The 62,651-nt window shown below is 46.9% G+C and overlaps 3 protein-coding genes across 3 annotated transcripts; 1 reads left to right on the forward strand and 2 right to left on the reverse strand.

The window, feature by feature from the left end:
- Positions 1–221: 221 nt before the first annotated feature.
- Positions 222–31,955, reverse strand: LOC119388212 (monocarboxylate transporter 1-like). The gene is made up of 8 exons (XM_037655877.2): positions 31,399–31,955; positions 27,672–27,844; positions 12,573–12,633; positions 11,937–12,080; positions 6,490–6,874; positions 4,289–4,574; positions 3,493–3,745; positions 222–463 (listed from the first exon to the last, which is right to left on the reverse strand). Exons 2-8 carry the CDS (start codon positions 27,795–27,797, stop codon positions 315–317), a joined length of 1,404 nt encoding a protein of 467 aa, XP_037511805.2. The 5' UTR covers positions 27,798–27,844; positions 31,399–31,955; the 3' UTR covers positions 222–314.
- Positions 17,110–23,291, reverse strand: LOC119388213 (monocarboxylate transporter 13). The gene is made up of 4 exons (XM_037655879.2): positions 22,980–23,291; positions 20,642–20,894; positions 19,621–19,770; positions 17,110–17,322 (listed from the first exon to the last, which is right to left on the reverse strand). The coding sequence occupies exons 1-4, from the start codon at positions 23,184–23,186 to the stop codon at positions 17,297–17,299; spliced, it is 636 nt and encodes a 211-aa protein (XP_037511807.2). The 5' UTR covers positions 23,187–23,291; the 3' UTR covers positions 17,110–17,296.
- Positions 31,956–44,542: 12,587 nt separating the features above from the next.
- LOC119388214 (ocellar opsin) lies at positions 44,543–52,240 on the forward strand. The gene is made up of 5 exons (XM_037655880.2): positions 44,543–44,659; positions 45,761–46,033; positions 47,079–47,357; positions 48,350–48,611; positions 50,134–52,240. Exons 1-5 carry the CDS (start codon positions 44,601–44,603, stop codon positions 50,446–50,448), a joined length of 1,188 nt encoding a protein of 395 aa, XP_037511808.1. The 5' UTR covers positions 44,543–44,600; the 3' UTR covers positions 50,449–52,240.
- The last annotated feature ends 10,411 nt before the right edge of the window (positions 52,241–62,651 follow it).

Below are 62,651 nucleotides of genomic sequence, written 5' to 3' on the forward strand. Positions count from 1 at the left end.
CATCGGCGCAATATCATTGACACACTCCTGTTGGCGAGCATCATCTACGCTGGCATGAAATGCTTGCCTAACTAAGCAATTGTAATGAACACAGCGGCGCGCGGGCATGGGTGTGTGCTCGACTGGGGAAAGACAGGAAAGAGGAGGCAGAATAGAACAGCTGGCCCAGCGAACGGGCGTTGTCTCTATTGTCTCTTCATTACAGTAACACAGAGGACGTTGTCGACTCTTGCGCAATATAGAGCCACGAATGCACTATAGCCATTACAGTGCACATGAAGCACAATATGTCACCGAGGTCGTCGTCCAGGGCCCTAACCTTCGACACCATTCGCTAGTTTCCGTTGTCTCTTACACCTGTGCCGACACAGGCTCACCGTCCAGGTGGCTGTAAAGGCAGCGCTGGTGACGGCAAACGCTACGTAGAGAGGACTGTACGAACCGATGACGTCTCGTGCGTGGCCTGCGGGAGTGAAACGCCATGAATCAGAAATCTTTCCTGAACAAAAACGTAGGACACTGACGTCAAGTTCATTACAGCGTTTCGGTTGCGCATAAAAATGAGACAGCCGTTGGATTCTTCTTTCAACGAGTCAGTGGTACATTGTCGCGGCCCAAAAGAAAAGCTTGAGGACGGTTGAGCTTAGCCTCCAAGAGTAGAGCGCGATAATGTGGTGGGGCGCCATTTTCTCAGTCATCTCATTCGCTTCTCAGTGGACACTCCAACCTTGCCTCGAGGGAAAGGAACCTCTGTGCGCGCAACATTGGCCGTTTGAAGTGCAGGCGCAATATACCCACTGCGCCATAATTCATCATATTGAGAACCAGCGAGCTACCCACTACGTGCCCATAAGGAAATACGCACAGCTGCGCACTTTGTTGATGCTGTTGCCCATGAGCAATTACACCTGACCGCTTTGTAATGGGTGGACCTTTAAACCACCCACTCGTTGCGCAATCCACATGCTGTGACGCCTGGTGTAATTATACGCTTCTGCCACGCAATATTCCATGTGTTAACGGGACTCCTCGCACACATTACGCCTGTGTAGTTTTTTTTTTTCGGATCAGTTTCAAGCATTGGCCACTACCACGCAACATGCATCCACAGTTCCACGAACATCGACGTCGGGCACGGGCCAAGGCTCACGACAAATACTCAGACACTGAGGGCGCCTTCTTTGCCGATGCAGTTGGACCAGTGAACGGCAAATACACGGCAAGCGTCATTCATCAAGGAAAACAGATTGATTGTACATCAGCCCAGGACACAGACGCAACTGGCATGGAAGAAGTAGGAATCGCCCTCGCCCTACGAAACCCCGGGTCCACCTTTGTGCTGACAGACTCACAATCAGCCTACCGAAATTTCTGCAAAGGCCACATTGGCCCCATTGTGCACCGAATCCTCACACAGCTATCGTCCCCACGCTCAGAGGGAGAATGGAAACAGCTGGTATGGATACTGCGGAGCTGAGAGGCAATGAGCTCGCCTACGCCTCGGCCCGACAATTAATCTTCCGGACCTCCGACCGCGGCATATCACACCCATCCTCGGCTATGCGTATGGACCCGCTTCTCACATATACAGAAATTCTACAACACCAAAGACTCGAAAGACGGAAACTCCCCCCCCCCCCCCCGGGGTCCAAACCCCAGTAAGGAATCGCAGGTACTGTGGCGTCGCCTGCAGACACTGTCTTACCCTAACGCATACATATTATCTAAGATAGATCCCGACACACGCACCACAGCGCAGGTTTTGAGAGAGTAAAACAGCCACCCTGTACCACATGGTATGGGAATGTCCCCACAATCCGCCTATGCAACCCAGAACACAACTAAACATAAAAGGGTGGGAGGCAGCTCTGTCCATCTCGGATCCGAATACCCAAGAGGCCCTCGTGAAACGTGCGAAGACAGCGGCCCGCGCCAATGGGATCCCGGACTAAAGATCCCACTCACCGATCTTCTCACAGAACATCAAATAAACGTTTTATTCTCTCTCTGTGGTAGAACACCTGACTTCCGCGCAGAAAACCAGCGCTCGAGTCTCATTCGAACCGAACATGATTTTATTTATTTGCATCTAGATTTATCGCTCACGGACAGCGACGATTTTTCGCTCACTACCAGCGACGCCAGCGCCGCCACCGACGCCGCTACCGGAATTTCTGCGAAACGAGCTTAAAAGATCCCCAAACTCCTGTAATTACTTGAAGTCCCTGTCTCGGTTTCTACCAACAACAGTTACCAGACAGGAATTCGAGGATGTAATAGCCGCGCTGTAGAGTGACTCTCACGCTCAACTATGGGAGAACTCCACTTCTGGGATCGTAGTCAAAATACATCAAGGCTTAAATAAGTTAGAACTACTACAGCGCCTCAGTCCGCTGTGGTGGTGTCACGGTTGCGGTGACTTGGCTGCTGGCTCGGAGGTCGCGGGTTCGATCCCGGCCGCGGCGGTCGTATTTCGAGGGAGGCGAGATGCGAGAGGCCTGTGCACCAGATGGTCAAAATTTCCGGAGTCCTCCCCTACGGCGTGCCTCATAATCATATCGTGGTTTTGGCACGGAAAAGCCGAGATATTATTATTATTATTATTATTATTATTATTATTATTATTATTATTATTATTATTATTATTATTATTATTATTATTATTGCTACAGTGTGCCCCAACCGAAGCCTCTTTTGAACAGCGCAAGATGCTGGAATTCATTCTGAAGAAGCATGCAGCTTGTGTGTAGCAGCAAGAAAATTCTACGGGGTGTCTTGTATGTAAGAAGACTTGAGAGAGAAATCCTTAGCACCGATGCATTAAAACCACTTGGTCCGGCTACAGCGTGTTCCTTGGACCCGCTTTCTGTTATCCCGTCACCCCATCTGGCGCATGCTAACGACCGTCTGCATACATTAAAGCACACGTTAAATATTCATGAATTGCGCGTTGTGTTCGAACGTTACACCAGAACACCCGTGCTCAGTTTAAGAAAAAAATGTATTGGAGAAAGATTGAAGAAGCAATGAGATTAACATTGCCTTTGCTGTTCATGGGCCATACCGAAGGATCTTGTGGCTGAATCCGCACGAAACATCTGCTGCCTGCATCGAAGGTGTTATGTAAGGGCAATTTGCAATGGACACGTCTGTAGTTTGTACAACGTTACCATTTTGCGAATTAGGAAGAATTGTCCAAGAACACTTTTGCGAGACGCCTCGTAGCGGGACAGAAGCGATTTGGGAAAGTACTACACGCCATAAGGGGTCTCCTCTAGAGGCACAACCACTCAAGTTATCCAGTGCACAGGAGCAGGGGTAAGCATTGAGCTTTGACTAAATTTATTACCAGCGCGCTTTTCCTACCTACTTTTGAGTACTTCATTTAGGAATATCGGGGTCTACGTTGGCATGTATTAACTACAACCGCATGTATAACCCTGCTGACTTCTAAAGTTATGGTTAGTAACGAACAAGGAGTGGTTCTCTCACCAATGAGGGGTGGCCTCGCAAGGCAAACGATGCCGGCTATGAAGTTTGTGACGCCAAGACTGAGCGACAGCGAATGTTGGTCAAACAACTCGGCAACCATGACGGTGCAGGCGAATATTCGGCCTCCTGACGTCAAGCCGGTGAAGAAGCAGCTGGCAAGGAGAAGCCAGTATTTCTTCGTAAGCGCCAAGAGAGCCATGGCGGCTGCTTGGATGGCAAAGCTCCATAGCATCAAGGCTTCACAGCTTAGCACCTGTTTTGAATAGAAAAAGTAGGACACGGGAACGAAGATGGCAAAGTTATGAGGTCTGTCCGTGCTGGAAGGAGAGGAAAGCGACATTTCAGAGACCCGCCGTGGCAGCGTGTATACAGCAGCTAAGCAGTCGCGCTGCTAAGTTTGAGGATACGCGGCGTGGATTCTTGGGCGAAATGCGGAAACATCCGTGTACATTGCGTTAGGCGGCACGTTAGAGAACGCGAGGTGGTTAAAATTAATCCGAAGTCCTACATTACGGCTAGCTTCGTAATCATATCGTGGTTATGGCACGTAAGACCGCAGTATTTAATATTTTTATAGAGAAATGCTTCGCACATACAGCTGCGGAAGAACTTACACGCGATGTCTCACTAAAGGGCTTACATCTTTAAAATTAAAAGATTGTTCGCCATTATTTACACGGCCACATCTAGGAATATTCGTGCCAAATCTCAACTCCTCTCAACGTATGTTCAGTCGGCATATTCCAGTTGCAATTTGTTTGTCGCAACACGAGAAATACTCATGCATCTTGCTTACTTTGGTGTCCAAGAGTAGACCAGTGCCCACTCGTGAAACCAAGTCTCCGATCGCGCTCGCAGTGACCAGAGCCACCGCCCTGTATCCGGCGAGACCGTTGTCGGTGCCGAAGTCCACGGCGGTCAGCAGGAACGATGAGAGCATGAAGATGGACACAGCTCGCGACGCCGCGACGTGCAGGAACGGCCCTGACGCTAGCGAGACGAGGCTGCGCACAAGTTTCCTCGGTGCACTGTCGTTTTCTCTCAGCAGAGGATCCACCTCCGTACGTTTGTTTGCAGCGGACCTGGCAGACAGAAATGGATGCTGCATAAAGAAGTTTTGGAAGGCGCGACAAGACATTCCGAGAACTGTTTATAGAAACACAGAGTGTGCGCACCTGGCTTTCAGTCGAAGGCGGTCGTTAGCAGCCCTTGACGTGAGTTTATGAGTTCATCTCTGTGCGGCCTAAGATAGCTTAAGTTAAGCGCCAATCTGTGGTACCGTGATTTCTCTTGCCACACATTCTACATAAGGAAAGGTCGGCGCACTTTATGCTGTGTCTTCTTTAAATGTCTATAGGTCGCAGATTTTAATGACAAACGCAGGAGCGGCTCCGCGTAATCACTACTTCAACGAAGCAAGCAATTTCTAATAATTTATTATAAGGCGCCGCACTCTTGGTTGCAAGAAAAGTAAGGTGTCATGGTAGGGTTTCGCTTTGTATTATTATTATTTGGTTTGAATACATAGAAAACACGAAGACACAGAGGAAATAGGGAGGGAACAGGCTGACAACTGCCACCTAAAGGGGCACAACGCCTGCCTGCTCATTTGGGAAAGGGGAGATCACAGGAAGAGGTTGTCGTTCTCTGTGGACATAAAGATAGGTTGATGATAAAATACCTATTTGTAGAGCAGTAGATCGTGTTGCGTACTTACATAAAAACAATTAGATCACCGACTCGAAGTATATACCCAGGTAAATTTTTAGCCTTAAACAATACAAGCAATAAAAAATGTAATTGCTGTTGTTAGCGGCACTTTGAATGTCCTGTCAAACGAAGTATTGTGTTTATCACAGTGATTGTCTTTAACGACGCGAAGCGTACTGCAAGGTAACTGAATATAATTTGTGTATGAAAGTAGCACATGTATCGCAATTTTCGTTAATGACGACGATGCATGTAAAACAAGTAACGCGTAAAGGTTTTGCCTCTGGACTGACATTTCATCACTCTGACACACAGCAAGTTGGGCGCTACAGACGCGCGTTGAAATGCCGTGGTTCCACTGTGTTAACCTCTGTGGAGTCTGTCGCAGGTTCCACACGGCATTGGTAGTCAGCCCCACGTCTTCATTAATTCGCCCGTTCTCGGCCTTCACCGAAGCTGTGCAGCGTTCAGCTCAGTCTAATTCCGAGCCCCACCGGGGCGATATCCTTTGGCGACCATCTTCGGATACTTCCGCGAGATTTCACGGAAATGGCGCCGGGATCGATCGGTGTCCAAGGGCCACATATCAACCTGGCCTTGGACTGTGCTAAGACAGCGGGTCAGAAATGTAGACGCCAACGCCTCCGACGCCAATCTCTCGAAAATGTAAACAACACCGTAATCAACCGAGCTTGCCGCCCCTGATGAAAAGGTTTAGATGTGGACAGGGGCGTAGGCAGACATTTTTTTCGGGGGGGGGGGGGGTCGGGGGCACCTTCTTGAACTGAAGTGGAGGCCGGGCAGGCAGATGTGGTCGAGTGACATTTTGTGCTCTGTGTGCAATGGCAAAAAAGCAAAAACAATTTCATGGGGGGAGGGGGGCGCGGGCGCGGTGATGATGATGATGATATATGATGTTTATTGGCGCAAGGGCCATTTTTTTTTGCCAAAAAGCGCCAGGACATGATAACGAATTTGAACAATGATCATGGTAAGTGGCTGTAAAAGGGCCTTAAAATTAAAGGGCCCGGTGTGCCACCCCCTGGCTGCGCCACTGGATGTGGAATAACATGAAATAACTTAGATATCTCCTTCCGAATGAGACAGTGTCTGCGCTAAGATGCCTTTGCCTTTCGCAAATTACTCGATATGCACATCGATGGATTGCGAGTGCACGTGCGCGTACACGTAGACGTGTTGCGCGCTGCGGGTATACCAAAGTGCGGGTTCACAGTCCTGCAAAATAGCCGCAGGCGTACGAGATGTGGAGTTAAGGTGGACGCCTACCTGGGAATTGGGAGGGACGAGACGAGGTCAACGGAGTAGCACTTCGCAAGCGACGCCGTGTGAAAGCTTCTCGCTCGAGGACGTTCTCGAGTGACAGGCTCCGGTGGCGCCTCGCAGTCGCCACTCACACGGCTGTCGCCTTGGTTCTGCGGCACGCGGTTGACGAACACGCCGCCGAACAGCATGTTTAGCTCCAGGGCTCCCAGTATGAGTAGCGCCGTGCGGAAGTCGAAGGCCTGCCGCAAGGCTTCAACGACGAGGGGGGACACGAAGCCCGACACGGCGGTCACAGCGAAGAGCAGACCCATGGCCGTGCCTCGGTAATGAATGAAGTGCCGGGCCACCACAGTGAACGGCAACAGCTCCTCACAGGCAACTCCTAGTCCTGCACGAGGACCCGATCACAGACACTACAGCCGCAGAAATACGTGTTGTCGAAAAATGAGAGACAGAATGGGAATCGCGCCATGATTCAACGGCACTGCCTCAAATGTCTTTGCGAAATACAACTGCATTGCCACGAGCACGTCAGCTTCACGTAAATGTCTTAGTTACTAAGGTGCTTGCCATTTTCCACAATTAATGCGGCTTACAACGCAGGGTTTGAGGAGAACGAGAAGCATTAGAAGGAAAGACAGGTGAGTTTGCAAGTTCTTAGACCGGCTGGCTACCCAGTGCTTGGCAAAGGGAATGAAAGATAAAAGAATGGGACGCCACGGAAAAAATACTAATACAACTTGAAAAAACAAACAAACAACAATGTAGGTGATATGAATGCGATGTGCCGAACGACACCCTTCAAAGTCTGTCCTAGGTCAGTCGTCAAGAAACGCAACAACTTGCTAGACGCCTTTTGCGTTGAAGGCGGTATCAGTCAGTCCTAGAGGATTCATGCTTCTTAGAAGGGGTATTCGTCAAGCTTGCTTAAAGCTGTAGGGAAAGTTGGTATGGTAACAGATGGTGGGAGACCGAGGAAGGGAGAAATCGTCAGTCAGAGTAAAACTGTCCTAATACAAGAGTCAGAGGGGGAATCACGTACTGGAATACAGCTTCTACATAAAAGTAAACTACAGCAAGATAATAAAGTACGCATAGCTAGTAACGAGTCCTTAACCGTCCTCATCGTCCTCCTCCTGTTTTTGCAAAGGAAGTTTAGAAGAACTTGTTATTGGACGAGTTGGTGCACCTTATCACAAAAGGAATAACCTGCGCAACCTGACACACACGTAAACCAAGACACTACACACAAGCGCAGACTTGCAACTCACTTTTATTCTACGCAGTCCACCTATAAGTACATTTCGCAGAAACCATCACCGAGCATGCGCACCTCAAAAAGGCATCACCACAAAAATCTAAGAAAAGCAAACACAAGACAGCACCTTAACAGCGCTCATCGATAAACCTCATCTCGGTGTTATGCAAAAAAAAAAAAAAAAAAACTGAAGATTCACTCATGCAGTCATTCCTTACGTGGTATGCTTGGCAAGTTTCCTTGCTGTATACTATCGCGGCAGCGACTCGATATCTTAGCACCCTTCAGCATTGGCTCACACTTGCACTCGGAACAGTGGGTTAGAGCGTGCCCGCTTGTATTGTTCATTACTGGCAACTCATTCTCACGCGTGCGCACGTTCACACACCTTCCAGTCCTGTCCCACATAGCCTTTACCACAAGACAAAAGTATCTCATACACCACGCCAACACTGCCATCTACATATGAACTGCTGTGCTTTTACCCGCACCCTTGCACCCTGTTTCGGCATCTACCTGTTTCGGCGCGCACAACCCTGCAAGCTTCTTAGGAGCCTAACAAAAGATAACCAAATTCAATTTTTAGACCTCGCTGTAACCCCTGACAATCTTGTGTGCTGGAAATATAACCCGAGGTCTCAAAAGAGTTCGTTGCCCTATGACTCTAGTCACTCGAAAACAGTGAAGCGGGCCTCGCAGTGTGTCATGTCAGCCTTAAAGAAGTCTTGCACACACACCGTTCAGGAAAGCTTTGGCGCACAAGAGGCTAGGCTGCAAGAAGCTGGTTTCCCGCAATCTTTAATAACTGCAGTAGCGGAGGCAACGGTGAAAAAGGTCAAGGCCGAAAGCTCAACTGTTCCCTCTCAGTGGAGGCATGTCGAAAAGGGTTGTGTAGTTGTGCCTTATGTGCACAAAACGTCGTACTCCTTAACCCCTTAAAAGTGCCGACTAAAATTACGAAAAATTGTTTCAAAATAGGGGTGTGCGAATATTCGAAATTTCGAATATTTTTCGAATAGTGTTTGCTATTCGATTCGATTCGCACTGGAATTTTACTATTCGAACTATTCGAACTTCCCAAAAACAAGTACAGTCAACGTCCGATTGAAAGTGACCCCTTCAGATTTTTAATATTCTTCACCTCATTACGCTCTCGTATGGCGGCAAAGCTGCCTTTCAAGCTCCGTTACAGTCGAACTTTGCCAAGAGACAGTCAACGTCCAATTGGAAGTGGTCCCTAAATTTTTAGTATGCTTCACCTCATTACATTCTGGTATTGCGGCAAAGCTGACTTTCAAGCTCCGTTACGGTCGAACTTTGCCAAGAGAGAGTCAACGTCCGATTGGAAGTGGTCCCTAGATATTCAATATGCTTCACCTCATTATACCCCGGTATTGCGGCAAAGCTGCCATTCAAGCTCCGTTACAGTCGAACTTTGCCAAGACACAGTCAACGTCCAATTGGAAGTGGTCGCTAGATTTTCAATATGCTTCACGTCATCACACTTCGGTATTGCGGCAAAGCTGCCTTTCAAGCCTCGCTACGGTCGCAAATGTATTAACTCAAGAAAACGCTGGTTCTAACATGGAGATGAAAGATGTGGCAGAGTTGGGGGCTCAATTAATGCTGTTTTGGGCCTGAAATTTGGGCAGAAAGTCCGAAAAATCGGACGCCGAAGCTTTTTAGCATCCAAAATTTCAGATGTTCTTATATGTCGACGTCTACGAGGCAGATTTGGAACCCCGGACTTGAAGGGAGCACGCCCTTCTCCGCCACATCAGTTGGGCTTCCACAGAAGTTGAAAGAGGAGGAGAGGCCGAGGAAATGGCATCTTTGCCTATCACGTGTAAAGTGTTGTCGGCACCACTTTGGTTGCACCAAATCATGCACATAAATAGAATTCGGCCTCTACATTGCCTCATTCTTGATAAGACAACTATGAAACACCACCCCGCCAGTGCTTCATCAACCTAGCGAAAAGAAACACTTTCATGTTGCTATCTCATAAGAATATGCTTAGGAATCCTCGTAACTTTTTTTTCTTCAATTTCGCTTCGAAGTATTCGAACAATATTCTAGAAATATTCGAGAAATATTCGAAAAGTATTCGATTCGATTCGCACTCACACCTCAATGTTCGAATTCGCTTCGCACCCAAAATTTTGCTATTCGCACAGCTCTATTTCAAAATTGCCATTTTTTATGACGTGAAATGCTTCAGTAACATTTTTAGTAAGTACAGAGGCACGAAGTACTGCCTGCGAAAACATTTTACGAGCGCCCCAATACGTAATTGCTTTATTCGTCATCTCCGATTTCGCACAGTTGGCGTCGTGTAATGCCCGGGCCCGTAGCCAGGAACTTTTTCTATTATACGGGTAACGGGAGGGGGGGGGGCACTTGCCACTCATTCACTATGCAGGACCATTTTCATTATGAAAAAGACAGTGACCCCCCCCCCCCCACGTGACATGGTTGCGCGCCTGGTAGGCATAGATACCCCATACCTGGGGCATTCGATGTGTATTCCGAAGGAAATTCCTGCAACTCCAGAAAGTAAGGCTTCCATTTGACATCCCCTGAACAAAATGTAATAGTCCTCGATAGTTCCATACAAACTAGATGAGGCTACCATTTTTTTGAATGCGAAGCATTTCTTAGCGAACCTCAGGCACTTTGGCCATTTCTATCTATCTATCTATCTATCTATCTATCTATCTATCTATCTATCTATCTATCTATCTATCTATCTATCTATCTATCTATCTATCTATCTATCTATCTATCTATCTATCTATCTATCTATCTATCTATCTATCTATCTATCTATCTATCTATCTATCTATCTATCTATCTATCTATCTATCTATCTATTTCATGCACTGGTCATGCACTGATCCTTTGCTATGCCAATTTTGGTATATTACAACCTATGGAGACGACCAGGAGAGCGTGCAGACGTAGGCGGCTAGATAGATAGATAGATAGATAGATAGATAGATAGATAGATAGATAGATAGATAGATAGATAGATAGATAGATAGATAGATAGATAGATAGATAGATAGATAGATAGATAGATAGATAGATAGATAGAAACGGCCAAAGTGCCCGAGGTTCGCTAAGAAATGCTTTGCATTTGAAACACTCTATGCAGTCGTAATGTCGGCGCAACGTCAATTGTGGTTGTGGTGCTGGCTATCTAATTTTATAAAAAAAGCAATCAACACTACATATGTACTCGTACGATACAGGCGTCATATCAGATTAACGTCTGTGAATCCAGTTTCGGCCCCGCTTTTATAGCAGTCTAATAAACATTACATTTGTATTCCTATGATACAGCAAGCTATATTGAAGCGTTGCTAGACCCCGGAGGAATACGCAAATGAAAGTTACGTATGGTATTCACGTCATCGCACCGTAAAGTGCATTTCGTTTCGATCATACTGACGTACGTGCTCTAACGTGAGTGCTGACGTTACGTCAGACCGTAAGTTACACTTTAAACGCCAATGTTGTCGACGTGCCTGGTAAGCCCACGATGTGCACACAACTACTGCTGAACTACTCGCTGAATCCCGCGCATGAAACCGATTCCCACAAGGCGTGCAATCTACCGAATTCTGTCCTTTTTTGTAGCGTTAGCTACACTTGCCTAGCCGGAGCCGATTTCGCGTGGATCCTCATGAGCCGCGCTGCGCATGCGCAAGGTTCAGTGATGTCACACAGCTGGCTCACCGCTCTCCGCGCTCTCTCCGCCACCGCGATCTCACGCGCTCTCCGCCACCGCAGCGCGCGACTCGCCGCTGCTGGTCTGCGCATTCGAGAGGGGTGACGTCGTAGCCATGGTAGATACACTGACACAGCGCTGGAGCCGCTTGATAGCGCCTCTGACTGGCGTTTGCAAGTGGGTAACGCCATGGAGAAGGAGAGCGCAAATGCTGCTCGACGGCGCAGAAGAGCCGAGAAGCTTATCTCATCGGATCCCGAAGTAGTTGCTTGGCAATTAGCGGTTCAGCGTACGAAGAATGAACAGAAGAAGGCTAATAATCCTAGACAATCTGGAAAGCTAAGAATAATCAGCTGAACCTTTGATAACGCTACCTATATCCTGGCATAGCCGAGCTAAGCCACTGCAAATTTTTGTTTTTTGCAATGGCGCAGGCAGGTTAGATGGTGCAGTGCTCACCGAACAGAACGCCGTAGAGGAATACCACAAGTCCGAGGCTCCGAGCCAGTGCGCAGGCCATCACAGGCAGCGCACAAAGAAGGGCGCCGGCGATCAGCAGAATACGGTCCGAAAGCCACAGACCGAGCAGACCATACAGGGGCCCTGCGCGGAACGAATGGCGTTGCAACTAACCAACAATCACGGCTTTCACACCGTAGACATTTTCAATACGCGCCATACGCACAGCCACCGTCGCTTACTTTTACGCCTTAACTGACTGAAGCACCTTGCTGTCGTAGAGCATCTCTTTCCAGTACGAGTATAATCCCTGATTATCTCAAAGCAGTCACTGCCCCAACATGCTCTGAGCCAACCAACTTGTTTCGTACGCATATCTATAATTCCAGTGCCATCATTCAAGGAGCCGTGACGCTTCGCTATTGCAGACTTTTAATTTAACTGAGCACTTACGTTGGTGTCTTACTTATTTAATTTGATGGTGATCTCTGCTATTTCTCGAACGTATAAATTATACTTGTAATTATTCTTATAAATGGCACACAAGGTTTCCATCGATGATTGGAATGAAGCAGATTAGAATAGAATGTCTATTAATCACTCAGCATTGTCGCATGGTTTAATGCATGCATGCACCTGAAAGCTGCGACATGATGATGGCGACAGTGAGAGGCCATGACGCGTCCTCCCGGTTGACCTGCAACATGTCCATGAACCCCACGTACATGACGGATTCGGATTTTATCAGCATCATGCCAAAGAAGACGAACACGGCCGCGGAGGCTGCCACGGGCCAGCACGCCCGAGTGTCCGGAAGTGCCATTCTCGATGCCTCCTTCGGTGTAGGATCGACTCCACGGAGAGGTGAACGACGGGATCGCTTAGCGTCGTGTTTCGTCCTGCCAGAGCATGGAGGCAAGATATTTAATGGCGCTTTCTCTAGAGAAGGTCACGTCACGAACATCCCTGCTTCTGATAGAAAGCTTGCGTACGCAGGCAAACTTTAGCGCATATATACGAATGTTGTGAGTTGTATGTTCGATCCCTTCAGGAGCTTAGGAGCAGCCGGCGCCTTATTTGGGCGCCTGCATCTCCTCACATCATATTAATAAAAAAAAAAAGCGCATACGTTTTTGATTAGGTACTACCAGCGACAAAATTGACACCATGCAAGCAACAGAGACTTCTGTTTTAATACACATCCTATTTCATTCCAGAACTACGCACTCGAAACATTGCTTCATTTATTTATTTATTAAATAGTGCAAGTCGCGCGGATGAATGCCCTAGGGCCATACAAAGAATTGTCAGGAACACACGTGTAAGTGCACATTTCATGAGCAGTAGTCGCATTTCTTGGATGCTGCGCTTTTTGCTTTCCTGCCATGAACTACCATGTGAGTCGTTTAATTGTTGTGCGCATGGTAGGCTAGCACGACAGAAAGTTTCTGTGCGCGCATTACTTGTACGCATTTTCTTCGTGAGTATCGCTTCTGCTAATACCCTGAATAATTGATCCACGATCGCCGTCTAACGAAGCTTATTGCTGATATTCAATAATATGTGGGGTTTTACGTCCCAAAACTGCGATATGATTATGAGGACACCGTAGTGGAGGGCTCCGGAAAATTTTACCATCTGGTGTTCTTTAATGTGCACCGGTAGTACACGGGCCTCTACCATCTGGCCTCCATCGAAATGCGACCGCTGCGGCCGGGATCGAACCCGCGACCTTCGGGTCAGCAGCCGAGCACCGTAATCTCTGATCCACCAGTGGCGGACAACTATTGCTGATATTCGATCGGCTTCTTACACGAAATGTACGGACCTGAATATCTTTGAAAAATTGCAGTAATAGTAATGACAAAGCGATAGCAAATTACAAGCACTTAAGATCACTGCGCTGCATCTTGTTCTTTTCAAAATAACGGCTGACGGGCTTCTTTTCTTTTTCTTTATAAATATTTATGTATGCGTGCAATAGTTAACCATGGGAATGTAAGTCAGCACCGTTCACAACACTCTCCTAGGGCAGCCCTGGAAGCAACAATCCCAGCATGAGTACGGACAGGAGTCGGGGGAAGGTGGAAGCTTGCGATGAAAAATTCGTAAACAGGGTTTGTGTGCTGGAGCCAACAGCACACTCCGGCACACAAACCCGGTTGACGAATTTTTCATCGCAAGCAGATAGTCTCTATGTGATATTGGGAAAGTACTTTCTCTATCGCCGATTTCATTCCCAGTTCTTTAATTTCTGAATGCGGAGTTGACCTATGCACCTGCAACGACACGACACTCATGCTCGCAAATGAAGCGGAAAACTTGGAGGACGCCTGCGCTTCGCCTTCAAGAGTAGAACGCGATAACGTATACAGTTTGGTCCCTGGCTTCGCTCTCCTGTCCTCGAATGCCTACGTACAGTTGCGAAGTGCCCACGCCGTAATTGTTCCTTCTGCGAACAGGCGAAGTACCTTCTACACTTCCGTAAGGCAACATGCGCAAAATTGCGCAGCTGCGCACTTTGTGGACGCTGTTGCTGATAATGATGATTAATTAGACCTGTGCGCTTTGTAATTGGTGGGCCTTCAAACCAATCGCTCGTTGCGCAATTCGCATGTTTTGACGCCTGGTGAGGTTCTACGCTTCTGGACACGCAATATTACATGCGTTAAGGAGGCCCCTCGCACATGACATTCTTATAGGTTTTTTTTCCGTCCAGTTTCAAGAACCGGCGTGACTCTGGGATAGAACATCTGCTTGCCGCGCAGAAGTCCTGGGTTCGACTCGAACTCAAACCACAGTTTTTTATTATTGATTTCTTTGCATCTATCTCGAATATTCGCTCACGGACAACGCTAATTTTTCGCTCAGAACCAACGACACCAACGCCGACGCCGGAATTTCTGCGAAACGGGCTATTTAACGCTGCCGCGTTAAACAGGAGCCGTACCTTTTTCGTCCGCAGTTTGACTAGTTGTCTGCTTGCCTGGCTTCAACACAACGTCTCTTCCAACTGAAGCACACTTGTTCCGACCCACGGCGATGCTGGAAGACTCTTTACTTCATAGACGGCAGCGCCTTCTTTCACTTCCTATTCTTGTGCGGCTTCCTTGACCTTCTGGCAATAGTGTCACGTCTTTGGCAACATCGGTCAAACGTTTTTCTTAATAGCACGTCTAAATACTTGCCACACGTAATTACTGTACCTAAACTAGTGCGACTAGTGTCAAGCAGAATTCACGTTCACCACTACATCGAAGCACTTGAGGCTTGTATAATGAAACTAGCCAATGTGAGCTGCTGGCATAAGCAGTTTATTGACGGCAAGTTCTCCTTTATCTCTTAACCCTTTGCCTGAGAGGCGCCCTACATGTGAGCATTATCGTACGGTAGAGAATACATACAATGTGTCCAGAAGGGGAAAAGGTCTGATAACAATGTGGAACAGAAAGAAGTGAGGGACACGACTGGGATACTAACCGCTCCGACAATATGAATGGTCCGACAAGTGGCACAAGAGGCCGGCGCTCTTATGTCACGGCAGTAATCGCGGCACCAACACACGGCGATATATGCTTGCCTTTCTAGTGCAGCGTGTTATCGTGGCAATTATGCAATGCGCTCTTCCAGAAGACACAATGAGAGAAAAGCACTGGAAAACATTTTGCCGCTGTCGTTCAACGACCCCATTTGAGCGCATTCGCATTTGGACGTATACATTGCCCTTATGCTCAGCAATCGTTACGTCAACTTTCTACAATTGCATTTTGCTGCAGGCATACATGTAAATTAAAACTTAAATTGTGTGCATTCACGTGCTATTACTACGACATGATAATGACACACCTAAGTGGGGAACTAGGGATTGACTTTGACCCCGTGGTGTTTGCATCTGAGTACACGGGCAGGCCTGCATTACGGCTCCATCTAAATGCGGCCGGGGATGCAGACGGTGCCCTGCCAACGCATCGTCAGAGTCACTAGGCCACCACAGCGGGCGACCATATGTGTGAGCGAGATTCATGGAGTTATAGATTTAAGTGGGCTTTCCATAATGGCGCAGTTTGTTTATTCACTCGCTCTACTGAAGACTTGTTGGACACTGGAGCGTGTGATCTGGAAGTCGAGCATCGCCTGTCATGGCCTCCAAATGCATGTCTCAATCATTGTAGAAACGTATGCTATGAGTTCAGCGTGTTCCAAGGCGAACGTAAGTCATATTAAGTTATGGTGATGATGGTGACCACAGTAGTCGCATTGTATCTCTTAACGCCGATGTGCGTAGACATCGGGGCCCGTATTCACAAAAGCGTCTTACGATGGAGTTGAAATCGCTGATAACAGAATGTAGCTGGAGCCAACCTTTAGAAATGTGAACTTGCCTTCGTCAAGGCAGCTAGTCGCTACCTTGACGAAGTCCGAAGTCAGCTGGCCAGCGGAAATGAGCACTTACGAACGAAAAGCTGTGTTGAAGTCGACCCCTGGACCTTAAGCTCACACGTGATGTCGCAGACGCTTGATCAAGACATATCAGACACATCAATACTATGCGCTTCTTTTTGTACGAGCAAATAAAAGTGCTTATATCGCACGTCTGCATGATTTATACATCCGGTACCCAGTCGGCCATACCATGCTGGTTCTCGTTCAGTGAGCTTTCCCTCGCATTTTTACCCGAATCAATTCTTTTGTGTGTGTCTTTTTCTCGCTGCGCGGTCAGTATGCTGTCCATTATAAAGACGCGGGACGCCCCGAGTTAAATGCAGAGGGCATTGCAATAACTCTAGAGTATGATATGTCATTGCGACTGACGGCGACTTCTCAAGAAAAGGATCGCGATCGCGTCACTACCTTTCACCTGTAGGTCCTGTGAATTGCATATAAACCAGTGTGTGGCGTATAGTTCGTATACGATAGCCAATCACGCGTTCGCCCGTGCTAGAACTTGCCATTTTAGCAGCCAAATCAGAGCGTCTACTTCACTATGCATGGTGACTGCGGAAGATATTTATGATGTGCACGACCGCTGGCCAGCAGTAGTTTTGACATTTGACCCAAACGGGGCTTCGTTTAATACAATGCATTTGCTATCTCAAATAAAAGCCGTGCGTGATTTGTAATTCTGAATCACGTGAGTCTCTGAAAGAACTTATTCAAGTAGTGCCGTTACAATCAACGACGCCATATGATTCACCGATTGGCCCAACATTCAAGGCTTCTTAACTTATTCAAAGTTGGCGTTTATTGTACAATAAATAAAGGTATCTGAGATATGCGCTTGGCGGAATATAAATAGTACACATGTACGTGAAAACATAAGGGATCACAGTCAGGGCGTATGCGTCCAGTATGCGTTCTCTTCAGTTTCTTGTCTCCTGCTCTTCACCTGAAAATAATTGAAAAAGATGGCTGATCCCTCTGTCATAGGAACCGGTATAACACGAAAGTGAAACGAGTCGTCACAGTAGTTGATTGCTTATAGTGGATTGGTATATGAGAGCTTGTACAATGTCTACTGTTGTTTGGCAGATGTTGACCGCTTAATGTGGACGCACTCACGTTGACGCCTAGTGGCCCATCTTCGTACCGAGGACTAACGCCCATGATCATGATTTAACCCTTGCGGTAGCTGAAGTTCTTAACATATACGTGGACACCGCATATGGTTAATCCCACCCAAATATGGCGTCAACAAGCACATAATAGGCACTGGTACTCGATGTGCACTCCTACAAAGCGTCATGAAAGGCGAAGTGAAACGCTACGCGCGTCGTGTCTTCCCTCTAGCCTGACCGTTAATTCTCAGAGGGCGAGCGGGGAACGAGGTGCGACAGCCAGGCGAGCGTCGGAGAGCTATTTTTCGATATGGATGGATGCTATGAGCGAGGCTTGGGCTAAATCCTCCACCTCGCGTGGTGTTAAAGCCTTGGCGAAATTACACTTCTTTCGGAAACGCGCCGAATGGGACGGTCGTAGCAACGGCGCGTTCTTTTGATCTTTTTTTTCGAGCCTGGTGGCACACATGTCACCGCCCCGTTATAAAGGGAACGCTCATAGCATCCATCCATCCATCCATCCATCCATCCATCCATCCATCCATCCATCCATCCATCCATCCATCCATCCATCCATCCATCCATCCATCCATCCATCCATCCATCCATCCAAGAGCACTGCGAGAGGAAAGTGTGAAAGATAAAAGGCGCGTTCATGTAGCCTCCGTTATGTGTTTTCGCGGTAAACGCCCGCCAGCCATCAACGCGGACCGAGAGGTCATCGGTTCGACTCCTGTCAACGGAACTTTTCCTTATAGTTTTTTTTCTTTGTCATTTGATGGCGTTCATTTTGCTGACGCATTTCCGTGACGGAAATACGTCATGAAAATCTTGGTGGACTCTTGCATAAAACACTTCCGTGTTAAAATAATATTGGTTTAAAATCTCTCAGTTGCCTGAGTTACCTGTTACTTCAGGTGTTTACTTCGTTTTTTCTTTTGCCCTGCGAAGGCGCTAACATTCAGGCGAGTAAAAAGTCACAGTTTCGCCGCAACGGCGAAGCAATGAATGCGATAGCAACAATTTAGAATGCCACACGAAGAACGGCAAGCAGCTCGATACTTGCAACGCGCCGCTCGAGCGCAAATGACTGGCGAAAAGAACAAACACAGGACGACCGCGAACTAACAACGGTCACAGCTCGACACTTGGAGCGCGCTGCTCAAACACAAGGAAGGACACTCGAAAAGAACGCACAGGTACGCACAGGACGAGCGCGAACTAGCTGTTGCGTTTCTTACTTCGTGTTTGAGCAGCGCGCTACAACCCAACGCTCTTAGACTTATTTTTCTTTAAAACTGCGGCGCGTGGAGTGACCCCTCCGCGTCTCCTGCCGCGCGGTGGCGTTCGACGCATTGTTTACTCGGCGTTCCACATCGTCAGTGGGTACAGAAATGGGCCACTTTTTGTGCGCGTCTGAAGGAAAATGTAGGAGCGTTGCTTTAAAGCGCACCCTTCAGGCAATCTCGCGGGTGATACTACACATACTGAAGCACCTCCGAGCTCTGCTTGCCATTAGCGTTAAATGATGTATATAAATAGCTCGCCGTGGTTATGCTAAACAGCTGGTGGCGCGTGGCCGAGTTGTTTAAAGCAGCGCGCTGCGGAGCGAGGGGTCGAAAGGTTCGAATTCCGGTGGCGCGCTTCGGAAATTTCTTTCTTCTGATTTATTTTTCCTTGTGGCTTTTATTTATAATACATACATATACATAACCGGGAGATGACGGCGACGGCAAAAAACCAGCCGATAGTGTACATATAATTGCTATCGCAATAAAAACAATGCATAAGTAAGGGTTTGAGAACACGCACTGACATACACAGTTCAAAAAATGATTATTTAGAGAATGCACAAACGTTCACTGTTTTGCATACGGGATGATTAAATAAAGGCAAAGTAGATAGTGACGTGCTTCTGACAACGCTATTACTTCACTAGACTGTAGAGAGTAGGCGAGGAAACCACACAAAGTATTAGCATGGCGTACTTGAGACTCCTATTGCGATCAGCTTCAGGCGAACATTAGTTTCAATTATGACCACTTTGTACCAAGATTACAAACAGTAGTGAAGGGTGGCCGCAAATGCGTACAAGTGCCATCCAACGGACTCATGCAACGCAGCCTCACCTGCAAAGCCATCGATGAATTGCCACTCCCGCTTCTTATGACATTTTTTCCAGCACAGGCTTATTGTCCACGTTATCGTGAAGATGGCATTGGTGACAGCAAATGCTATGTACAGCAGGTCGTACGAACCCATTACGTCACGAATGTAACCTGAAAAGTGACAAGAATGCTTTGTGAATGAAACTAAATGACATTGCGGATATGAACACTAAACTATAAAACAGATCAAGCAAGGTTTGAAGACGCCCTTAGCTTAGTGTAGCTCTCATATAAATACGCAGGGGCGGTATATTCGTTTCTTTTGAACAAACACTGCACTGATGCTGATTATGTTTGATGTATTTAAAGGAAAACGATGACATGTAATAATTCTCAAGGAGGCAGATTTTTTAAAGCATACTGCCATGCCTTTAGAAGAGTTGCTGACCATTACGAACACGAAAAAGAAAACTCTCAAGGGTATAGGGCAACCAAATTGTCAACTCTATGTAAACTGGCGCAATTAAAATAACTAAAGCGAAGTATAACGGTGCATTATTGTAGAATGGTTCTACATATATAACAAATTTTTGAGTGGAACTGTTGAAAACCCTCGTAAATACAGTAACGATTTCACGTAAACCATAAGTTCAAAGATCAAACTTGACTTGCCCGCTTTGAATGCTCGTACAGTGCCAGAATCCAAAAATTGCGATATCTGGCTGCGGTCCGAAGTTATCCATTTGTAGACTGCGTCTCAGGTATCACTTTTCTAGAATTACCGACTTTAGATCTAAAAAATGTTTCATGCCTTAAAAGGATATATATATTGCTCCCACAAGAACTTAGCATTGTCTCTCGACAATATTCACTTGTGCTTTTGAGGTAACTTTGCAATGCTCTGGCAGGATCGGCTGGCGATATCCACATAATCGGCTTACATTTGGACCCTCAAGTGCGATATGCCAGCTATTATTTCTCTGTATAAAGTGGAATGGTGAATGCAGTCTTGTGCGCATTTGATAACATGGCGGCAGCTAACCAATGAGGGGCGGCCGTGCAAGGCAGATTATGCCGGCGACGAAGTTTGTGACACCCAGGCTTAGCGGTAGAGACCGCTCGTCGAACAGCTCGGCAACCATGACGGTGCAGGCGAATATTCTTCCACCGCCCGTCACGCCAGTGAAGAAGCAGCTGGTAAGGAGAATCCAATATTGTTTGACCAGCGCCATGACGGCCAGCGAGACACCCTGGATGGCGAAGCTCCAGAGCATCAAGGCGTCTCCGCTGATCACCTGCGTCAAGGAATTGTGCAAACCGGAAGCAGCAGAAAGAACATGAGATCTGTCAGGGGAGTGTGCAAGTGACTTGAACTGTGGAACACAGTCTCTTGGTTCAAATGACATCTTTTTTCAAGGAAAGCACCTGGTGAGAAGGGAATGGGAAGGAGGTTAAGAATTTCTGTATAACCAGTATGCTATCCTACAGCTGGGGTAAGGGAGTTCGAAAGTTTGAGGTGGAAAGAGAGAGAGATAGACACACACACACAACGTCACAGTCTTGTGCAAAATCATGACTAATCATAACGCACAGATTGACAGAAAAAGAAGTGATAGACGAGCACTCGCCTGTCATCTGTGACTCTGGGCTGCCATTCGACATGACGCCATAGCAAGATGCACAAGCCCAAAGGCATTTTTCAAATTCTAGGATCCTGGTGGCATGACTATCGTCACCTGCGTCGGTGACGAACGCGACTTACGAGCACAGTGGCACGTGCTGCGACCGCATCACCATTTCCAGAGCTATCGAGTCGAATTTCGATGCTTTCGTCATTTTCTTCTTCTTCTTCTTCTCTCTCTCTCTCATCTTTCTATTCCTCGTCCCTAATCCCACAGTGTAAGGTGCTGCCTGCATCAACAAAATGTGACCATGGTGGCCTCGCATCTGTCTGTGCCTACTCGAGCGCTGGCGATCATAGATACTTGGTCAACTCGTCCATGGAAGCTCCGCATGCTTTCTCGCCAATGCACCACGTCGCAATGGAACGAGCCGCACTTCAAGCACGCACGACTATATTCCCTGGACCCCACTGTCATCCTTCAAATTCCTCCAGGCCTTCGACGAGGTGACACTACCCTTCTGTGCAGGTTCTGGTTGGGTGTCGCAATTACGCACGCGCACGCGTTCCGCATATGAATGGCCGACACCGCAGCATGTGACCACTGCGGCAGTGATGAAACTATTCAACATATTCTGTGCGACTGCCCACAGTACTGCTCACAGAGATAGTCGTTATGCAACGCGCTCGATAAATTGGACTACAACACTCTTTCGGAAGAAATAATCCTGTACCATCGACCTGACTTAACGTCACAGAAGAAGGCTGTGCAAGCGCTACTGCGATTTCTGCGTTCCACCGGTCTCTCTGAACGGCTCTGATTGGAACGTCCTACGTGTGTGTGTGTTTTTTCATTTTCATTTTATCTCTCCCTCTCTCTGTGCTCTTTCGTACCCATATCCCCCCCCCCCCCCGTGCAGGGTAGCAAACCGGTCGCTCGCACCAGGTTAACCTCCTGCTATTCCTTTTCGTGTGTTTCTCTCGTACATAACATTTAAACGGATACTGAACAAAAAGGAGGAGGAAGGAAACATAAAGGGAAAAGGCAAGGAGGTTAACCTCATTACAACAAAGTTAAAGAAAAAAACACACATCTCAATGCTACAATGATTACCATTGGTTATGACTATCATTGGTTAATAATACAGGATTGCACTTATGTAGGAATGTATTTTCGGTAAAGGAGTGATGCTATGCGATAAGAAACAGGGCTTAGGTTCACGACGCAGGCGCCTTCGCACGCTCTAGCCATCACCATGTAAAAGTCGTCGTTGCCTGGGAAAACCCGAAAGCTTATATCTTGTTTTCGTTCTCAGTCGATGTATTAATTCTCCTCCGCCTCTCTCCGAAAGCTTTCTACACCTAACGCGGTTTTGTACTGCTTTCAGGATCGGAGGCATTGCAAGCTTTCTGCAGCTCATCTGGCTCTGCACTGCCTCCGTCATGGGCCCCCGTTTGACCAAACGACGATTTAGTGTGATGACATCATCACGTGGCGTCATGGTGGCATCATGGTGACGTCCGACATTTGGCTATCTGTGACGTCATGACGTCATAGTGGCGTCATCACGCGATGATTATGTTCTTGCGAACTCGTGTTGACGCCGACACCGCGGGACGACGGTCGACGCCGACAGTCAGTTATAGCGTTCACTGAGGCATCTAAGGTTTCGCCTCAATATACAATTCAATTCTACATTTTTGCCCTCACCAGCATTATTATCCCCGTTGTCTGTCGATTAACAGTAAGGGAACCCACCTTCGAGTCGAGAATCAAGCCGGTGCCTATCCTGGACACCAGGTCACCGACGGCGCTAACGGTGACCAGGGCGACAGCCTCGTAGCCGCTGAGACCGTTGTCCGAGCCGAAGTCAACGGCGGTGAGCAGGAACGAAGAGAGCACGAAGAGCGACACTGCCCGCGATGCAGCCACGTGAAGGAATTGCGCGGACAGCAGCGAGCGCATGTTGCGCGCCAGCCTTTTCGAAGGTGATTCGCACTTTTCAAGAAGTGAATCCGCTTCGTGTGGTAGCACGGTGTGTGGGTCGGTCCTGCATGGCCGATGTCCCGCGTTCTACTTATTGCTGTGGCCCCTTGATGCTGGCACATTACTATGGTTTCGCTGATATCATATTGAAGAAGGAACAACGGCGTCGTTCCTTAAAACCGCTTTATTTTTGTCAGGACTATCTCCTACAGCATTCCGAATGCTGGAAATAAAGTTTCAAGTTTAAAGGACTATTACCTTAATGACCGGATTGATTAATTGAAAATTTGATTCGATCTATTCGCTCATCCTTCTCATTCCTTCCCCTCCAACATTAATTAATTCATTCATTCAGGTTACTGACTTTCTATAACAATATTGTTTCCAACCCTGCAGTACAGCCTCTGTAAGCAGTACTCTATAAACGGTACAGCGTTCAAAAGATAAAACAGAATAAATGGCAAATGCAAGGATTCTAATATAAAACCTGCCGATGCTTCATTGAAGAACTCCTTTTATGTAAGAATTGGTAATAGTCTTTCTTTGGAAATATCGACCTACCCTTGTTACTGCAGTTAAAGTAAATTACCTGCACTATTTAGGCAAGGTGCCACAAAATTCTTTAGCTTCATCAGGCACATCGTTACAGTTGAGTAATGACCGAGGCTGGGTTTTCAGAAGCACTTGCTTGGCACAATTCTCATGAGAGTTAATGTGTCGGAGGTGGTTACACACTCTTCATTGTACTAGATATATACGCCTCACCATACAATTTCAGAATTTATGATATTTTGCATTCACTGCCAACGAATCCTTACGTGTCTTTTTTCATCTGCTGCCACTCGCTCTATTTTTTTACTTCACTATCATCGTTTTGTAAACTAAACAATGTCTGAGTTAAGCATGTTGTATATGTAACGCAGACTGCAATAGCAAGGCATTATGTCTTCCCAAATTACGATAATATTGAATCGTCTGGTGGCGTGATTGTCGGAACGCGTGTTGAACGTAGTTTTCGTTATGTTAACGATCTTAATGACGCACACGCACAAAAGATTTCTATTTATTAGGGCGCGTATTCACAAAAAAATCTTGCGATTATATTGTGAGCAAGATAATATACTTCCGCCAATCTTGGTGTTGCGACAATCATTATCAAAGAAAACCGGCCAATGGTAAAGTTCACTTACGAAAGAACAGCTCTGTGAATTCGGGCCCCCATCGTACCATCACACCGAATGTGATCAGCAAAGTTAACTTCTCCGCACAATGGTTCTTACTGTGGCGAAGCCAGCTTCGCTGAGCCTGCTTTGATACGCCACGACTCTAAAACGCATTACATGACGGCTAAAACATTAAAAAAAATGCTATCGAAATCCTGTCACTTTTCTATTGAGTTTTATCAACTTGCATGCACTTTATGTCAAGCCTAAATAGAATTTCACATAGGGCTTATGTTAGGGAAATGTTATGTTAGTTTCATCGTAGCGAGAAAATGCTCTATGGTCTCCATCATGAGGACGTGTGAAAAGACATGGAGCGAATGGATACATTTGAGTCATATCCGAAATAAAAAAGCTTTACCGAACACTTCTTTTACATGTTGCACAGTGAGCCCGAAGGTCTTCGCAACTGAAGACTGGTGCCAGAGTTGTCCAACTCTTATTCTCGCTCATACCCAACCACCGACGTTATTGACGCCGTGCATGTTCTGACCAGAACATTTCTTTCGACTCTTCCCTTCATATCGGTGATCTTGGATGAATAACTATAGGAGTTATTCACAAATGTGGGTACAGTGTGGTTACCTAGTTGTACAAATACGCTGGGTACTGCAACTATCGCGGAGTTCGCAGGACTTCCTTTTTCTTATCCGAGATATTGGGATCAGAACGGCGGGCCGGTTGGTATGGCTTAAGTTATCTTAATATTAGCGGCAGCGAACGTATCCTCATTCTGCTAAGTTAGGCAGTAAACAGCGGCGCAGATTGGTTACGCGTATTTTTGTTTCAATACTTTCTCTAAATTCAATTGGTGCATGGGTGAGTCTAATGGGATGACAGCATAGCTACGTCAGAGCACTGTGCTTTCATTCGTTATTCATAAAGAAAAGGACAAGAGGTGTTGCGCATGAAAAAATGTGCTTCCTTTTCTACGCTTGTGTGTCACACTACAAATGAGAAAAGCGTGGTATATAAAACCGATGTAATGATGCGTTGGGAGATTAACGTCGAAATAGTGGCACTAAGATTTGATCTATAGAGCGTAATTAAGGGACATTTGACAACGGAACATATTTAATTACGTAAATGAAATCATGGCGATGCTAACCGTCGTCGCAGCACTGGGTAAAGCGCATACTTACGAGTAAAGCGAGAGTGATGCTCAAAATGAGGCTATGTCAATTGTGCTTAAAATCACAAGAAAGTAATAAAATCGTACAATACGACGACCGGAGCTATGACGATGCACCGTGAACGTGAATATGTCGCTGAAGACGCCACATACTTGCCTGGCAGTCTTAAACGATTCGACGATGCTCTTAGAACAAGAGTGTGCGAACGACGCCGCTTGAAAACTGCTTCCTCTCGGCCGCCTGACGACTGTCGGCGACTTGGGCACCTCGGAGACGCTGCGGCCTCGGGCGCAGTCGCCATCGCTACGAGGGACGCGGTCGACGAAAATACATCCGAAGAGCATGTTTAGCTGCAAGACGCCCAGTATGAGCAAAGCCATGCGGAAGTCGAAGGCCTGCCGAAGCGCCTCGACGATCAAAGGAGAGACGAAGCCGGACACAGCCGTCACCACGAACAGCAGACCCATGGCCGTGCCTCGGTATCGAACGAAATGCCGTGCCACCACCGTGAATGGCAGCAACTCTTCACAAGCCACGCCAAGGCCTGCGTGAAATAAGGAGACAAGGCATAAGTTGTATGGAGTGCACTTTTTCGTGGTTGCAATGCCCTGACCTTGAAGCTTGCGCCCGTTCCAAATACTAAGCTATAAATCACAATGACGACACGCGGGGCATTCTGGCTCACAATAATATCCCGTGCGGTTCAAGAAGCGTTTGAACTTCATAGAAACAAAATAAAAATAGTTCTAGTCTTTCACAGCACACCGGCGACTCGACCGCTATTTTCAACTAGGAAGTGATAGCGACTCCTCAAAGAAAAAAAAAATGTACTTCAGTTATCTCATAAAGGCATTCGTTCACACTTATTACAACTCATACCTGCTACGACATACCTGTTTTAATGCCTCTGAAATAGTGTGGCATATGAAGGTCTTCAATGCACCTTCTGGGCTCCCATTTCAGTGTCTCTTTGGGAGCATAGAAAGCTATATCCTCAATGTGAACAACATCATACAGAAACGCCGCAGGCTCTTGCCCTTTGGTCTCACCGTAGAGGACGCCATACAGAAAGATGACAAGTCCAAGGCTTTGTGCCAAGGCGCAGGCCATCACAGGCAGTGCGCAGAGAAGGGCCCCGGTCACAAGCAGGATACGGTCCGAAAGCCATAGGCCAAGTAGTCCATACAGAGGCCCTGCGATGCGAGTGGTACGACCAGAGGCTTTAGAAGAGACAATAAGCGGCGTGTACACCACCATTTACCCCGTGTGTGGAATCGACATAAAGCGCAGCAAGGTTAGCTGTGGTATCACGAAAAAGTAATGTAGACAGACAATGAACCTTATTAAGATAGTCCTGAGGAGCACGGCAGCCGTTCAGGGCGACAGCGCCGCGGGCCGCATCACGTGGGGACGGGGAGGCCAAGCCTCACCGCCGCGTCGTGGGCCCTCTGGGCGGCCCTTAACTGGTGTAGTAGATTCGAGAAAAGTAATGTCAACGATTTAAAAAATGACTAGAATACAGTACTACTTCAATGGTGTGCAGTACAGAAAGCAAACTCCGACGTGTTCCCAAATAAGTGTTGGCGCTCGAAGCGAACTTTGTTCCGGTAGTGCCGCAGAACTCACGACCATTGCTTTTCTAACACAGTTACTCTACAGGACAAATTATCCTTGTAAGTTAGCAGCGTGTGGACAAAGTGCGTTTTGACCGATAAATGGCTGCACTGCAACCCTTATTAGCCTTGGTGGGCTAGTTGGTATTGCACCTTGGAAACGTTACAGTGAACACAGACGGGGACCAAGCGCTGTGTTTTGTGTTTTCTTCCTTTTTCTCAGTCTGTGTGCGCTGTAACGTTTCCTTATTAGCCCACGTTATTATGTGCGCCCTTAAGCTTTCCTTCGTAATCGCTTTGAGTTGCCTTTGGTAGGAAGTCTACGTTAACTGGTCAGGTGAAATTTATCTTTTAGAAAACTAATACACGTGAGGAAATAGTGATATAAGGTGATTCGAAAGAACGCAGTTGTTTCCCCGTGAGCATGTAAGTACCAGAGAGCTGCGACATGATGATGGCGATCGTGAGCGGCCACGACGCTTCCTCGCGGTTGACGTGCAGCATGTCCATGAATCCTATGTACATGACGGACTCGGACTTGGTCAGCATCATGCCGAAGAAGACGAACACCGCCGCACAGGCTGCCACGGGCCAGCAGGCCCGCGAGTCCGGAAGCGCCATTGCACACCCGTCTCAGCCAATGCCTGCAGACTTCGTTCTGCCTGCGGCTAAGAAAGAAAGAACAATATAGTGAAGTTTGGCATTGTTGTGAACTTCTAAGGTTATGCGAAGCTAAAGCGAAGGATAATTGAATTTTTCCTCGGGATTATAATGCTTCCCGCGTGTTTGCACAACTAAAGAAAACCTTCCCCAATGACGGAGCCGAAGAACCACTCCACGATCACGTCACGAGTGCCTGTTGCTTTTGACGAGCTGATACCTCTTCCATAGATGCACTAGCTCGTTTGCTATTCAGAAGGACAGACGGTGCGCTGTTGGTATCGACCAGGGATGTATAATGATTGCACGCCGAGTATTCATCGACTCTAATTTTATTGTACTCCACCAATATCAACTTGAGCGTCCATTTGTCATTACGTTTAGATTAACGGTGGTTGAAGATATGTACGATCGGGAACGAAAGCGCCTAAGACACGAGGTTTGCGAGAAATGTCAATTATTGTTTAGCCAAAGAAAAGAAAATCCGGGTAAATGTTTCATCCTGTAGTAGTTCCCGCGAGCCCTTGCATAAGCCGAACAAAAATTCGCATTCACTGTAGAGCCTGTGTCGTGATTTTCTCCTGGAAGCTCTGTCTTTCCGCCGCATCAAGTGTCAGGTTCGGTTAGTCTCGGCTTGCCATAGCCGGAAGCAACATTTTTTGGCACTTTCCCTGCGAATTATCTTGTGGCTGCGATAAGCTTCTTGTCGTTATCCTCTGCGTGGACGCATCGTGGCTATTTCGAAAGGGATATGTCGGCCGTCTTGTTTCGTTGTTTTTAGACTATTCAAAACTATTAAAAAATAACAGCACAATTATAGTCCTTGAGCTAGATTGCTCGTAGAGGCGGACAAATCTTGCACGAGAACTGCGAATGCATATTCGACAGAATTTCACGAATTATGATTATAACAGATTACCTTTCGACAGTTATTGCAATTTACGATTTGCACTCGTACGTAGGTGGTCTGCACGGAACAAATTTTCACGATTACGTCAGTGAAGACATACTTGTTCCTAGTGTGGGCAACGAAACTACACTAGCATTCTAGTTGGTTTATGCTTCTATGCAAAAAATGGCGTTTTCTTAAGCAAGTGAAACCAAACGTCACGTGTTGTTCCACTAAGTATCATGTAACACAATTACCGCATGTTTGACGAAGCGTATTTCGAAGCTGGTGCCATCCCCAGAATTCGTTCTCATTCTCCTGGTAACCCGCCACGGTGGTCTAGTGGTTATGGTGCTCTACTGCTGATCCGCAAGTCGCGGGTTCGAGTCCCGGCCGCGGCGGCCGCATTGCTTGAGGCCCGTGCTTGAGGCCCGTACAATGCTTGAGGCCAGTGTACTTACATTTAGGTGCACGTTAAGGAACCCCAGGTGGTCGAAATTTCCGGAGCCCTCCACCACGACTTCTCTCATAATCATATCGGGGTTTTGGGACGTCAAACACCAATTATTAAAAAATATTATTATTATTATTATCCTCCTGGTGAATTAGCTGCTACAAATAATAAATTTCATTGTGTGCCGTGAAGCGATTAGTTAAAACAATTCATGAGCCATTGCACACTGTGAAGGCGGATGACCAGCAGAGCTGCGTAGCGCGCGGATTTATGTATTTCATTATTCACTTATTTTTGAATTTAGTGTATGCTTATTTCAAGCAATTCCACCTCAATTTGCGTGGGCCAGAAGTGCAGCTCACAGGTTATGTATTTATTGAATTGAATTTAAATGAAAAATTTATTCCGCAACAACAAAAAGAAGGCTGTCCAGCTCCACACTTCCTTCAGGCTTAGCACCACTACTGCAAAGCTGCCTTAAATGTTTTTCCTCCTCGCTGAAGGATTTCGCGAAACAATGGCATCTTTGCAGCTAATAAAAATTCGGCAGATACCATGCCTTGTGGGAATCGGTTTCATGCGAAGCAGTCAGCGAGTAGTTGTCTATGCTGTATGTTATGGCTTTGAGCCAAGCGTACGAGGCGGATCGACGTGTTTTTGTAAGTGCAGTAGCAGTGTGCACATCGTGGGCTTACCAGGCACCTCGGCAACGATAACACTGGCGTTTAAAGGGTAACTTGTGGTGCGACTTGACGTCAGCCCTCGCGTTAGAGTATTATCGAAACTAAGTGCACTTTATGGTGCAATCATGTGATTATCATACGTAACGTTCGTTAACGTTTTCCTCCGGGGTGGAGCAATGCTTCAATATAGCTTCCTGAACCACAGGAATACAAGTGTCATCTTTATTAGACTGCTATAAAAGCGGAGCCAACACTAGAACCACAGACGTTAATCTGGAACGAAGGAGTACATATGTAGTGTTTATTGCTTTCTGTAGTGTTTATTGCCACAACCCCAAGTGACGTTGCACCGGCATTTGCACCTGCATAGGCTGCTTTTCCAAAGCTTTATAGACCTGGCGTGGCTCTGTGGTAGAATACCTGAAAGCCACGCAGAATGCTTGTGTTCGATTCCTGCTGGGATCCTAATTTTTATTCTTTCCTCTCGTCGGGACAACGCTGCCGATATCGGTTTTTCTTAACGCTCTCGCATATAAATTACCCCTGTCTGTTCTTGCCGTTCCTGGGTATATATAAAATGCCAATCACCTGTGGCGCACACCCATACAGCGCGGCCCGTGGTAAACGGGTATGTGCTACTCGTGGCTGGAGGATAGGATTTGACGACCTACTCTGCAGGATTTTCACGTTATTGATGTCATGACCCGACAGTCATATGCGTCAAATCCTCTTACCCTCCCATGCCAATTTTCGCCTACACCAAGTCAAGGAGGCGATCACGAGAGCACCCAGACGTAGGCGGCTAGATAGACAGATAGATACGTAGACTGAAACGCTCAAAGTGCAAAAGGTTCGCTAAGATATTGCTTCGCATTTAAAAATTTACGAGGAGCACAGGCAAAAGCTGTGACAGCAGCTTGAGGAACCCTGAACCCCTTCTTACTCAGGTTAGCAAATGAAGTAAAGCCTACGAGGAGGAAAACGCTCAAGATTAAAAACGTCGGTACAAAAAAAGATATTTTCATGAAGGCATGAAGAGAGAAAAAAAAAAAACGTGCTCGCCATATCACATGCATTTCTCTTGGTGATACACTAGATACGTTAATCTTATCTTCCGCTATTTATTTACACACGTACTTATTTATTTACTTATTCATTTGTTAATTGATGTTATTTTACTTTTTTGTTTATTTTTAGTGGACCAGTGATGAGTAGTGGAGTTTGTCGAATTTCTGTGGCACGTGCACGTGCTATGGGCTTTCTGTTGAGCAGATAATTGTTGAGTAGGTAACTATCCGCGAAGTTACGAAACGCCTAGTTATGTACAGCCTCGCTGTAGAACCTTGTTAAGCAAAATTTAATGAGGCAATTATGCATTCCCATTTGTGAAGCAAGTTATATACAATTTTTCGAGTTTTCCCCCTAAGGGTCTAGAACTGTGCTACCCACCAAACGCAGTCTTTTAAAAATATGTATAAAAGATATACCTGTTACTTTGCGAACGCTATACCTCCACTGAGGTGGTACGGAACTTACCTTTGAAGCTGCACGTAGGTAGCTGCCGCGGAGATTGAATCACGGCTTAGAGAATGTCGATAACTACAGCTGGCGTCCAAGCGTCGTGGCAACGCTGTTCATGAAAGACTCATCAAATACTCCACGCGCTGTGTACTCCTCGAAGGACGCTGCCTCCAGCTGCCGAACAAGAAAACGCAATGTGGACAGCACACCGTGATACTGCTAGTTGAATAAAAAATCCTGGCCGTCGACTCGACGCTCGCTCACTCCGAGTGTTTTTCAATCTGCGACCCCATGCATTCTGCAACAGACCGGCAGACAGCAGTCGCAACATGACCGCGGATTCCCAGAAACGTGGTTATCGAATCGAGTTCAGCTTATCAAAAAAAAAAAAAAAGAGAGAGAGAGAGAGAGAGAGAGAGATCACGGGAGAAGCGTTAAATGCGAACTGAGGGGAAGGTCAGACATGGATTTAAGATCTATCCAGTGGTGCCCGGCTGGCTCTGGCCAACCAAGCCGGCCTCAACCATAGCGCCCTGCGGCCATGCCCCCTCCGACAGCTTGCACAGACCGTCCCCAACGTGTGACGTAGTACATCGGTATCTAAAGGCAGCCGTGTCCGATGTCGCCATGATTACGCTATCTCGGTGAGGGGAGTAAATACGCGAATGCGCAGAAAATTATCTCAGGGGTGACGGGCGACGCTGGTGGAACCTTGGCAGAGTCCCTGGCAAAAACAGCAGTCGACGCCCGGCTCATGTGGTTGTGTTCTCTGCCTGTCGCTGGTTACGGAAAATTTCGCGAAACTCTTTAAGTGTGGGCGTGACTACGCAATGTTTTCAGCTCCAGATGCCCGCTTGGGCTTTCAACAGAAAAAATAATTTAGCGGTGCAGATAACATGGTTCAATTATCTTCTGTATGCACACCCGGCCATCCATCCACCCGATGCCACAAGTACTTCCTTCGTGCATATGTATTTACTAAAAGAATGTTCGGCTACCTGCTCAAATAAGCTTGCTGTACATATAGCCTACTCTTCCTAACACCCATAGCACAGTGACATCGTGTTCGTGCATTGTTGAATTTCTGCGCATCACATGGCTTGACATGGGGCTCATCATATGGGGCTGTTAAAGGAACGTAAAGCGTTTACTGCAGCTGAGCTCCTCTCTCGCACTTCCCTCTGATACCCTGCGCCATCTAACGGAACACCGGCGAAGTCCGCAATGAAGTTTTCCTTATACTTCCGTAAACGGCGCAGGAACGTGGCACAAAATAAGGAATACACGACACAGGCGCTGATTTCTAAAAAAAGGTTCACTGCGCGAATGAGAAATATATAGCTAGAGATGACCGGGGAAGAGAATACTAAAGCGCTTCAGAAAAATTAGGATTGAATGACCAGAGCTTACAGATGGGCGAGGACATCTTGCTGGTATGCGATTTCCTTGTTAGGTAGCTGGACGGACGCTGAACTGTAGCATGAAGGCCTACCCGTGGAACGTAGAATACAAACGCGATCATGTCACAGATAATGCATACCGTTGTTCAAAAGTGCCTTCGAATGAAGACCAATATTTAGCATAGCGGGCGTAAACAATGGGACGATTGTGAGACAGGTGCTACTAAATCATGAGAAGGAGATTGACATTACACTGGAGCTGCTTGGCACCACTTCCGGGCTGCTTAACCGACCCACCTCCCTCCCCTCTTTCTTTCTACAAGGAGGGGATGGCCTGCGCCATCCCCTCCTTGTACTCTGACTCTGATTGCCATGCGGCATACGAAACGTGACTAGTAAAGGTTTGTGAAGGTTTGTAAAGGTTATAAAGGTTTATAATCACTTACCCTACAACGGGTGTTGAAAATGACCACCCTCCTGGCGAAGGCATAACCGAACTCACCGCTTCATGTTGGCTGCAACACTCCGCAATGTGTCTGCAGTGATGTTTGCAATTTCCCTAGAAATGTTGTCATTTGATTCATCCAGTGTCTGTGGTTTATCTCGATAGACAAGACCCTTTCGAAAACCCCATAAGAAATTTGGCGACGATAGATCCGGTGACCTCGGAGTACTCTTGTATATGGAATTTCGCTGAATGTCGCGGTTTTCGTTGTTTCTTACTTATTTGTTTCAGCATTGAACATCATAAAATAGAACGAGTCATTACATTTTCATCCTTCCTGAATCCTTCCTGATAATTTGTAACAAAACTACAGGCCAGTGAAAGAGATCAGTTCCAAAAGCATCGCTCTGTAGAATAGAGAAATAGTCTCGACCCGCGGCGAGTTACACCGTTCCAGAACCGTTGTAATTCTTATTTTTGTTATCTCATTTGATGAAAGAAGATGCGTACCCGAAGCCAATGTTACGAAAAGGATATTTTCTTCGTCAGGCCTTAATGAAGGCTAGTCTGCTCGTCGAAACGTCGGTTGCAGATTATAGTTCTGTTCAACTATCGTTCATCACTTTATGTATACATCTCCTGTGAACTGCTGTTGTAGATTTCACGTGCACTTTTTTTATACCTTAAGCGCATCAACAACCGACAAATTCCCTCACGCGCACTCACAGTTTACACGACACACCGCTGCAGGGTGGTCCCAGAAGCGATACCTAAAAAACCTACAACACTAATTACACGAGGAAGGAGGAAATAAGATCCAAGCAAGTGCGATGACTTTTAACTAAAAGTTCATTTGAAGAACCAACCGCTGACCTGTCTACAACAAGGCAACCGCACATGCGCAGCAGAATCATCGAGGTGATAAAGCAAGCCAAAACACGCGGAGCAAACACGTGCGTCAAAACAAACAAAAGAACAGGAACAGGAATTATATTTTTCCGGTTCTTTCGTTTGTTTTGACGCACGTGCTTCCTTCAAGTGCTTTGGCTTGTTTTTTCACCTGGATGACTCTGCTGCGCATCTATGGGTGCTTTGTTGTAGCCATGGATGTATATATTCATGTTGGTTTTTCGAATAAATCTTTTAGTTTTGAATCAGCGCTCGTACTCTGATCTTCTTTCCGTTATCCTCGTCTAATTTGCGTTGTAAGTTGTCAAAGATGAATTACCACCAACAAGGCCACGCTTCTCTACAAGCTCTTCCGATATCTAAATCTTACCTGGCTCGTTTAGATCTTTCCGAAGCACGCACGACCACGATGGAACTTGGCCGTTGTAGTTCAAAGAATGTGTGCCGGAATGGCTTCTTTTCCGTTACACAGCGCAAGCATATTTGTTCAACCGATCTTCATGCTCACTCCCATCGCAACCTCTTTGGCAATCGAGGCTCATGATCGGTGCGAAGATTTTGGGTACATCCACGATTCTGACGTTCGCAGCTGACCGGCGTGGTGCTCACGCATATCACGCGCAATGGCGTAACACATTAAGTTGACGATGCCAATACCGCTCTCTTGTGCCGTAGCACTCGGCTTACAGGTGACCCCAATGTCTCCGTTTGGCGGCCGGGGCTGCGTATATCCCTGCCTGTACTGCACTCAGTGAGACGACATTACTGTGCAAATACAAATATCTCTAGAGCTCTATTTTGGTTCCGGACACTTCAGGTAAGATAAAGCAATCGTCGCGTTCTATTCTCAAGTGCAATCGACCTCACCTGTGTCGTTGATTATGAGCATACTTACGCTTTCCCCTGAGTCTCAGACAACTTCAGTCCTTGATTTCAGTTTTGAAAAATAAAACGATTCATTGGACTTCAGAAATATCGGCGCCACAAAGAGGCATTCTTCAGTTTTTAGCGTGTAATCTGTCGTTGTGGGCATGCGTGACATCTTGCATGCTTTGTGTACACTCAAGTGCAAACGTGCATCTGCTCAAGACGCCACTGCACAGTGCGATGGTTCGGCATCAAAATATGTCTAGGAGTGAGTGCACCAGTTTCATATCAATGTGGTAACCCGAAACAAATATAGAAAAGAAGTTATCAAAAATACTATAAACCATTTGTTTTCTTTCTTGACCAACTGGCTTACTTCTTTAGAATAATAAACTAGGCGAGTTGATTAGGGTGAATCTTAAAAGCAACGCAGAAGACGGCAACACAGGACAAAGAAGACCGCAGGACAGAGCTGAGAACTAAGTTGTTCAGTTCAGCGCCTATCCTGTGGTCTCTTGCCTTGGGTTGCTGTCTTCTGCGCAGCTTTTGATCTTATTTCTCACACGAAGCTGCTTTAGAGGCATAGAAGCGCCGATTGTCAAGCTGGCAATATTGTCGCGTCAATGCGAGTCCTTCAATTTCACACTTTCGCGGTACAGGTATGCTCCGATTTGCCTGTGCTAAACAGGCTAAGGAAGCGTGTAACCGAAACAAGCGACCAAAAGCGACAGGAGAGTATTTAGGTAGCGCACATATAAAGGTTTACAGAAATCTGCGCACTTTCATGGCTTGGCCACGACAATAATGCTGTCATTTATACGTAGCGCCAAATAATAAAATCATGGCCTTGGCACTTAGCATTTAAAACACCAGAATTTATTCTTCGAGGTATCTCGTACAGTACGGAAGACGAAGTTTCAAGGCCGCATAAAGCATTTGACAGCGACTGCACTGGCTGTCTCTCCACTTTGCTACGTGCGTTAATTTGCTCCTACTTTCAACTGAAAACAATGCAGACTTCGTGGAGTCACATATAAAAAATCAAATAAAAACTGGGTGGAAGAAGCGGCGCTTACTTGCTTGTGTTTCACTGCTAATAATCGAGCGAAACATCCGTGCCCGACCGCTTTATAGCGGTTTAAGTAGCGCCGCATGCGTATACCGTTAGTTTTCGGTCGCTGATATCACAGACGCCATGGGGCAGTCCACCTTGCGCGCTTGGCCCAAGAATCGCTCTCAACACAAACTGCGACAGAAATGGCGAGGTAGAAGTAATGCGAAAAGGCAGGTTGTGACAAGGAGTTATCTCATGGACGCATGCTATGCATTTTTGGCTTTTTGTTAAAGCCTCACGGAGCTGCAGAGCAAGGGGAGATAGAAAGTAAACAAACCAAGGACAACGCGCTTCCAGCGTCAAAGTGAAGTGTGCAAATAAAGCGAACATTACTTGCACACACACAAACCAAAAATAACTATTTCTCTTAATTTAGCCTTAGTTAAATCAGTATTGCACTTTAGCGGACTATAAATTGTTGATAAACAGCGAATTTCCCGGAGAAACGCACGGAACCTTGTTATTTATAGTGCTTAGCAGAAATCGACATGTCGCCAAACACATAGGTGAATGCGAGTCAACCACAAGTACCCATGAGTCTGAGTGAGCCTGGCTGACTAGGGTTCCCAAAATCCGAGTCCGAATGAACCCACATGAACAGAATTTGTAGAGACTCGGTCCGAGTGATCCACACAGTGCATAAATTTCGCGAGTCTGACCCGGTATGAGCCATAAACAGAATTTTTTTTCATGTATACGGTAGTCTTGCACGCCCTCTCTTAAACGTAACTGAACACATAGCAATGCTCACCCCCCGTTCCCCAAGTTTTCAGCTTTGCATGTGTATGTATATATACACGCAAGTATACAAACACACGCACTTTTTTAGTGGAGACCGGACTGGATAAGCGCCTGTGATAGACAGCCAGGGATTGATTTATATGAAATGTGTTAGTGCATATACTGATAGTAGAAAAGGAAGGTGTGCGGGTGAACAGTTTATGACAGTGTGAACTGCTGCAAGCAAACTGTGTATTGGTATGATATTTGAAGTGGTTTAAGTGTACGGATTGTTCATGTTTAGGTACCGTTCAGTATTATTCTTTTTTTTTTTCGCTGCATAACTTCGTGATATGGAGTAGCCGAGGCAATATGGACCTCAACCTCGCCACAGCAAAACAGTTAGAACAGAACAGAACAGGACAGAACATACATGAAGGTTGGTTGAACCCCCCCCCCCTCAAAAACCTTAAAAAAATAAAAAAAAATGAAAAAGAAACGTTCAGGGTTAAATTCTCCGAACACGACTCGAAGACGAAAGCCGCCTTTTTCTTGCCAGTCCATGTGTCGATCCTGCCCCGGCCCCCTCCGAAAGCTTTCTGCACCTGACGCGGTTTTGCACTGCCTCCAGGATCGGAGGCGTGGCAAGCTTACCTCGCCTGCTTTAGCACTGCCTGCATGATCGGCCTACCTTTGACCAAGTGACGATGTGATGTGATGAGTCATCATGTGATGCCACGTTATGTGATGTCATAGTGACGTTATAATGACGTCACAAATATTGACAGTCTGTGGCGTCATCACGTGATGATGCTTTTTTGTAACACTCGTGTTGACGGCGCCGCCGCCGACACCGGTCAATTTTCGCGTTTGATGAGGCATCTAAGGCTTTTCTGGCCACGCTTCTTGTTGAAGTGAGCAAAATTTGTACCCGACCTAGCTATAGGAGTCATAAAACACTCAAATTTCACTAATACACAGACACACAGGTTAGTGTGAATTGGTCGACTCGTAGCAGATATCGCGATTGTGGCACGCGTAGAGAACATTACTTTAATCGCTATACCAGATGCATATGTTAAATAGTACAGTTTCCATTTTATCCTTGTACGATTACTGAAGGCCGATTTATCAACAACATCCTCTTTCATGTAGACAGCGGTGTTATGGCTTAACTGTATGAGGTGTCCGACAAACAAAACATCATCATGACATCAGTGATCTCTCAGTTCAGAAGTTTCGCGACAGTATGACCGCGTGGATTATTTATGACATCACAGCGACAGTACAACGTGCCAGCAGCATCCCGATGAAGAAAGATTGCAAAGACGGTTGTGTTGGGGTTTAACGTCCCAAAAGCGCGATATGATCATTATGAGAGACGCCGTAGTAGAGGGCTCCGGAAACTACCTGGGGTTCTTTAAGGTGCACCTAAATCTAAGTACACGGGCCTCTAGCATTTTCGCCTCCGTCGTAAATGCGGCCGCCGCGACCGGGATTCGGTCCCGCGACCTTCGGGTGAGCCGTCGAGCACCGTAACCGCCAGACAACCGTGGCGGATAAAGACGGTTGTGTACATTGCATTGAACACACATCGAAGATCGACAGGTGTAATATCGTATAACGTTAATATAGTCTAGGGCGTTTGACCTCACCAACTAATTCTCATTTATTAACCTATCCAACCAGAGAGAATATTTTGGAAAAGTTACCCCAGGGTACTCTTGTTGTTTGTGGACAAAACTCATGCGAGAAGGGTTTAAAAGCGATTACTTCAGGGTATTTCATTGTGTTGCCATCACATTAATTGATTCGCTATTCCGGCGAAACTGGGTATTTTTGTCTGGGCAACTACAGCAAACTACAGCGGAGGCTAAGTAGCCTTGCCTACTGTAACTTACTTTCGAGACGTTCCTCCGCGCAGCTCGAACGCGGGATGTGGCTGGCGTGAATCGTGTAGAAAGAGGGGGTCGATGCGCCCGCAACCAATATCTCGACTTTCCGCCGACGCTAGCTCACAAGATTTCGACGGCGCCAAGTTTCACGCAATCAAGCGCCTCGGCGTGCTTCTTTGTTGGCTGACAGCGGGCAGCAGCATGTCACCACGGTGACCTCGTTCCGTATGAACAACAATCCCGCGAGTGTGCTCTTTTGGCAAGCACGGGATTAAGGTGGAAAGATTATGGGATTACATCACGCAACACTACAGATTGAACAGATGCAAATATCCGCCACCCCAAGCCGAACTGAACAAGTAACAGGATGTTGCTTGGAGACAACTGCAGACACACGTATCCGAACCCAGCGATCTTTCGCCTCTGCTACCCAGACATTTATACATCCGACGAGTGTCAGGCGTGCGGAGCCAGGGCGACGCTGCAGCACATGCAGTGGGAGTGCACCGGTAGTGAGCAGCAGGAGGTCTTTATGCGAACCGGGTAGGCATGGCGAACCACGGGGTGGCCCTGACCAGCCACGACCCACGATCTCGCAGATCAACTGCGGGCCGTCCGGCACGCCGAGGCAACCGCCCGTGTCCAAAGACTCGAGGTCTTGCGGCCCGTTCAATACCACCGGACATGTTCAACAAAGTTGTTTACTGCAATCAATCCATCTGCCAAAATCCATGCCGTAGGCTCCGGATTAACTCTGGTCACGTTAGGTTATTTAACGCGCACTTAAATCTAAGTATAGGCGGGTGTTTTTGGCATTTCGCCCCCATCGAGATGCAGCGCCGTCGCCGGGAATCGAGCCTTCGCCAGCGAGCTGAGCAGAGCAACATCTTGCCCGCTAAGTAACCGCGAATACACCATTCGCGGTTGCTTTGCGGTACTCAGCTGATGAAAGTTAATATTAAGGTATGCAAGCCGATAATAATAATATATGGGGTTTAACGTCCCAAAACCACGATATGATTATGAGACACGCCGTAGGGGAGGGATCCGGAAATTTCGACCACCTGGGGTTCTTTAACGTGCACCTAAATCTAAGTACACGGGCCTCAAACATATTCGCCTCCATTGAAAATGCCACCGCCGCGGCCGGGATTCGATCCCGCGACCTTCGGGTCAGCAGTCGAGCGCCATAACCACTAGACCACCGTGGCGGGGTGGTTTGTAACTCGAATTCAACCCGGTGTAATTCGAAATCTCTTCTTTTTCTCACGGATCCGAAAAGCTAAATCCCGCAATTGAGTACGACACTGATGCCTGCACGTGCGAGATGTTTATTTATTTTTTCTGCATTACAATTGGTAGGAGCGGGAGGGGGGCTGCGCAAGCTGTTCTGCACAGAATTTTAGAAATTAGGCAATTTATAGTTCATTAGTTCTGTGCTGTAATGTGTTCTAGCTTACTTTAGGTACGGCCGTTGAATGTGACAATTACTATTACATCACCTGCTTTGTTTTCTATTATCTTTAAACTTAACTTAAATTCAAGTGTGACCTTCTACGACATGGTAAACAAAGCGTTGTATTCAATATTGAAATGACTGCGCAGTGCAAATGACACGAGGACGGAAGAAAGACACAAAACAGGAGCCGTATTCAACTAGGCTATATAGGTTCATCTGCGAAACCCCCAGAAATATACACGAAAGACAAGAACAAGACATGAGTAAAACCCGCGCATGACGACGCACATTCTATATTCCCTTATCGCATCATAGCCAGATACTCAATATCGTTTTCTCTGAGTTGTGCGGTCATGCCGATGCTTGCGCTGCACAGTCATGTCGATGTTGAATCACCAACTCGCCCAAGCTTCCACTTTGTCGTGTTGCATTAGCAGCGATTTAAACTGACGGTTAGCTCTAAGAGAGAAAACCAGAAATGTATCTTTTGTAATGTAGTACACGTAGCAGCATCATTGAATTCTTCTAATTTTCTTGTTATAAGGGACGCTATGAAATCAATCCGCGTGTACCGTATTTAGGCCATCGATGTTTCACTGGCAAGTACGAGACAGGCTATCAATGCAGATAATCGGCCAAGTTGGTTCAGATTCGTCTTAGAAGAAGAGCGCTAACCAAAGACAAAGAGTGAAGAATAGAACACACCACATACACTCACTTATACACGTATGAATGAACACATCATTATTTTATTATGCATTCTTTTTTCAAGTAAACGCCAGTAGCAAATGAGAGCCTGAGTTGTGTCTTTATTTTCTATTCTCGAGTCTGTGCATTTGTTTCATGGTCTTTTTTCTAGGACAAAACAGGTTAACAGCGAGCACAAACGCAATCTGTGCTGGCAGCAGCGGCCGCACTAAGAATCCCCACATGTGTCCCACCCTGGTCACTCTCCAAGGCTTCTCGTGGAAAGAAGCCGCGTGGCAAGGAGCCCGACGGGTCCGACAAAACGGTTAAGCAGCGCTTCCGAGCATGTTTTGTACGTCGACCTTTTATAGATAGCGCGTGGCGTCGCTGGCTGGACATTTCCACAATATGGCCAAACATGCGCCAATGCGATGAGCCACGGTGATGGCAGCGTGTTGCAAAACGACGCTTTCCTCTCTGCTCGATGGACAACGCTGCGACCGCAATTTTTGTACTTTGCGATCCTCCTAAGTTCTCTTGGGCTGCAGTAGCCGCGTGCACTACACTCGGCACGTACTTTTCGCAGTGTACTAACGTAAAAAAAACACATTTTAATGCAAATTTTCTAGCATTATAGCATACCTATCTTCTGATACAACTGTCTCTTTGGGCTCCGTGAATCGTATACGAGGCACAAATCCAAAGACTAAGTAGGAAGCTATCGTATCCTGCCATGCATTTCAGGTGCCGTTCATATTAACGCGATAGCGTTAAAGAGCTCGTTTCACAGAAAATCCGCTGTCGGCGTCGGTGTCAGCGTCGTTGGTTGTGAGCGAAAAATCAGCATGTCCGGGACCAAAAAATCGAGACAGATGCAAATAAAAAAATCACAGTTTCGCCGCAAGGGCGAAGCAATGAATGCGATAGCAAGAAACTAATGCTATACGAAGTGAGGCTCGCCAATGGATACTCTCAGTTTGAACAGCGCTCCTGTTGCAAAGGTGGCCGAAGCAACGAAGGAAACTAGCGTGCTTCAAGTGTCGAGCTGTGACACTTGATAGTTCGCGCTCATCTTCTGTTTGTTCGTTTAGCGGCGTCGTTTAGCGGCGCTCCGTAACATGAGCGCGGACATCACGGTGAAAGCTTGAAACATCCCTCTTGCCCTCACCACGAGAAAACCGCGCGAGCAGACAGCGGAAGGCCAAGGTTCTCCTTGCGCAAATATAAGAAGTGAGCGAGCTCGCCGACGACTTTTAAATGCGCCCGCCGCGCTCCTAGCGCCATCTCGCTGGTAATGAAGAAACGCTTCTAAGCGCCGGCCATCTTTGAGTCCGTCCAGCGGTAAAGGGTGTGTATATAACGCTCGCCATTAGCTACGTGGAGGACCTGCGTTCCGTGGCGTAGTGGTTAGCGCCGCTCGCTGCGGAGCAAGAGGTACCTGGTTCGATTCCGCGCTTCTGAAGCATTTTTCTGAATTATTTTTCTTTGGGGCTTTTATATATATATACATACTTATACATATACGGTGCATGACGGCGACGGCAAAAATACAGCCGAGACTGTCCATATAATTGCTATCGCAATAATAATAAAAATCTTAGGTTCGATAGAGAATCAAACCCAGGCCTTCTGCGTGGCGAGCAGGTGTTCTACCACAGAGCCACGCCACTGCTTGAGACTGCGTCGATAAAACAACACTTTGTGAATGTCATGTAGTGGGAGCATTCTCCTTAACGCGTGTAATATTGGGTGGCAGAAGTGTAGAATCGCGCCAGGCGTCAAAACATGTGAATTGCGCAACGAGCTGGTGTTTTAAAGGCCCACTCATTACAAAGCTCTCAGACATATTTGATCACCAGCAGCAGCAAAAGCATCAAGAAAGTGAGCAGCTGCGTAGGTTCGCGTGTTGCCTTACGGACGCATAGTGGGCCCTTCGCCGATTCGCAAAAGGATTAGTTATGGCGTAGTGGGCACTTGTACTTGCAGGAGGCATTTTAGGATACTTTGAAACAGCCGATGTTACGCGCACGGACGTTCGTTTCCTTGCGGCACAGTTGAGGCATCCAGCGAGAACCGAAGCAAGCTAGTAATTGAGAAGGCAATATGCGCGGGGTCCGATTACGCTATCGCGTTCTGCTCCTGAAGGCGAAGCTCAAGCGTCCTCCAAGTTTTTACGTTCTAACGCTTGTAGATTAATTTAATATCTGCTAATCTGAGCAGTGATTTTGTTTTAAAACAAGAAATCCCGGCAATTTCATCTGTTAAAGTTTGATTAACATATGGGAAGATGATGCAGATGAGTGTACGTGACAGAGAGTCAGTGGGTGTTGCAGATGGCAACGCAGCACAACTGTCAAGAGAGTGCAGACTAAAACCACACAAATGTCCTAACCATCCCCCTGAGTACGAATTCAACAAGGCAACCTTTGTCCGTGTCTGACGACTTCTTGTGTACGTGTTCTGTGCATTCGCTGGTACTCCGTTTTCAAGTGCCGATGACAAGCTCTAGCTCATCAAGTTGGCCGCACCTGACTGCGCGTCAACTCGGAGAGGTACGTTCAATGTCACGTGAACATAGTTCACATACCGAAGCTCATTTACATGGCCCATCAAGATCACTACAGAAGTCGTGCGACCAAGAAGCCTGGCAACTCGTGATTACAAATCAATACAGGCTCTTACAGACGCACGTATACATGCCATCACACAAGCCATCACCTATGTACACCTGATAGTAACTACGTTGACTAACTGACTCTATGGATGGTAACATTACGGCACGTGTCGTTATAGATTTCGTCTAAGCTAAAGTCGCGTGAACTCATCACGTGATTCGGGAGTGGCCCCGATTTCCGAATATGCCATTTGCAAATTTGCGCTTAAGTGCACTTCAATAATATTTTCTGGAGAAACTAAGGTCCCCACTCTGGGCTAGAAAAACTACACGAATGGACTTGGGGTGGACGAAGACGTGTTTCGTAAGGTTGCCCATGAATTGCTAAACTGTATCTTCCGAAGTGTATAAATCATTGACCAGAGTACGCCGGCTGAGAAAAATGACTCAGCTAAATGAACAATACCAAACACGATGTGGAACAACACGCACACACACACACACACACACACACACACACACACACACACACACACACACACACACACACACGTCATGTGACCATGTAATCTCCTGACCAAGTACGCATCCATGTAAGAAATTATGATATACATGCGACTAACGGCCACGACATCTGGATGTAGGACAATGAACAACCATTGCTCTAAAAACCTTGAACCCCGACGATCACGCCGCTTCCTGCGAGTCACAGAGGACATTGACCGTGGCTTCTGAGCTGATTACTCGTGCGGTGTAGTAGAAATAAGAATCACACAGCAATGCCGCACGTTTACGCAACCTAACTGTTCAGGTTATTCTTGCGCGCGTTTACGCACTTTATCGCGTCTGCGCGCGTATTATACGGCGCGCGTTTATTTTTTCGTTTTGGTGGCGCTGAGAAAGAGTGCCGCATAAGACGGATTTGTCCACGCTAAACGGCGATTAGCGTGGTCCGGGGAGCGGCCGCGGCTGCGTCGCCGAATGTAATCGAGTTTGTCGGCGAAGCCTCTCGAGGACCTTGTGCTAATGCATTTAAGCGCGCAGGCCGCGCATCCTGGACTTCGAGCCGCCCATCATTCCGCTCCGTGTGCACACACCGGCGTCGCCATGCCGACAGCGATGGGAAGCAACCTGCGAGGGGGGCAGTCGGACATCACCACAATGGCGTAAGTGCGCCCCCGTTTACAACAGCGATGTCAATCTCACTGCGGAGGCGAAAACTTGGGCGACCTTGCGAAAGGTATGCGACGGAGCGGTTATTCTCGTGTAGCGTGAAACGGCGATGCAGTGCCACCGGGATGGCTCGGTATTAACGACAGCGGCCAACATTCGGGATCCCGTTCGTGGCAGGCTATTTTTCGATGAAAGTAGAATTTAAAAGCGATCGAGTTTATTAATTTAGGCGCGTGTTAAGAGTTCTCGGGTGGCCCAAGTTACACCACAATTCTAGGTTACGAGCATCTCTCTTGCTTTCAGACGTCATGGTCAAACAACTAACCGCGGATACAGCGCTAGACCCCTGCGCCCCCTTTCAAAGGGTGACATTCTCGTTCCTCTTCAGGTTGGTAATATGGGTTTTAACCACAGAGACAAAATGGGAAAAAGCTGTTCAGATATGAGGCTAGAGTATTGCGCAAACTCGTCGTCGCCTTTATAGCTGCGTTCCTCAGCCTCCTCAATAAAATTGTAGCTAATTTTGTTCGTTATACCGAGGACCCGACATTTCTTAACCGAGACCTTTTATGAGAACAGCCCGTTCACTATTCGTGCGCCGTTCGGACAATCCAGTTCTTGCAGTTACTGCAGTACTACAGCATCGCTTCAAGAACATCTATCTTATTTCACTTGCGTAACACAAATCTTTATTATTTTAGGTGGATGATCTATCTATCTATCTATCTATCTATCTATCTATCTATCTATCTATCTATCTATCTATCTATCTATCTATCTATCTATCTATCTATCTATCTATCTATCTATCTATCTATCTATCTATCTATCTATCTATCTATCTATCTATCATCTATCTATCTATCTATCTATCTATCTATCTATCTATCTATCTATCTATCTATCTATCTATCTATCTATCTATCTATCTATCTATCTATCTATCTATCTATCTATCTATCTATCTATCTATCTATCTATCTATCTATCTATCTATCTATCTATCTATCTATCTATCTATCTATCTATCTATCTATCTATCTATCTATCTATAATCTCGTAATGAAATCTTCATCTCACTGCCTACTGCGCAGCATGTCCTTCCTAGACGAACTGGCCAGCCCGTACATGAAGAACGGCACTGTGGTAGAGATGGTGCCGGACGACATGATCTACATGATTCACCCGCATTGGTACCGGTTCCCTCCCATGAACCCTCTCTGGCACAGCCTCCTAGGCTTCGCCATGGTCGTGCTGGGCATCATCTCAGTCATGGGCAACAGCATGGTCATGTACATCATGACCACCACCAAGTCGCTACGCACACCTACCAACATGCTGGTTGTCAACCTCGCCTTCTCAGACTGGTCAGTGTGCAAATGTCCTGCCACAAAATGTTCACGAGCCTGTAGCCATGGTTCACTCTACGGCTTTGTAAAAAGTATTGGATGTATCACATAACTGGACAGTGCTCAAGCGCCCCTTGATCGAGTTAATCCATAGAACGACAGTTTCGGTGGTCAACAGAAATGGTAACGTTTGTCAGTAGTACCGTGACCTCCGAGATTGGCTCTGGCACTGTGCCGTTGCCAAACGGCGCGCTACGAGAGCCAATCTCGGAGGCCACGGTAGTACACAAACCACTGCGAGCTCCTCTGTTAAACTGATGGTACAATTAGTAAGCTGTAAAGTTAATCATGTCAACGCTTAAAAAGAGTCGCAACAGCACTTTCATTGGTAAGCTAAAGGGCGGTCTTCGACAACCCACAATATTCTTGATGTATCTGTGCTTGAAAGTGCTAACTTAGCGTTCATTCCATCCGAACGGTTTCACTATACAAAGTACGTACGTGCAACGTAGGTACGTAGCCAGTATAGGTAGCGACACACACCCCGCCCTTCGCAGGTACCTTAAAAATGGACAGTTGTCATTATGACTCATCTATTCAGAGACGGCCTGGTGTTCAGTACTATCAGTGACGGCCGTACCCTTCTGGAATCGTCTAAGACGCAATGAATGAATGAATGAAAACGTAATTTGTTAGAAATGTGCTGCCGTGCCAAGGAAAGAGACCCCCATTCAAGGGGGCTGTGTGAGTAAACTTTCCATTATGCAGAAACTCCTGAATGTATTCCACGGTACAATATCGGGTATGTCACGTATTAGCAAAACTGGGCCAGTTCGGTGTAATGGGTGAACAAAGGCCAAAAACAGGAGACGTTCACCCATAGGATATTATACTGGTGTTGTTAGCATTTGTATAAGCTTAGGGTCTTCTATGCTGCCTTATAAGCGCTGAGCTATTATCCCTGCAGAGAAGCAGAGATAGCGGCTCATTCATCTGTGCAAACTATCTCTCTCGACCACGAGGATCACTCTGGGATGTCGTGACGCCCATTCGTGCATCCCAGGTGCATGATGGCGTTTATGATGCCGACGATGGCGGCCAACTGCTTCGCCGAAACGTGGATCCTGGGACCATTCATGTGCGAGGTGTACGGCATGGTGGGCTCGCTGTTCGGCTGCGGCTCCATATGGTCCATGGTGATGATCACCTTGGACCGGTACAACGTCATCGTGCGCGGCGTGGCAGCAGCGCCGCTCACGCACAAGAAGGCGGCGTTAATGATCTTCTTCGTCTGGTTTTGGGCTCTCGCCTGGACGTTGCTGCCCTTCTTCGGCTGGAGCAGGTATGGTTTTACCGAGCACCCTGCCAGGAAGGCATTACAATAACCACCGTTCGTTGACCTCAATAGTGAATCGAAGCAATGGATCCACAACAACGACAACCGAGTGATGTGCAGACTAAGGATCTTATCTTCAACTCGCACTATCCAGCTGGTCTCACTCACACATTCAAGCTTCCAAGCAGAAAAAAGAAAGCGCAAAACGACAGGGCAAAGAAAGGACACAGACCATGACACCGAGGCGAGTGCCGTAGTTTGTAACCTTTCTTCGTCCTGGCGTTTAGCGCTTGCTCATAATAATGAACCAACCAGCCCAAGTGTGTACCCTATATGCTCTAATTCAAACTTCCCTGCACCGCCAAAATTTCTCACAACTATTTTTCATGCTTTTATTTCCCTTGGTACTCTTAAATTGCGAGATGACAACGACAGAGCTAGTGCCTTCGACTAAAAGGGGCCCTGCAACCCTTCTCAGAACATGATCAGATGCTGCCAATCGGTAGTCGAGGCTTCTGCGAACAGGTGAGCCAAGCATTATAGCGCAGCACTGGGCATGGGAACTTACAATTAAGTTTCATAGTCAGTTATAAATAGCGCGCTTTTCTCTCGACTGAATTAGCATTGAAATGTAACACACTTTTCATTATAATCTTTTCTAACATAAAACGTGCAGACATGTCTCGACAAATGATGCCATAAGCACAGTTTGGCTTAGGACATCAATTTCGCACACGGCCATTGACTGAATGAGCACCGTGAGCTACCGCGGCCGCCGTGGGTTGCCGTGACGTGCCCGCGCTGCGCTCTCTATGCTAGAATTACCCACGATATAAAATTACACCAGCGCACTCAAACACACTGAAAGTGAGCCGCGCGTTCAAAGAAAAAAAGAATGTGCTCGAGGTCATGACGCGTGCACTGACGTACGGACGTAGCTTCTTGCCCACTTGTCGCAGTGAATGTTTACAAGTACGCAATGAATGTTTACGTCGCAGATATGTACCCGAGGGCAACATGACGAGTTGCACCATCGACTACCTCACCAAGACACTGCTGTCGGCGTCGTACGTGGTAGCGTACGCTGTGGGTGTCTACTGGACCCCGCTCTTCATCAACATCTACTGCTACTCGAAGATCGTGCGCACCGTGGCGCAGCACGAGAAGCAGCTGCGCGTGCAGGCAAGGAAAATGAACGTCGCCTCGCTGCGCGCAAACGCCGAGCAGAACAAGACGAGCGCCGAGGCCAGGCTCGCTAAGGTAGGTGTGTTATTGCGCAACAAATGCTCAATAATGCCAATCAGTTCCGCGGAAGTAAACGTTCACGAAAGGTAAAACTCAGCATCTGTAGCACGAAAGTACCACCAGGAGAGAACAAAACACTAGTAAATTAAGTGCACATTAATTCGCTCCCGCGCTGTAATCTAGTAGCTTCCTGCTTAGCTCAAATGCAGAGCGACCAATTTGGAAGTGCGTTGGCCCCGCGTTCGAATGCTGGACCAAGACGAAGTTTTCGTCAACTAGAAATGTTTCTTTCTGAGAAATTTATGTGGATTTCTCTCGTGGCTTCCTGCTGCAAATGAGTGGATGAAAAGCTTTCCCTGTAGTACAAAAAACGCCAGGCCTGTGCGGAAAGCGCAGCAGTCACAGCGCAAGCTGGAGGAGCGGCGTTTCTAGAGCCCGTTCTAAACTCTCTTGGGCCTACTACTACAAGTACACATGCAAGGTACCCACTACGCCATAAATCATAACTTTTGTGAAGTTGAGAAGCACCCACTACGCCATTACCCGTCATCTGCGAAGAAGCAAGGTACCCGCTACACATCTGCAAGGCATTATGTGCACGTTGTTGATGCCACAGCTGATGACGATGAAGAATTATGGCTGATCCCTTTGTAATGGATTGGAAGCTATTAACGACCCACTAGTTACGCAATTCGCATTGTGTGACGCCCGGTCGTTAGTTCACTCTCCTACCACGCCATATAACATATGTTAACGTGAGAAAGAGAGATAGAGAGGGAAAGTCCTTTGCTGAGGCCCTGATGAAATAGATCATGGGGGCCTTATGGGCTTCCTTGGCAACTAACACAAGTATACTTGCGAGGTTCCCGCTACGCTATGAAACATCATAATTTTTTTGAAGTAGGGAATCACGCAATATGCCATTTTTCGACATTCTGCGGAGAATCGTGGTATCCGCTAAACACCTAAGGCATATTGCGCACTTTGTTGATGCTGTGCCTGATGACGATGAAGTATTATGGCTGAGTCCTTTGTAATGGGTTGGAAGCATTCAACGACCCACTCGTTGCGGAATTCGCATTGTGTGACGACTGGTCATAGAATTCGCGCTGTGTGACGCCTGGTTGTTATTTTACTCTTCTACCACGCTATATTACATGTGTTAATGTGGTTCCTTCCCGACATGAAGCCTGTATAGGGTATTTTTGCAAAGCACTTTCAACACCGGCATGGCTCTGTGGTGGAATACTGGGCTTCCACGCAGATGGTCCAGGTTCGATTCCTCCTTTTTTTCTATTTATTATTATTTTTTTTGCATTCGCGCGATAGCGGCTACTGGCACCTGCGGAGGCGGCGGCGGTGGTTAACTACGGCGCCAAAAACGGCTGTTGTTGTGATCTTGTAACAGCTTTCGCTGTAAAATTGTGTCAGTACAGGACGACCTACTTTAGCTTTTCTCTGGATTGAGTGACGCGCAGCTCGCAACAAGTGTCTCTGTCGCGTTGTTAAGCATCCATAATCGCTGTTTCTCTTGCAGATCGCCATGATGACCGTCGGCCTGTGGTTCATGGCTTGGACGCCGTACCTGACCATCGCCTGGGCCGGCATCTTCAGCGATGGCTCCAAGCTGACGCCGTTGTCTACCATCTGGGGCTCGGTGTTCGCCAAGGCCAACGCCTGCTATAACCCCATCGTGTACGGCATCAGTCACCCCAAGTACCGAGCCGCCCTGGCACGCCGCTTCCCGTCCCTGGTGTGCGTCCCACCACCGAGCGCAGGCGACGACACGCGCTCCGAAGCCTCCGGCATCACCACCGTGCCGGAAGACCGCGTCATGACGACCGAAACCTAGACGACATACGGCGCCACTAAATTCGTCACGTAGGATTCGGAATTGGAGCATCGTGTTAGCCTCACAGCAAGCACCAACAGCAGCGCACAAGATGATCAAAAGGTGCTCGTTCTGAAAACGGCTGAGAATCAACGCACGCACACACACACACACACCGCCGAGCGCAGGCCTATAGGTGAACGAGGTCGCACAGCTGCCAGTCCTGACACCACTACCCGGAGCCTATGAACGGACCCTAGGTTGCTTCGTCGAACGTGCGTCCAAATATCGCGACATAACTACTTCCATCTGCATAATGAAGAGTTAAGCAGCAGCGAAGGTAAATATATGACAAGCCTACTGTGGGTGTACTCCTGACGTCACTCTCATGCGACGCACGGTGTGCGTGATCAGTACCTAAAGCGCGGTAGATCGGCGACTACGTGGCTGCGCGCCAACGATCGCGAAGGTTGGTATATTCCGGCGGAACCGAAGTGCAAAGTTTCCCGTGTCTCAATCCGGTCGTCTTATACCCGCTCTTGTCACGCCGCTCTTTTCTGTCACTAAGGTAGCTCGCACGGAGCGTGAAATTGTGCGTTAGAGGCGCACACAAAAAGCGAGAGATTGCGACTTGCTTCTGCCACCACGTCCGCATTCAGCTGCCGTCCGAACTTATGCGCATGAACGATATCGCCGTACCTTCGGAAACCGCACCGTGTCTGCGCTACACTCTTGAACTGCCAGAGCCGGAGAGCGCTGCGTGTTAGCTAATAGGGAGTATTCATGCATCTAGCTAATAAGTGGCTCTTCGGCGCACTGTCGGTAACTTTGCTTCTCAGCCTACTCGTGCTCTTTCAACGCTCTTCCGCTCATCATCTTTAAGCGTGCATTAGTTTCACTTTCGCCGTGACATCGCGTAAATGCACCTGTCATCTATTATTTCGCAGCACCATGCGCGATGAGTGGATTCAGCGTACACAACGTTCTGCATATTTAGAAGATTTGCCAGGTGGTCTGGCATGCGTGCCTTGCTGTCGCACAGTCTGCAGGGGAGACCACTGACCAGAGACGGGTGCTTCAAATTCCCTTTTCGGAATGGCGATAACCCTCACTGAGAACTCTGATCATCGCCTCATTATACTATATGCGTCATGATACACAAAAAAGAGACAAAGTCCGGCAACAGCCTTGGCAAGGTCACTTGTTGAGGCTACGCCAGCACCTAAGGCACAAACACTGTGAAGTGCATGAGGTGTGTGGCCGACAACGTCTATGAATTTAATTAGCGTCTCGTGAGGGCATAAGCTTTCGCCTGTGCTCTCCTTAGCGTTGCCTAAAGGGACTGTGACTTTGTGTTAAATGTATTTATATATAACTGACCTTAATTACTATTTATCTTTCATCTAGTCTACACCTTGTGCCTTACCTGCAGAGCTTAGGGCTATTAGGTAAATAAAAACTCGAGATTGGGTGAGACAAGCCTGTAAACGCCGCGACATCCTGTGAATATGTGCTTCGCTCTGGCTGAATGAATCTGTCGAACGAGATTTTCAAAGTGCGGATGTGTGCATCGTCATCTTAGAGACCATGACGACATTGTGAATGTCCTCCACGTCGATAACTTCAGCAACAGACATACGTTTCTAAGGCGCAGCGTTTTTTTTTTCATCACGGCAGGATATAGCTGCGCACTTTTTCTGTATCATGCCAATCTTTTCAACTCTGTATGTATCACACATCTTGGATAGGCCCGCTTCTGTACCTTGTGATGAGAAACGACAATAAACAAAGAGCATGAAAAACGACCGTCGTTCTTGTTGTATTCATGAGTTGTTTCCCAAACACTGCTTGCATATAACGCACGTGTAAAATGACTTAGTCGGATGACTGGTTTGTTCGCCTCGATGTAAGACGTATTTGAATGTGCGAGAAAACAATGCGCTCATGCGCTTTGTTTTGCTAGTGCAGTACAATGTTTTCATGAAATTGGCGAAGCAGGCACAAAAGACACGTTCACGCGCACATAAAGAACACACACACACACACACACACACACACACACACACACACACACACCACACACACACACACACCACACACACACACACACACACACACACACACACACACACACACACACACACACACACACACACACACACACACACACACACACACACACACACACACACACACACACACACACACACACACACACACACACACACACACACACACACACACACACACACACACACACACACACACACACACACACACACACACACACACACACTTGATGGCTCACCAATTAACTCGTATTGTTTTCAGAGCTGGGTTGTGCACGCCCACGTAGAAAGCCCCCGGACTGCATCTTTAATTGCGGTAAAAATTTCTTAAAATGTTTGTTGGCAACATGGGCGTAGGCAGAAATTTTTTTCGGAGGGGGGGGGGGGGCACCTCCTTGATTTGAAGTGGGTGCCGGGCAGGCAGATGTGGCCAAGTGTCATTTTGGGCACTGTATGCCATAGCAAAAAAAAAAAAAAAAAATTCGGGGGAGGGGGATGGGGCACGGGCCCGGTGTGCCCCCCTCTGGCTACGCCACTGGTTAGCAACGTTCACCTGATTTCGTTCAGAAGTGGCAAGGTTAATATGTGTTAAATCTGACCGCTGTATCAACATGTGCGTAAGAAAGCGCCAGCCCGTGAATAAAGCTAGAGGCGTGGCATCTCGCTACCCGTTGCATGCAGAGAGAGCGGGTGTGATCCATTGCTTTATGAGCCTGACTGTTTCTAGCAGTAGTAATGAACTTACACGAGAACTAACAGAAGAATATCCCATTAAAAAAAAAAGAAGGCAATATGCATGCATCAGCAACCCTTCTGTCCTGCTGCACAAGACGTTCACCTTTTTCGACTTTTAACAGATGCGCATTGTTATTGATTTTGCGGTTTTTCAGGATTAAACCACTGTTGTCCTTCCGGCAACAATGGGATTCTGCCGTCGTAGCTCAATTAGTGGACCACTGGGCGCGTTATCCAAAGGTTGCAGGTTAGGTCCCTGTCCGCGGCAAGTTGTCTTTTCGTCCACTTTACTCTCTCCACATCTATATCATAATCACTATAATGAACTTAAAACAGTATAATTAACGTCCCCCATGCCTTCCATGGCTTCATTATCTGTTGGTTTTCTTTGAGGTTGTATCAAGCAAATAAACGAGCCCTCAAAATTCCCTTGTTTCATTCGTGGCCTTCTTGGGCTACTGCTGCTCCGCATGCACGGTCGCGCTATGTAACTTTATTTCCGTGTGCCTTGTCCTACTGCTGCTGGTGTCACGTCTGTAGCACATTAACCATCTTGAAATATTTTGCCACTGCCGCTGTCTCAGAGCGAGTCAAACGCAGATTATATACGGCTGATTTCATTGCCGCTAATCGCTTCAGTGTGAAAGCATGTCAACCTAACGACGATCGTTTGCCTGCTCGTAACTCACACTGAAATACAAGAAGATTCCGTATTCATAACCTACTCAAGCTTGTATAGACACGCCTATTGCTCCGGCACCATGACAATTTATGTCTCATGTATTGTCAAAACTGCAAATAAACTTCAACTCCGACTAATCGAGGCGATATAGAATACTTCACGAAGGAAGCTACTTAAAAGCTTTAGCTGCCCATCAGTTGAGTTGAGGCGCCCACAAGAAAAAGGTACCGAAAAAAAAGAATAAATCACTGTTCTTACCTGGAAAATATGTTGGGCTGAAAATTCGGCCAGAGTACAACCATCTTCGCCGTTATGGACTTGTCCGTGAGAAGTTTCCGGGCATATTGCTGCCTTCTCCGCGATTCGCTAGCGGTTCCACAATGACGAAACGATACCTCACGACTCTTCGCATCTTGCGGATGCGCAGAACCACTCCGCAACAATTCTGTCGAGATTTCTTTTTTGCAGTGTTCCTTTGACGACATCTAAGGAAGCTGTCAGGCGACCGATCTGAGAAGCACGCGTCTGGTTGTTGAAAATCGCTGGCACGTATCCCGAAAAAATTGATTCGTGGTGTCGCCGCAGTGCGGCGTCCCAATCGTGCAAATGGCGAAGTTCGACGGCCGAAACATCTAGAAAAAGAGATAACAAAGTTTGTCACAGGCAGGAAAACCAGCGAGTGTGCGTGTAATCATGCGATTTGAGACATCGCGCCACCCATGAACATTAGTAAAAGAAGTGCTTAGAAGCCCTTGCCACCGAATGACGCGCCGGGTCAGCGAATTTACGTACCTGAAGGCAAACAAGACGCGGATCTTGAGAAACCCTTCGAATGAACTTCATGTTCTATATCGTCGGAGTGAAAAAATATTTGTTTTCACTGAATATTTATTCTTGAAGTTTAATGCGTCATCTCAAACATTTCTTACTACAAACATAGGTCGATCAGTAGTACTGCAAGCGCATGTGTTATTAAGGCCTTAGATGCCTCGTCAAACGCGAAAATTGACCGTAGGCATACTGCGTCAATGGCGTCAACACGAGGGATGCAAAAAATCATACGTCACGTGATGACGTCACCATATAACGTAACCGAAGTCACAGATCGCCAAAATTCTGACATCACCATATGACGCCATCGTTACGCCACATAACATGACGTCACATGATAAAACCAACACATGATAGTGAGATAACTGATATTTATTCTCCAACCAAAGTTACGAAAACACGTAAAAACCCGACGTTTCGGAACCAGCTCGGTTCCTTCCTCAGGGGGGACTGCGGCGGCTTGGCAGCGGCATCGACGAAGACGAGAGCCTGGTCTCGTTCGACTAGAGTGTACTCTAGTTCGACGTCGTATCATGGGCTACGCTCCGCGGTAATGCGTGGGGTCGTTAACCGCCGCGAGAGTGCCTTAAAGAGGCCGCTGCCAAGCCGCCGCAGTCCCCCCTGAGGAAGGAACCGAGCTGGTTCCGAAACGTCGGGTTTTTACGTGCTTTCGTAACTTTGGTTGGAGAATAAATATCAGTTATCTCAGTTTACTTACCCAACCAGACAGACTTCTGTCTAATGTTTACCTTCAATTCAACACATGATATCATCGCTTGGTCGAAGGTGGGCCGATCACGGAGGCAGTGCAAAAACAAATGTGGCGTTTTTTCCCCCTGAATAAGCGAAATACAGAAACCGAAACTCGGCTAAATTTCACGGGAGCGTGAAGCACGCCTAAGTATCTTTCATTTTTAGAACATGTGTAATCAAAATGAGGCAATTGCTGATCGTAGCGTGAACTTAAAAAGGCAGTTTTGAATACAAAATGAGCCAATTCCTGCCCCTGCTTGAATCTAACAGGGCCAGATACACAAAATCAGCAGTGCGTCAGCAATCGTGACCAAAACACCCAACGTGGCCGCATCCAATCTGTTTTGCGTCCCACTTGTTTCGTTCCACATTTACCCTTGGACGAGTTGGCACTAACTGAAGGACACGATGTTGTATAGGGCAAAACTCCTACGGCAAAGAATGGTGCGCCTGTTGCCTGAAAGGAGCGCTCGGTCTACAATTCTAGTCATCACTATTACGCCCATGCAACAAAGAACAGCACCGACGAAAGCACAATATAGCTATATCGTTCATTCGCTGCCGTTTAGATTTCTTTTGCGTAGCCAATCCCAGCTCAAATGAAATGCTCCAGTCTATAAAAGCCAAAACCAAATTTTACTCCTGAATACCGACGATCGTGGGCTATATAGATTTCAGCCTCAATATAGATTTCAGCCGCAACTGTACCACGAATTCCTACCAACTAGCACGAAGCAGTATACCCTTCAAAGTCATAGTATTTATTTTCTCGAAAGTCAATTACGATTTCTTTCTTAACGGGCTCAATGCTTTTTGTCAAGGGAATGAACACGATCTCAGAAGCAGCACGTCAGTGAGTGTACTCTATGATGTGCGAAACCGCTGTTCTGATAAAAAATTGCCAGGCCTGCGCGTGACACGCAGCAAAGTCGCAGCGAAAGCCGGAAGAGCGGCCTTTCTAGAGCCCGTTGTAGACTTTCTTGGGGAAACTAATACAAGCACACATGCAAGGTGCCAACTACACCGTAAATCACCGTAATTTTTCTGAAGTAGCGAAGCACCCACTATGCCATTTTTCGTCATTCTGTGAAGAAGCGGGGTACCCGCTACACATCTGTCAGGCATTATGTGCACTTTGTGCTGTGGCTGATGACAATGAGCAAATATGGCTGAGTTCTTTGTAACGGGTTGGAAGCATTCAATGACCGAGGCGTTGCACAATTCACATTGTGTGACGCCAGATTGTTGTTTTAGTTTTCTGCCACGCTATAATACGTATGTTCACACGATTCCTTGCCCGAAATGACGCCTGAATCGAGTATTTTTGTGAAGGAGTTGCAAGCACTAGCGTGGCACTGTGGTGGAATACTCGACTGCCGCGCAGAGGGTGCGGGTTAAAATTCCATCCGATCCTAGAAATTTGTTTCTCATTTCATTTTTTCTTAATTCACGCGATAACGGTTACGGACACCGGCGGCGGTGGACAACTATGGCGGCAAAATCGGCTGTTGTGATCTCCTAACAGCTTTCCCTCTAACTAACTTCAGCAGCGACAATGCCCTCTCCACGCTGGCCTATGTGACAGGCGCGCAAAAGACCACTTGCGTTAATATAAACATCTCTGGTTGCCACTGTTTTCGTTTTTCGCACCATTTCAGCATAAGTTTGCTTTGGAATTCCTACCTGAGGTACGCGCTAATACTGTACCCTGAGATATGCATAATTGCTTACGTTGCATGACCTCAGTTGTTCCGGATTGCCAAGTTTCCTCGTGAACCGAAAAACGATTTAAAAAATTTCGGTTTCACTCCAGAACGAAATAATAGATCAAGTTTCGTTTAAGTTTTTGTTCCGGTGAAAAAGATAGTTTTTTTTTTCGTTTTTCGTTTTTGGTTTTTGGTTTTGTTCCGTGCCGACATACTGGCGACAATATTTCTGTTCTTTTCGAGCACCCTAATAGACTCAAACAGTGGTTTGTACTTCTCGCAATGCGCACGCATGTCTCCTTCGTATTGCTAAACAACCTCGTGCTTTGTAATGAATGAATTTGCCTGTTTGTCCGCGTGTTGTGAGATCGAGAGTTCTACACCCGTGAAAAGAAGCCCGCCACAGGTTTTGCTGCCTGCGCCGTGGGTGTCGTGTATAGTGTTTCACATGGCAAGGAATATCGGCGCCATGTTGTCATTCTCTAAAAGCACGCTAGTCCTTGCAATACGAAGAATGTCCGAATGAGCCATAAAGGCCTCCAAGACGTAAAGTTTCGCACACCCGGCTTATTAATCACGGAGTCATCCCATCAAGCTTCCACCTGTTTTGGGCGTTGTTTTTATAGCTTTCGGCGGAAGAACAGCTGTCAAAGTGAGAAGCATTATCCTTCTTTATTTGAGCAATCTTTTTTTCAAAGCAGTTTCTTCGACATAGATATTTGTGAATAAAGGAGGGGAGTGATATGCAGCGATGACAGAGAGACCTGACGTCAGCGCTTCGCAACATGGCGCCAGATGCGAAGCTCTGAAATTTCCAGTGAGCGAGGCGAAACCAAGAGGCAAGAGAGCAGGCAGTGAGAAGGACTCGATATCCAATAACGCGATAGCGTTAAAGAGCCGCAGAAAATGAGGCGCCGTTGCCCGTGAGCGAAAAATCCCGATGGACGCAAAGAATAAAAGTCAGGGTGTGAGCCGGAGCCGAACCCATTCTGGGCCACAGATGCCGCCAGCGGCAGGGGTCATTCATTGCTGTCACCCACCACCTGGTTGTGCATCCGCGAAGTTAAGCAGCACGAAGTACGAACACGAAAGGCACATGAACATACAGGACCAGTCCTCAACTACCAGTTGAGCTTTTTTCGATAAAGGTGCTTTTTATAGTGTCACTCGTCACCACTGACAAGATGCACAAAAGTAGCCAGTAACGACAACACTCATGACTGCTATCTTTTAACAAGAACAAACAGGGCAACAACATAGTTGAATATACAGAAGCGCATGGCATATTGTCGAATCACATTGAAATGAGAAATTATCACCGCGTAAAAAGTTAGGTTGTGCATCCTGTGCTCTCAGCCATGGCTCTAGTGATAGCGCATATGTTTCAGCACATTATGCATGTGAGTATAGTATAGGCACGAATACGCTGTCGCGTTCCACTCTTAAAGGCGAACGCTTAAAGGCGAAGCCTAAGCTTTCTCCAAGTTTTAGTTCATTTAATTATATAACAATTTCTGTATCTTTACGTGCCAAAATCACCATATGATTATGAGGCACGCCGTAGTGGAGGGCTCCGGAAATTTTGACCATCTGGTGTTCTTTAACGTGCACTGACATCACACAGTACAAGGGCTTCTAGCATTTCGCCTCCACCAAAACGCGACTTCAGCGGTCGGGATCGAGCCCGCGAGCCGGCAGCCGAGCACCGCAACCACTGTACCACAGCGACACACTTAATTTATTCAAAAAGCCTCACAAGCTCCAGCAGGAGTATTATGTGCGTGGGTGGGGTAATAATAATATCTGGGGTTTAACGTCCCAAAACTACGATATGATTATGAGCGACACCGCAATGGAGGGATCCGGAAATTTCGACCACCTGGTGCTTTCTAACGTGCACCTAAATCTAAGTGCACGGGCTTGAAGAATTTTCGCCTTCATCGAAAATGCGATCACGCAGGCTAGCGGGTTGCAAGAAACGCCTTAGATCTTGCGCCCTGTGCATCACAAGGCACACCAGATAGATCACTGTTTCAAAATCGTTAATAACGTAGTTTTAGTCATGCATACGCCTTTAGCGTATTAAGAATCAGTCTCGCTAAAAGTCCGGCGGCTGCATTTTTGATGGAGGCGAAAATGTTTGAGGCCAGTGTACTTAGATTTAGGTGCACGTTTAAGAACCCCAGGTGGTCAAAATTTCCGGAGCCCTCCACTACGGTGTCTCTCATAATCATATCGTGGTTTTGGGACGTTAAATCTCAGATATTATTATTATTATTATTATTATTATTATTATTATTATTATTATTATTATTATTATTATTATTATTATTATTATTATTATTATTATTATTATTATTATTATGACGCTAAAAGTCAAATCACTACGGTCAAAGCATGTATGCAAAACTGCAATCACTACGCCACTCAGCCCTTTAGATTGTCATAGAAAATTTTATCGTCAAGAACAGCAGCACACAAGCCGCGGTGCAAAGGTCGCTGGACGGAAAGCGACAACGACTTCAAGGTTCGCTGCTTCTGATCTGACGTCATTATGCTATTCAGTCCAGATAACCATATCAATTTCCGGCTTTCGTCTAATCTGCATACTCCGCTTTCATTTTATTATTACTTCTTCTAATACTCAGTGGAACGAGTTGTTCTAGTTAGGGGCCAATGGATAGCGATTTCATGGCACACTCGGCTGCATTTTAGCGGCCGTTGCTCTTAGCGAGCGCAGGGTTTTATACTTTCCTCTCGGTCACCGAGGTTCGGTAACTGGCCGCCATCAATCAGAGTTGCTCCGTCGGTAAACTGTTTATCACGTTATGCATGGAGCTTACAGAAAACAAAACAAAACAAAAAACGCCAGGCCTGCGCAAAACGAGCAGCACAGTCACAGCGTAAGCTGGCGAAACGGTATTCACAGAGGCCGTTGTAAACTCTCTTACGGCGCATACGGCGAGCACAACATCGCGACTGATCAGAATCTGCGAAAAATGACTCGCTATGGATTTCTAAGGCAATATGCGCACTTGCGTACCTCTATACACTTTGTTGTTGCTGTGGTAGAGATGAGTATGATGAATTGTGGCTCAGCCCTTTGTAATGAGTGGAAAGCTCTAAACGACCCACTCGTTACGTATTTCACCTGATGTGACGGCTGCTGCGATTCTACTCTTTGCCACGCAATATTAATCTGTTAATGCGTGTCATCATACATGATGCTTGTATATAAAGGTTTTTTTCCGAAACAGTTTCGAGCACTGGCGTGGCCCTGTGGTAGAACGCTCGCTTGCCACGCAGAAAGCCTGGGTTTAATCAGACTTGTGCTTGCCTGAGCTCGTTGGTTGCACATAGCGAAAGATTCCAGTCAACTACTTGGACGAGGACAGAAGGGGAGGCGACACACCGCTGGCATCGAACCCTATTTTACAGCGAAAGCTCTTGTGAGATCACAACAAAAGCCGTTTTGAGCGCCGTAGTTGTCTGCCGCCGCCGCCGGTGTCCGTAACCGCTGTCGCGCTAAATATGAAAAAATATCCAGGATCGAACGGAATTCGAGCCTGTGCCCTCTGCGTGGCAGCCCAGTATTCTACCACAGGGCCATGCGGGTGCACGAAACTCCTTCGCAAAAAACACCCCGCACAGGCTTCACGGCGGGTATGTAATATAGCGTGGTAGAAGAGTAAAATTACAGCCAGGCGTCACACAAGGCTAATTGCGTAACGAGTGGGTCGTTGAATGCTTCCAACCTATTACAATAGGATCAGCCATAATTCTTCATCGTCATCAGCCAGAGCATCAACAAAGTGCATATAATGCCTCACAGCTGTGTCGCAGGTACCACACTTCTCCGCAGAATGAAGAATAATGGCATATCGGCCGATTCCCTACTTCACAAAAATTAATTTAAAACGTAGTGGGTACCTCACAAGTGCATACATGTATTGTATTAGTTGCCAAGGAAGTCCATAAGACCCCCATTATCCATTTCCTCAAGCCCTCAATAAAGTAATGTCTTTCTCTCACGTGAGCATATGTAGTATAGCGTGATAGGAGAATAAAATAACGACCGGCCGTCACAAAATGCAAATTACGTAACTAGTGGATCATTTAAACCTTCCAACTCATTACAAAGGGCTCAGCCATAATTCTTCATTGTCGCTAGCCACAGCGCCAACGAAGTGCACATAATGCCTTACAGGTTGTAGCGGGTACCTGGCTTCTCCGCAGAATGACGAATAACGGTGTAGTGGGTGCCTCCCAACTGCACAAATTATTTATCGCGTAGTGGGTACCTTGCACGTGTACTTGTATTCGTAGCCCCAATAGAGTTTACAACGGGCTCTAGAAATGCCGCTCTTCCAGCTTTTGCTGTGACTGCGGGGCTTTCCGCGCAGGCCTGGCGGTTTTTTTTTTTGTTTCTTTTTAACCACGAAAGACGATACGAGATCACAGCACCCGATTTTGGCGCCGTAGTTGTCCACCGCCGCCGCCTCGTAACCGCTATCGCGTGAAATAAAAAATGAAATGAGAAAAATATTTCTAGGATCGCATGGGATTTGAAACCGGGCCCTATGCGTGCCAGTCGAGTATTCTACCACAGAGCCACGCTGGTGCTTGAAATATATTGTACCGGCGTCATGTCGAGCTAGGAATCGCGTTAAGATGTAATGTAGCGTGGTAGAAGAGTAAAATAACCACCAGGCGTCACGCAATACGAATTGAGCAACGAGCTGGTCGTTGTATGCTTCCAACCCATTAGAAAGGGCTCAGCCATGCATAATTCTTCATCGTTATCAGCCACAGCACAAACAAAGTGCACATAATGCCTAGATGTGTAACGGGTACTCCGATTCTCCACAGAATGACGAAAAATGGCATAGTGGGTGCTTCCCTAATTCATCAAAATTACGATGATTTATGGCGTAGTGGGTACCTTGCATGTGTACTTGTATAGTTGCCCCAAGAGAGTCTACAACGGGATCTAGAAATGCCGCTCTTCCCGCTTTCGCTTTGACTGTGCTGCGTGTACCGCGGAGGCATGTGGATTTTTCTAAATGTGCGCGATAGCTGCGACGGACACCGGCGGTGGCGGACAACTACGCCACCAAAATAGGTTGTTACGAGCTTTAACAGTTTGCGCGGTAATGAATATTTGTCGTAGGCTCTCCAATGAATAGAATTTATTACCCCTCCTGAAAGAACGAGCTAAGCACAAGACGAAAAACACCAGCATGTTCTTGTGTTTTTCATCAATGTGTTTGACGAAACATCTGGGCACAGCGTATTGCCCTTTCTTTCCTATCTAAAAAGTGAGAAGAGGAACATTAGTGCGGAAGCGGAACCACCGGAGCACAGATGGCTGCAAAGACAGCAATTGCACCGAGAAATCGACGCTTCCGCTTCGCACCAAACGACAAGTAAGACTGGTGCTGAAATATG

This window comes from Rhipicephalus sanguineus, chromosome 3 (genome assembly GCF_013339695.2).
Source record: "Rhipicephalus sanguineus isolate Rsan-2018 chromosome 3, BIME_Rsan_1.4, whole genome shotgun sequence".
Lineage (NCBI taxonomy): Eukaryota > Metazoa > Arthropoda > Arachnida > Ixodida > Ixodidae > Rhipicephalus > Rhipicephalus sanguineus.

Excerpts from the sequence above, each read along its gene's own strand:
- LOC119388213 (XM_037655879.2), bottom strand. The coding sequence starts at position 23,186 with ATGCGCTCGCTGCTGTCCGCGCAATTCCTTCACGTGGCTGCATCGCGG. Across the intron at positions 20,895-22,979 it reads GCTTGATTCTCGACTCGAAG|GTGATCAGCGGAGACGCCTT; the intron begins GTGGGTTCCCTT and ends TCCTTGACGCAG. Across the intron at positions 19,771-20,641 it reads TGCACGGCCGCCCCTCATTG|GTTACATTCGTGACGTAATG; the intron begins GTTAGCTGCCGC and ends GTCACTTTTCAG.
- LOC119388212 (XM_037655877.2), bottom strand. The coding sequence starts at position 27,797 with ATGGCGCTTCCGGACTCGCGGGCCTGCTGGCCCGTGGCAGCCTGTGCG. Across the intron at positions 12,081-12,572 it reads CATCATGTCGCAGCTTTCAG|GGCCCCTGTATGGTCTGCTC; the intron begins GTGCATGCATGC and ends CGTTCCGCGCAG. Across the intron at positions 464-3,492 it reads TGCGAGGCCACCCCTCATTG|GCCACGCACGAGACGTCATC; the intron begins GTGAGAGAACCA and ends TCACTCCCGCAG.
- LOC119388214 (XM_037655880.2), top strand. The coding sequence starts at position 44,601 with ATGCCGACAGCGATGGGAAGCAACCTGCGAGGGGGGCAGTCGGACATC. Across the intron at positions 46,034-47,078 it reads AACCTCGCCTTCTCAGACTG|GTGCATGATGGCGTTTATGA; the intron begins GTCAGTGTGCAA and ends CGTGCATCCCAG. Across the intron at positions 48,612-50,133 it reads CCGAGGCCAGGCTCGCTAAG|ATCGCCATGATGACCGTCGG; the intron begins GTAGGTGTGTTA and ends TTTCTCTTGCAG.